Below are 59820 nucleotides of genomic sequence, written 5' to 3'. Positions count from 1 at the left end.
TAAAACTGAATGAATCAAATGTGTATTGTCGCAGTTAAAAATAGATTGGTGGCAAATCATGTTAAATATGTCATGTCAAATGATAAAGGGTCATTTTGGATTATTTTTGTCTCCCTCTTTTGCTATTTTATACATTTCCAAGGCCCTTTAAACTCCACTACATTAATTATACATTAATAATTAGTTGATAGTTACAACTAAAAAAATGCTACGTATATGTTGATCATTAACAATAATCCAATTATATAAAATACATTTGATATATTCTGCTTGATGCTAAATTCATGCTATACACCATTCAATTTGTGTAACTAAATGAACGACAATCAAAGTTTTGAGGTAGAATTTAACCGTCAAAAATTTGCTTCATCCGAACTGTCTTGGTTTGATCAGATTTAAGTAAACATATACGTCATTGTAAAAACACACCATGCAAGTAATTAAATGAGTCAATTACATTCAAAATCCTAAGTAAAATTAATGAATACAATTGTATTGAGTGTTCATAGGACCACATCGCTCGGAGTAATAAGCTGATTAAAAAATATGCTTGAGAGACCTTTAAATAAAAGTGAATAAAGAATAATTAGTTTATACACAGGCCATTTTCAGTAAAAGCATTTCAACCTGTCATAGCAGGAAAGCACATGTGTAAATAATATAATGAATGATGGCTGAATTCCATATAGCTACTGGTATTATTATTATTATTATTATTATTATTATTATTATTATTATTATTATTATTATTGTGTGTTGTTGATATTTGTAACACCTATGCTGTTATGACAAGTCAAAATGTCTGCTGTGGAAAAAGGTTATATATAAATGATATGGGATTGTCATTTGATTCTACAGCTATTACACCACGAGGATTTCTTTTGAAAATGATAATTGCCAAAAGGACGTTTATTTTTGAGATTTCTTTTAATAAACCAACATGCAGCACTGCTGTGTGACAAGCTGTAGGGATTACAATGTTCCCCGGTGACAGATGGCATGAGCACGGCATGAACCAGTAGAGGTGCTGCATAGCTATTAATGAAACACTTGCTGTCAATGTGCTATACCCAAGTTATATATATATATATATATATATATATATATATATATATATATATATATATATATATATATATATATATATATATATATACACATATAGCTGTGTGTACATTTCTGAAAAAAATTGCGGAGGGACCGCTGGCTGCAAAGACAGGTGTGTCTCACTGTGTCTGTCATCATGTGTCTGTGCGTTGTTGTCATCATTAACATGTGCTGTGCGGCCTTAAAACTTCCTGTGAGATGCAGTAAACGCACGGCTCCCTTACAGCGATTCATCCGGGGAGGCAGAGCAACGAAAAGGAACTGAAATGGTTGAAAATGGTAAAAAGTAAGTGTTAAGGTGTACTAAAGCTGTGAGATCAGAAAATAACTCTAATTAGCACATTTCACTCAGCTGTGTGTTCCCCCTGCAATTAAGGGTTGCCATGGATATGCCAACTGGATATACTAACTGCTTCTCGGGTCAGACAGTTCATTTAATAGAGACTAAGCTGAGAAGCATCGCTCAAACTCGAGCTTATTACTTCAAATGTGTCATTCATATCTCTTTATTTTTATATTTTGAGAGAGTGGACTCTGCTCAACGTGCTGGTGTGAAATATGTGGTCGTAGTTTGGGCAGCAGGATGTATGTGGGAAGTAGAGCGAGCTCAGAAAAGTCCCTCGTTATATTTTGCTTCTGAAATGACTCAGTTCACGTAGCAGTCGATGGACAGATGGATGGCACTTCTGTCACTTTGAGGCTCACAGCACAAACTGTGGAAGTCTGTTCGCTCAAATAGTTACATTGTTTCAAAGACCACACTTTTTTTTTAACATTTTGATGAAAGAAATATGTATGAAGAGCGAAAAGGAGTAAAGACGTTGAAGAGAAATCTAACACCTAAACCTGCATGCCATGTCCCACAATCTGTCCATTCATTTGAATGAGGTAAGAATTCACAACATACTTTAAATAGTTCGGATAGCATGAAAGATGCAAACCAAAAAAATGTACTTGCGATAATATCCTCAATGAGCTGAACATTTTGAACATTAAGTTTCTACATTGAATGGTGTTGATGTAGTCAGGTGCCAAAAAAGAGGAAGACCAATTAAATGAATTTACTGTGCATCCATGCCTTAGCATTATCAACAATATACTGTATGTAGATAGAAATGTGTATGCTTATTATTTCTGTGACTTCCTAATATTTGTTTTCATCAAATGATGTTCTAAAAGACTTTCCACCCATTTTTAAATCGTAAAAGTGAAAACTCTCAGACCATGGTGTAAATAAAGCGAATGGTGGGATGGGGGCACTACATCTTACTGACATTCCCAGAAAAGTGTGACATGCCTCTTTGTTTGAAGCATTTTAATGAACTTGTACTGCCACTTCATATCTCTGAGAATCCGAGTTATCTGTATTTTTTTTTAAATATAACTGTTGCTAAAGAATGGCTTTGTCTGGTGGAAAATACCAGTATTACCAACACCTCAGTTTTAATGGAAGAGAGATTTCTTTGTGTAAGAATTTCTATGTACATGTTTAAAGTCTTGTGATGAAATACTGGCTTGTAATATTTAATCTGCCATTTTTTCAGACCTGAAAAAAATAAAAAGTGACTTCTGCTTAAGCTATCTGAAATAAAAGCATTGAATGGCCATGCCATTATAATGTGTGTCGTTTTTATATTATCAACCTTGATATCTACTGCCAGTGAATATGTTTGTGGGTGTTTTGCAAAAACTTCTGTCTTCAGAAAGAAACCAACTTTAAGGTGTAGGTCCCATATGATTATAGGAAGTGTGATATTCACAGTTCAACTTTATTTGTAGCCCATGGGATGTTAGATAGATATGTATTCCTTAATCATGTTGACCGTAATTTACTTAGTGTCTGTCAACCAATCAAAAGAAAAATGTATTCATTGTATTCTGATGTAGACAGAACCAACAGCAAGACTCCTTTGAGTTACACTGACATTTTTTCATCTTGCAAAAGGTCAAGAAGAAATTACACAGAACAAATGTTTAGTGCTACACATTTACTTAGTGCATATTCATCTGAATATTTTAATTTCTTCTGATGTGAAGAAATAACAAGGTAAGCAGGTGCTTTTATCATGTCTAATTAAAGATAAGCACATACAGGGCTTTTCTTAGGAAATGGCTTTATATTTTCTCTTCTTATTATGTTTTTCTGTTAACCCAAATAAGCAACAGACAGTTTCCCTGCTTTTAGGACAGAAAATAATTTATTAAGTGAAGAATATATCTGCAGATACAGTGATAACATGACCAATTACTGTATATTAGCAAAGCAAACTTTTAATTATTCAAGTAGGGCATATGTTTTTGATAAATGGCTCTCCGAAAAGCTGCGTCAAATGTAATACATATATTATTTTATTGTTACTAGATCACTGATTTGGTTAGGAAGTTTAGGATTAGGATCTGATCAGGAAGTGCAGGAATATTGCCAGACACATTTCCTTTCACCAACAAAGCAAAGTGCCTCAGAGACATATTGAGTTAACCATGTGTTTTCCAAATCACACTTTCCATTATCACTCTGTATACTGACAGAGACGGCTTCCCTCCAGGTTGTACTGTATGGCTGCCTCAGCGTTTCAGCTACTGACTGCAGCAAATCATATCCACCCAGATGGTAAGACTGTATTATTTTCTGTGATGACCGTGGAATGTGTGTAATGACTTGAAGAAGAAGAAAAAAATGCACCGTTGCAAGACAGTTGATTTATACTTTCTCAGCTTTTAAAGTCAGCACAAAATCCGGTGCCTGATACTGATGTGAAAACATTTAGAATGAACATCGTTATCAACAGTGATTACATGCAACACTTTATTCAGATTGCGAACAAACCAAGAAATGTGCTTTGTTTTTACTGTTCAATAACATAATGAAACACAATAGGTAAAAGATCACAAGGTCAGATCTCCTGCAAAATTATCTTAGAATCACAATAATGTTAGCGTAAATAGAAATTCACCCCAAAAGACAAACTTTGCTCTTGTTTAAAGTTCATACTCACATTAATTGGGTTGACCAGGCTGAGCGTATGGTCCGATCACAGAACAGTACAAGCAAGACTCTGAATATTAATATTGATCTCATTTTAACATGCAGGTCACCTATTTACCCAAACTGCAGCCCCTCAATGAGCAGAGGATGTGATACAGCTTGCATCACAATAACACCTATTGGGTTTCTGGACCAGCTGTTGAGCCTCTAGGTTTGTCAATTTGAGAAAATATATTTTAGAGAAGACTGACACCTATAGGCCATTTCATAAAATTGCTGCTTATGTTGTGTCCCCTGGTTTTTCTACTGGCTGTTAATTCCTATAAACACTCAAGAAACCCCAAGTTTTCCTCATACATTTTTTCCCCATCAATAATGAATGGAAAAAAAGAAATGTGCCTTTCTCTCATTCTCAAACACAACCATCAGTGCAGCTTTGCTTCTTTTACAATTCTTACCACTAGATGGCGGTGTTGCTCTCGACAATTAAATGAGCTGCGAGTACAGTGGGTAGTACAATCAAATGCTCTACACTGTGCTCTTCTTGAGATGAAAAAACTCTTAAAATGAAAAGGAAATAAGGGTTAGTTCATGTCACTGATCAGTGTTGTCTTGGCAGATAAATTGAAACGGGATAGGATTGAGACAAAATTGATTAAATCTTATTTGTAGGAACACAGAATGTAAGTGTATCTTTTTATCAGCAGTGGCATGCCAATAAGTACATAACAAAACACAGTATTTTCCCAATCTTTTCAGGTATTAACTAGCAGTGACTTCTTAAGTAAGTACAATTTCAAGTTAAACAGGTTAACCCACAATTCAGTTTAATTTTGTGAAAGTGCATGTGACATCTGAATCATAAGAAATGAGAGTGTGACTCCTTTCAAAGCCACAGTGATGGCAGGTACTATTACATTGAGTGTAGATAACATGATATGTGAACAACTAACAGGGCTAAAGTCAAATAAATGAAAGCAGGGATTGCTGCATTCTCTTTTTGGTTTATATCTGAGTCATTTTGACAGTGACAATTTCCTCAAAGGGAGCAATATGGTGACCTTTCCCAGTGAAACTTGAAACATCTCCAGTGTTTTTAAGTGCTCTGTCAGTATGACAGGTCAAAATAATCTCATCTGTTGCGTCAAGAAGCCTGGAGAAATATAAAAGGATGGTAATCAATTAATTAGTCACAACTGGTTTGTTTGCATGTGTGTTTTGCACCAACAATGGCTAATTAACTTTATGACAAGTATGGGTAAAATGTAACATTCGCCACACCCATTTTTTAAGTACAAAATGAATACGCTAAAGAAAATTAATTATTTTGTATTTTCCTCCCTGAATAAACATTGACATGCTACTCAAAGCATTCAAAACTGCTTTGTTTTCATATTTTAGACAGATTTTTAAACAGCAAGGCAGGTGCTTCTCCTAACCCCATCATCAGCACACATAAATTGCTGTAAGAATGCTAGCCAATTAGGTGTAGCATGGGCATCACTGTCACACTATAAAATTACAGGCTGCTGATCTTTTTCTGTGTTCTGATGTGATCAGACATACTCACATATAGTACCACTTTAAATCTGGAAACAAGGAGGTGCTCTCCATATTTTCAGCCTAACAATTTGTTATTAAATGAATGACAAGAAAATATAGCCAGACAACTGAGGGGCGCATGCTTCGTAAAGTCTAGCACTAAACAGATAAGACAGAATGTCTCTATGTGGCAGGGACATATTGTTATTGGAGAAATATGTTACTAAACATAATAGAAAAAACTTCCCAAGTCTGCCGGCATCCCTCTCAGCCGCCCTGACTCATCTTATCTGGGTTAGCATCCATCTTATTTGACCTTGAGCAGACCACTAAAGCTGGGCTATGTTGCATCTTACACTGAATATACAAGTCACAGGGTTTCAGTATAACTCTTAAAAAGCCTTTCCTTATCAATATTTCTCATTCAAATAATTTTGTATACACAACTCTTCAGAACACAGGGCTACTTCATTACTAATTATTACTGGGAAGAGTATTAACGTCTCACTATTTTTTGTCAAATTCATAGAATATACATCAGTAATTAGATAATTGTATTTGTGCGTTAAAGCATGTTCTCAATAAACTGATCCAGAAAAACTCAAGGTTTTTTTGTGCTGTTCCCTTGGTAACAAGCAAACCCTTGCCCTTTGCGTCTACTGGCATTCGTGTGGATCGTACCACTTTCCCGTCGTGGGGGAGGGGGATTCTTGGGGAGAATAAGTTATAGAATTATCTCTTTTAGTCAAAAAATGGCTACTTTAAAATCAACGTAATGCATTTACTTCGTAATGTTACATTGTGTTTTATATTCTAGATCTTAAACGTTGTATATCCAATTATCGATACCCTATATGCCTCTCGGCTCACCCCGGGAAACACCGTCATCACATTAAATTGACGATCGTACAGTAAGCTGTCAAAAGCTTGTTGCTTAGCTTAAATCTGTGCAGTGCTACAGTAAAGTAAAGAAGAAACGAGGTCGAAATAACAAGCTTTAATTCTATGAACAGAGCAACACATGAAACGGGTTGTTGAACAGACATTGCGGAGGCACTTGACATCTTGTTTTCGTGAACGTTAGTCCAGTTGGACTGCCGTGTTGTCTGTCTGAGCTGGTGCGTGATCGCTGTTTCCTCCGTGAAAGCAGTTCATCCGCGATGATGAGGTAAGCAGGTGCACTCCTATGCTAACAGTGCGGCTAACGTAAGCTAATAAACGTCAACCCTCGTGGTAATGTCCTTTATACTATTCAGCCCCGTGACAGCGGTGTCTTTAGCTTGCTAGCTAAGTATTCGTGATCAGCTAGCTAAAGTAGCCGAGGATGAGAATGCAAATCAGAGACTTACCGATAACGTGCTATCCTCGAAGTACCAAACCGCACACGACGTGTGCAGACGACGGTGGCAGGTAACGTTAACGTTAGCTAACGGTCATTAGAGTGCTGTTGTATTTTTTGCCGGTTGTTAATCGAGAGACATAAGGTTATTTGTACAGTGTATATATATACAGTAACGTGGTAAGGGCGGGACATCCATTATCAGACAACCGATATTTATGTTTCACCCTCCATCAAATGTGGACCACAGCCTTACTCAAACGATGTAAAGTTTCTTTAAAGATAATTACAATGGCATACAATGCCTTTTGCTATGCATTTACCCGCCTCCGACTGCATATGGCAGCATGGGTCAGAAATAAACAAAAATGAACATTTGAAATTGCTTACTGTCACCAGGGGGAAAATGAAATTTATACAAGACAAAGTCAGCTTTGTCAACCAAATTAGCTTGTCATCTTGGGATTTATCATTTTGGATTCCACATGCATTTTCCTTTTTAGTGTGAAGTAACATATCAGAAGTCAGTATGCATGGGAAGTGAATTCATTATGTATGCAAATCTAGGTGCATGATCTTGGATCAACACTGTGTTATTAAGGGGGGTGCTGAATCTTTGGGGCGTGAAGATGCTACACAAAGGTCTATTATGAAATACAGTTTTACCATATTTTGTATAGTGGGTAAGTTGTATTGCATGACTGATTATTTAACATTTGTTATATTGAAGAAGTGAAATGGTGGCTCAACAGTACATATGGTAGAAAACCTTTGCAGTTCTTCAGTAAAAAAATAACAAAAAACATAGATAAACTCTATATAGTAATACCAAGTTGAAAACGTGGCTTATTAGGCAGTTGTACACAATCAAATAGAAACATACTGACACCATTTTGTGGAACTGTGATTGACCGTCAATTCATGCAAAATGGAGCTTATGACATAGGCCTATATTACATATATTGTACTAACTTGCTTGCAGGACACTGTGTAAAACATGTTCAAGAAAATTGATGTGCCACGTGCTCTGTACAAAGTCTCATTCCGGCAAAACGTTTATATAGTGTTAGTAGGTATATGACTTATTGTTCCTATATTACAAGTGTTGAATTCAGTCTCTTCTTAAATAATTACATTGGATTCATAAAGGGTCAACTGCAGCAGTGTGTCTTGCTCCAAGCTGTGAATAAACAGTGTATCAGCTCCTGCTTTTCTATTGGCTGATTTCTGACTGGGCGGGTCTTCCTGGAGGTTGGCAACCAGACAGGAAGGGGGGTGGCTGGAAATGTTTCAGCCAGAGTTGGACAGGCAAATTTTACTCTTGTGAAGAGAAAATCTTTGGTCACTGAATCTGTGGAACAGACAGTGGGTTAAAAGTTGTTGTTATGGTCATTATATTAACAAGTTAGCTGTTTAAAAGTTGTATCCATTATCTAAATTCTCGGTCCTGGAAAGAAGTTCTTCAGTGCTACATGAAGTGAGAGAGGTAGGTTTTCTTGCTCTGTTTCCTGACTTGCGCCCAAAGGAATTTGCTGCAGTATGCTGTGGGAGAGCATGCAGTAAAGCTGAGCGGCTGCTATAGCAGAAGATCTGGGTAAACAGCAGATTTTATTTTGAATATGTGCCTTTTGAGTCTTTGTACATGTGTAGACCCTGTTACTTGCTCCTAGTGGTGACACATCACAACTATATGTATTCTTCTCATGAATTAACCACGTTTTCTGCCTGCTCAGCAACTTCCTGTGTGTTTTCCCAGTCCGTATGCTAGTCTGACTATCCCGTTCTGTGTGTGACACAGAACATGGTATGTGTTTAAGCTTTATCTTGCTTCTGCTTTGCCGGGCAAAGAGTCTGATGGTAGCAATTTTGCACCAAGCACTCTTGTCTTCCTACAGTACTAGTAAATAGGGAGTGACACTGTAATATGATACAAGTTATAATGAGCAGAGATAAATAACAGAATGTATATGTGATTTAGGATGAAATCTAATTTCAATTGTCTTTTTTTCAGTGCATATTGCTCAACAAAATGTATTTACAATGTAACAACATAACATCCATCTTATGGCTCTGTAGATTGGAGCTTTGGAAATGTCTACGTGCTGTACTATTATTGATTGATTGATTACCATGGCACCATCTACCAATCCGAAACTAGCACAACAAGCTACCTTTTTCAACATTAGGCTGGAAAACATCTAGATGTTCGTCGTGAGATGTTTGTGCAGACACAGGGTGTCTGAGAGATGACTGAGAGAGACCTACATGATGAGGAATTAATGTGGATGAAAACACAAAATTGCTGGAGTAGTACAATACGTGGAATTGTTCAATTTACTAAAAAGGAAACAACCTCACTGAAGTTAATGTTCAGACTTGTAATGCAATGCTATTGTCAGTCACACTTATATTTGACTACTAGTCAAGTATAAATACTTGACTAGTAGTCAAATATAAGTGTGACAGTTTGGTAATTTGTTCAATACATTTTAATACTGGCCACTGTGGTCTAAAAGCTCTGACTCCTCTTAAATGTATTCCGCTCTTATAATAGTGTTATTCCCAGTTTGCCGTTGGTGTTTGACTTGTCAGGTCTTGTCTCTTTAAAGCTGCAACTCACGATTATTTCCATTTTTGAATAATCTGCCAATTATTATCTTGAGTAATTGTTTAATCCACAAAATGTCCCTGACAATATCCCAAACTCAAAGATGTTTCCAGGCGATTTGATTTGTGCAACCACCAGTACAAAACCAATAAGACTCTGACCAAAGCAGCAAATGCTCACATTTGAGAAGTGGAACCAAAGAATGATTGGGGTTTCTGTTTTGGAAATGACTGAAACAATTAGGCTCTTTGGAGTCTGACATAACTAAATCTAACTTGACTAATTACACATTACATAGATCACATTTGTTATACATTTGTTTTATGTGAACTGCTAAAGAACATATGTTCTTTAGAAGTTCACATAAAAAAAAATCTAGAGAATGAGCTCTTTTGAATAGAAGAAAGCACATTAGATGTTATCAGTGTCTAAGGTAGCTCTAAATCTGCCAACTATAGACTCATTTCACCAAAATGTTTTTTTTTTTGGATACAAATTCTTTAATATACATGCTTTTTGTCTTTCAGATCACCAACAAAAAGTGCCTTCGAGAACATATCCTCGACTTGAAGTTGGTCCGTCTACATTGCTGGCCTATGCTTTCATTCGGGCCAGACTCAAGCACCAACGCAGGATACCTCAACAACACCTAAAAACGCTGAAATAGAGTCACAATATAAGAGGACAGATAATAATGACCTCAGAATGTATGACTAAAGTGACAAGACTTCATTAAATTTCCCTAACTTGTCTGCTATTTATGGGCACCATCATTTGTGGAATATACTCTTGACTGTGTCAGAAACAAACACACATCTGCAGTGGTTCCTCTTTCCTTTTGATGGGTGATTTCTCAGTGATTGGCCAGCCATCTGATCATTCTGCTCCAGCTGATGGAGGACTCAACAGGTTGTTTTAAAAGAGGACTTTGCACATAAAGCCAACCCACAGCTTTTGGTGTATGAGGCACAATAGATTAATTTAAAATATTTAATTTATGATTATAACCTTTGGTCATGGCGATGAACCTTTCTTCAGTAAGAGACACAAAATGGCTAACTCTGGAAGTCTGTCGACAGTTTCAGCGAGGAAACTGTTCACGCAGTGATGAGGAATGCAAATTTGCTCATCCACCGAAGAGCTGCCAAGTTGACAATGGGAGAATTGTTGCCTGCTTTGACTCGCTGAAGGTAAGAAATACTGCACACCCTCATATAAATGGAAGTTGTTACCTGTGGCTGTGAGTGAATGGTTTCTCCATTGCATTGAGCCAAATCCCCAAAAATATTTTTCCATTGTTATTTTATTTTTGCAACATTTGCACACTTCTTAAACACTTTTACGTTTTTGGAGATTACCAAAGTGCTCTTTGGGGTGCAGATTCAATATAGGTAGCCTGTCCTATCAGAAACAGTTAAACCTGCAGGTCTACCAAGCTTACAGTGATAAAAACAGGATATGGGTCAGGGCGGGAATTTTTAAAATGAACCCTATAATTCATAATTGTTTGCACTGCAATGTTTGATAATATACTGTGTAGAAAGGTGTCAAACCACAGCGCAAAACTACAAAGCTTTATCTTCCACCACGTATGGCTCCAGTGCTTGTTTAACCATATTTAAAAAACAAAGTAAAATACCTGTCAGATGTTGGATTACAGACAGTTTATTCTCCTGTTTGCTCAATTGCCTTGATTGAGACCAAGGCTGCCTTAATCCAGTCTCACATATTCACTATCACTGCACAATACAGCTTTGCCCCCAGGATTATACTCCTGTTGAGTCATCGTCTTATCTTCTTACTGTAGGCACTTCATACACAGCTCGTCTGGGCACAGGGCCTTTTCTGTGCTCCAGTAGTCGGGCCTGGACCAAAGGTTTTAACACAAACTAGCTACTTTATTCCTTTAATGTTTGCCCTTAAAATATTTAGATCAAAATATTCAGATTCACTAACATGTAGACTTAATGTTGATGTTGAGAGATGTTGGATCCCTATTGGGGTTAGTGATTTAAAATATATCAAGCCTTGTTTTATCTTATCTCCAGATTGCAGGATAACCTAGAATCACGTTCTGTTGCACGGATGGAAATTAGGGGTCAGCTCACAGTTGTTGCGGTCATGTGATGATGTTACAAGAATCTTTATGTCTTTATGAATAGACTTTTGTCTGAGGGTCATCAAATGTCTGTTCCTAACATTGCTACTGGTACAGTGTAAACTGGTACTAACGTAGTAGCTGTGGCTTACACTCAGCCTTCATTTACTAAAGGACACATGGAACTGCCCAAGTCGTGCTTCCCAAACCAATGTTGTTTGCTCTTACTTTGCAGTGTTGGCTTGTCCAATGGCATTTTATTGACGGATGATTCATTTCAGGTCAAAACAATTGCTGTCAAAGTTCTCAGCCCATTTTTCAATTACTCCTAACGAAGTTAACTTTATTATAGAGATCAGATTGTGCGCATGCTTTGCTAATATAACTGGTATCTCATGACTTCCATTAAAGCAGGTGAGACAAACTTGTGCTGTTTCCAGTTGCTAGCTCTCACGACTCTCGGACTTCTAATGAGAGTATGCACTGACAAAACAGAGTAGTCAATGGAGCTTCCTCGTCTAACTCAGTTGAAACTAAGTCCTCCATTGCTGTGGCAGAATAACCTTTCTGCCAGTGTATTACTCAATGCATACTTTCACTTCATAGTTACAAGCAACTATAAACTAGAAAGTTGTATAACAATAAAACATTCAACATTAAAATGGGGGTGGATACTTTCTCCTGGCACTGCATTCTCTCATGTACAACCAGACTAATTAAACAATGATGACAGTTAAACCTACATGGATATTCACTAAAAAATAATTAATATTCATCTCTTGGGAGAAATGCAAATTATGTGAAATTAGTATATATATATTAGGGTCAGGGGAAGCTAACCTCTCATTAGGCTAATTATGAGATGATTGACATACATTATATTGGTAGGCTCATTTTAAAATGAGATAGTGATCATAAAGTGCAACAACCAGACTGTTGAGATACAAAGCAAATCACCACTGGATTCCCATTGGACCATCATGCTCTTTTCAGCCCTGTCTGTTACATTTATATTGGCACATCTAAAGCTAACATTCAGTGCCAATATGGGAAATGGCGTTACCTTTATGTCGGTGAGAACTTCAGTTGTGGAGGTCGCTGTGATGGATAGATGTGTTTCAATTCTAACTTTTATGCTGGAAGAGGATGCTTGCATCTCATTGCAGACCAATAATTAAAGCCATTGTTTCAAAGAATAACTGTAACATTTCATGACAGGAAATTATATTAATTACAATCACCTTCCTGCAATCTTAAGTGTTCTTTATGCCTTTTCTATTTCCCCTGAATACAGGGCCGATGCTCAAGAGAAAACTGCAAATATCTTCATCCTCCTTCACACTTAAAAACCCAGTTAGAGATAAATGGGCGCAACAACCTCATCCAGCAAAAGACGACAGCGGCCGTGCTCGCCCAACAGATGCAGCTCATGATCCCAGGACCCAGCCTGCAGTCTGTGGTAAGGTCCTCATAATCATTTGAGAGAAACTTCTACTTGTGTTACGGTGCTTGCCTCATTTGTAATATGTTACATTTCCCCTCATAGCCAACATTTCATGTTACACAGGGACTGGGCTCAAATACCGGCCTCGGTTATGGTTCATACATGACACCTTTGAGCCACGGAATGAGCCATGGAATGAGCCACGGAATGAGCCACGGAATGAGCCACGGAATGAGCCACGGAATGAGCCACGGAATGAGCCACGGAATGAGCCAGGGAATGAGCCACGGAATGAGCCACGGAATGAGCCTCATCCCAACAGACAACCTCTCCAGCACCCAGGTTCTTGTTTCTGGGAACCCTTCTGTCACAGTCCAGAGCTCCTCCTCCTCCTCTTCTTCTTCATCTTCTTCTCCCTCACAGAAGCTGCAACGTACAGACAAACTAGAGGTATTCATGCAACACAAGGAGTGATTTTAACATCCAAAAATTGAAGTTGACATAATCTAGCTACATGCTGAAAAGCTGAATTCTTCTCACAGTTTTTATAATTGCTCCTCTCAGGTGTGCCGCGAGTTTCAGCGGGGAAACTGTGCAAGAGGGGAGACAGATTGCCGCTTTGCTCACCCCAGTGACAGCCCAATGATTGACACCACAGATAACACTGTCACTGTTTGCATGGACTACATCAAGAGCCGCTGCTCCAGGGAGAAGTGCAAGTATTTTCACCCGCCTGCACACTTGCAGGCCAAAATCAAATCCAGTCAACAGCAAGGCAATCACACAGTCGTGGCAGCCCAGACCGCAGCTGCAGCCATGGTAAGAGAGTGCCTTATTTTTCTGCCAATAGTGGTTGTTGGTGTAATTGTGTTTGCCATGACATCACTGAATGTGGAGCACTACATTTTGATAAACTATTATTTGTAATGGCACAGGTAATGCAGTGGCATAGTATGCCCTTACAAGTATCTGATGTATAGTCATAGATGGGAAATCTGCACTTTGTCTGTTTCTCTTCTGATAATTGGGAAAATAGATTACAAAGAAGGGGGAGATAGGTTTAGAATTATGTTAGTTGCTATCAAGTTCTTGTAGTGAAAGACCTGTCCGTCAAATTCGGAGCTGTCTTGCACTTTGGATTTGCTCTGTTAGTTGCTGACATTTCAAAGCTAATGCATTTAAACAGGCCCGATGAAAAGATGCACATTTTCTATGTTGGCACATGCACTAGGCACTTCATAGACAGAAGCTTTACTATATTGCAGTTAACTGAGAAGTGGCTTGTTAAACAGTGTGCAATGTCCTATACAGTATGAATCATTGTAATGGCAAAACCTTGTGATAACTGCCTGCATGAAAACGTGCACAAAAGAGCAAAGTCATCTCTTATGTATTATAGACCAACTTGACAGTTTCCCCTTCATCATTTCTGACATTTCTGTCAACGTTTCTTGGTTTGGTTTCAGTTTTAACATTATTTTAACATAAAAAAGGCATTTTCCGGCCACTCACCTGCCATATGCCATTTGGCTTGAGTAAAATGTGCTTCCCTGCCCTTCATAGACCATCTACGTCACATTTCATTACCATCATCTTTTATGGTTACTTACATTTACATAATACTTTTGTTGCATGACATTTAGATTGTATTTTAAACTCACAGAGGCAAATTATGATGTACAGTACAAGTAGAGAAGGCATCTGCCAGCCCAACAAAAATCTTAGTGTAAATGGAGCTCCGCATTCTGTGTGTTATGACATTGCATACATGGTTATTTCAGCTGTTTATTTGTGATGTTGCCTTTGGCTATTACTCATAAAACCAAATCATTTTTCATTTAACAATCAAAACGTTCAGTGCTTGATGTGCATTACATTGTTATCCCTTCCTGAAAATGTTGTAAAATCTATGTATGTATTTAAAAATGATAGCATGTTTCAAGTAAGTGGTAGTGTTTTGATTACAATTAACAAACTCTGATTGAGTAATATTATACTGATCAATATACAGTCTAAAAAGATTGTGCCCTGTCATTGTGAATCTGTGTTAGCAAAGCTATTGATTAACGGTACATGTTGATCTACTAATGAAGGAGTCTTTAGTTAGTGTGTTCGTTAATTGGTTATTTTGGTTACTGTGCATGAATATTGTGTTTTATGTTGTATACTACATTCAGATTATTTTGTTTTTGTTTTCCCCTTCTCACCTATCCACAATGCTGTCCCCCATGACGCACCTCTGCTTGCTGTTACCTGTATGTTAAACGCTTGAATCCCATTGGCCCACTGCCATCATGTGCTCGCTGCCTGCTATTAAAAGACTCAGTCGACTGCCAAAGCAATGAAGCGATCCCTCGAGGCAACTGTAGACCTGGTATTTTCACCTTTTGCTTTGGTTGTAGCTATTAATTGTACTGTATTAACTTTTCATTTTTGTCATTGTGATTTAAAGCTTCTTCAAGTTTCATATAGTCTTTGTGTACACAGTCATCATCAGTAGCTTTAAATGCTTAATTTGATAGAATATTTAAAGTTTTTGGTTATTCCATTCATATTTGTATCCTAAAACATGCCTGATTTTTCCGCTATGTGATAACAATCACCTTTATTGTGTAGTTGTGTTTGCAGTTTTTTTTCTCCATATTTTTGTAGATGAATACTAAATATTAAGTGTAGATGAAGAGAAAGTTTTGGTGTGTCATGTCTTCTCTTGTTTACTTTCAGGCCTATCCCTACAGTATCCCCCTACCAAAGAGACAAGCTTTTGAGAAGAACAGCTGGGCCAGCTCTCTCCTCAGCCCCAGTTTTTTGCACTACCAACAGGCTCTGGCCAACACACAGCTGCAGCAGCAACATGCTGCGTTTTACCCCACAGGTGAGCTTCTATGCTTAGTGTGGATTCAATGCTAAACAGGAATTTAAATGTTGTTTTAAATTCTATACGTGTCATTATTTTTCTGGGGGTAGATATACTGCTCACAAATATCATTCACACTTTTCTTGTGACTTGCCTTAAGAAATAAGATGCGGTATTTTACTTAATTCAAGCTGCATATCTTTTAAATCTATCACCATGGGTCTCAATTGTGTATGCTAACTACACTAAAGATGTATTCATATGGTCTCATGCCAGTTGGACCACATTGATATGCGTCAGTCACGCTAAATTATTGTCTCTCTAATCACACAGGTTCTGTCTTCTGCATGACTCCCGGTAACGGCATGGGTAGGTCCTCTCCTTATTCATAATTAAGTATGTCTCGTTATCAATGTATAATATGTGTGAAGCTTTCATAGTGATCTGGAATTTGTCTTATTCCAGTTTAGGAAAGCAAAACTTAGAATAAGAATCAATCAGGAACAGCATTAAAAACACATTTAAAGTAATCAGAGAAAAAGCTTTCTGTAAATATTTTTGTTTTTGTTGCACATTTGTGTGTTTTAGTTTTATAATCAATTATTGTGGGATATACCTTCTTATAATAAATCAATAATCCTTTCTCAAACATCACATTAGGTAGTCAAACAGAATATCAAGAATTGATAGCAATTTGGTGGATTTTGTTTGTAGAAATACCACGCACCATGGATTAGGAAATTTGATCAGCATCCCTTAGATTCATTTCAATGATTTATATGATCTAAAATGTTTTACATTACTCCTCAAATATCTTAAAAAAAAAACACTTTGATCATATCTGATGGCTTTGCTGTAAATTCAGTTTCTTTTGGGATGTCAAATTATGGACAGATTTCCTAATTTTATCTCTTATCAGCTCTCCTTTTATGTTCTCCCCTGCTGTCTCGCTTTGCTGTGTGATCACATGCCATCTGCTGGTCTAACCCAATGATGGCTTGCTGCTAATGTCATATTGTATTTGCCTGGCAAGAAAGAGAAAAACATTGCTATGGTTACCATAATGCTCCACCTCCCTTTTCATTGCTTTCATGGTTCCCTTCCTGAAAAAGTCCCCATGATGTACAGTACTGCGCCTGCTACTGTCTCTGCAGCAACTGCTCACGCCACAAGTGTCCCCTACGCAGCAACAGCGCCAGCACCAACCAATCAGGTTTGCTCCTTTTAAAGCTTTATTCTATAAATCCTTGAGCTCTGAATAAGTGCTTCATCTTTAAATCAGGGGAGTTGCGTCATCATTAGAGCATTTCCCTGCTTGCATTGCTTGTCGTTCAGCTTCATCTACCTGTAGACCATCAGTTGACTGCATCTCACCCCTTTCCCTGCTGACAGACGTCCCTTACATATATAATAATACACATATTTAGAGGTCTTCCATCTGAAAATAGTGGTCTTGGATATATTCTTTTTTGCATGTGTTTTGCTTTGTTCCATCTCAGTGTCTGTTTCATTACTTAATATGCGGTTCAAAAGGTTCTCTGAATACTTAAACACAATATTTGCCTTGGTACTTGTCATACTGGTTGTATTAATTAGTTCACATTTGTATTATTGTACTATTATCATCTGTCAAAATATACTGTCCTGATTAGGGCTTCATTGTTATAAATGAATGAGTGATGAGACATCTTTCAGGACTGGAGATGTAAAGCTGTGTGTCTGTATAATCTGTGTCATATTTGACTTTGAGATTTGTATTGTTTATATTTTGGTAGCTTCAGCTGCAAATGTGACTTCGACTTGCAGTGCAGTAAAGTTATTCAATTGTTATATATCACTGTAAAACTGTTTGTTTTTAAGCAGACTTCTGGGAAAAGGTTTAACATCATGCATTATAAACTTCTGCAATATTTCAACCTGAGGAAAAATTAAGTATGAAGAGTTTAGGGGGTTACGGTATTTGTTTCATTTCATTTTATCAATTGTACCCCATCACAATGATGATTATTGTCATGTAAGAACAACATATTTAGACAAAGTGTATTTCCATTGTATGCAACCACTAAGTGAACTGTATTTTGCTCCTGAAACAGATCGTCCTCAAGTAACCACCAGAAACAGAAGTCTGTGCCGTGTTGCTGCTGTTAAAGACGCCAAACAACTGCTCTGTAAATATTCTGTTAACACCACACACAACCTACAACAAGCTGCATGCTGATAACATCACTGAAGAAAAAGTTATAGACATTGCTTTGATCTCTCATAATAAATTACATAGCTCAATTATTAGGATTATACTGTGTTATAAAAGATAGAAGTGTCACAGAAGATCATTGTATGCACGGACCTTTGCACCCACATTAACATGCATCCTCAGTAGTGTGCATAATATCCTGGTTTCTATTTCCTAAACAAACTCTGACAAGGTCAGAAGTGCATTTCACCTCTTAATCAGATGAAATGCCATGTGTCTACAGTTCACATATAAAAGTTATCTTTTCTGAACAAACCCACCCAGGAAACACATGGAAATTAAACAAAAAAAGGCAGTATAGATACATTAGTAACACCTTAATATTAACTGATATGGAAACAAACTGACATATTATCATTATGTAAATATTACAAGAGGGAGACATAAGCAGGACAGATCTAATCTAAAAAGCATACATGTTAAGAACAGGTGAAAAGGAGTCCTATATGAGAGATTGTTCAAATTGTACCCTCAAGCTATTGAGCAACAATTTATTTTTACTTTCTTGACTGTGTAATGTAAACCTTTTTTAAATTAATGATTGTTTATCTAGTGCCAGCTTTAATTATTTCAAACTAACTAGTACTACACCACATTGTAAAGATTACAATAGTTTCCTTTAAAATGTTGTTAGTCCATCCATATTGTTTACCCTGTCAGCCTCAGAGAACAGGATCAGTGCTCCACCTCCTGGTGTGCCTTTGCATTGCATATACAGTGTTTGCTGAGGCAAAATACTGTAGAATCCATTTGCTGCAGATACTTTTTCTTTAAGGCAGTAAAGCAACAATGATTCAAACATTTAGATTGTCCCTTTATTACAAAAAACAACATTTGGATTATCGGTCACAGTGACGGTGACTTTTCTATGTATATGTAAGTGGTTTTGACTTCTGGAGCCAGTTTCACAAAGATAAACTTTGGTTTAGGTCAAACCAATAGTCAGATTTTAGATGTCTAATTGTATCTGTTGCACAACGTTGTCTAGTTCTCGAAAGTAAAACTAATTTCTGACATAGTAACCTCATCAACCCGCTCAGCAGAAAATGCTTTGATTCAACAGTTACAAGGAGATTTTCCTGGGAAAATTCGGCGAAGAGTGTAAAAATACAAAACACATCCAGTCATATAAAATCTCAGTAAAGTGCAGAGCTGTAGCTGAGCTGAGATGCGGCTTCTTCATGTGGCCGGGCTCAGTGTTTCTGCTCACAGGTCAGTCAGCTCCACGAACAAAACACTGATGCAAATTTACAATGGGTTACTTTGTTCTCTAAAATCTCTTCCCTTTCTCATTACTCACTTTGCAATATTGTTAGAAAACCATCAAATATAAGCCATGATTTCCCCTTCTTTGGTAGTTTGGTGCCACTGGTCAGCAGGTGTCACTAAATATTATCATGGAATTATCACAGTTAGCCTGGCGGCAGGGAGGCTAACTTTTTTTTGGTTAAAATAAGCCCATCTTTATTTTGTGAGACTGTTCAATTAGCTAAATAAGATCTGGCCTAACATCACGGCCAATCTCAAATGTCTTTGTGAAACCGGCTCCTGCTTCAATTTGAGCAAATAGAGCCTCCCCATCGAAGTTAACGCAACAAAATGGGTATTAAATTACTACCGTTTATATTCAAACTAAAGTTCCTGTAATCGTATAAGAGATGAGTTGATTAGTGTGTGAACTGTTAGTCTTAATGTTACAATCAGTTGTCAGTACTGTAATATTTGAATGTTATAAGTGCCTGAAGAATTGTGCAGATGAGGATATCCGTGCATATTTAAAAGGCTTTGTGTGAAAAATCACTACGTTAAATCTACTCTACTTCAGTCACATTTAGAAAGAAATGTTTTGCGATGCTTTGTTCGTGCATTAGTCTATTAATTTTCACTGACGCTCAAACTTGTATGAGTGTACTATGTATGAGAGTTAATTTCATTAGTTCCACTTTTAAGATGAAAAGTGCTTCATGCACTGTAAAATACTTTATGTAGTAAAGTAGACTTTTAAGAGGTTGAGGTTTTGTGAAGTTAAGTTATGTTTGATTGATACCACATTATGCAATGACCCTACTTTGTTTGGAACTGACAGCAGACAGACTGGGTATTGTGTCTGGTTAAGTGAAAAACAAAACCCATGTTAAAAACAGATTTAAATCTCTCATATTTGTTACGTTCTCTTATACACCTTTCAGTTTTCCCCGTTTTGAAAACGGCATGTGCCGATACCAACCTTTCCTTTTAATGTTTCTAATGTCTTTTCAAGTGACTATAAGTTTGACTATAAGTTTTTTCTTTTTTTATGAAAACGTGTGTGTGTGTGTGTGTGTGTGTGTGTGTGTGTGTGTGTGTGTGTGTGTGTGTGTGTTTGTGTACACTTGTGTGATTAACTCGGACAATCCACCAAGAGATATTTCATTGGTTCACTTTTTCTTTTTCATTTGTTGTGAAAAGGTTCATACATTATAGGTTGGAATATAAGGAGTATACTTGCATATGTTAATAGTTCAACATTAGAAAAGAACACTTTTAAAATGTAATCTCTTCTATTTTATGATGAATGTAATTTATTAAACTGACTTTAGCTCCGCTGGAGGTTCTTCAAAGGGCCTTGGTCTGTTGTATTAGCCTATGATAAGCCGTCTTGTGTCCAGGGATCTAATGTTGCAGCAAAGAGAAGCTTAAAATATTTCATCCCTGTCACTGCCTTGTCACCTGTGAGGGACAACAGCCTTTGTCTGAGCAAGGCCATAGAATTGCTTTTTATGTACAAAGGTGCATTGTACAGGCCACATTTTACGGAAAATAACTTTCATAATCGTGTAATAATAGTTTGTCATTTAATTGTGTTGTTGGGGCAATCTGAAGTTGCAGTGATTAAAACTATGTTTGAAGGGAAATTGTTTTTTCCTCCTCACAAAAACACATTAGATTGTCAGATATTTGACTTTATAATGCCATGGTGAAAAACTGTACGTGATCCAGTGCATGAGAATATATTTTGAAATGTGAATTTTGTGTTTGGGTACCACTGCATGTTAACATCTTGCAGCAAACATTAATCCACACTCAGAGAATCTGCAGTCAGGTGATCTGGAGTTTATCGTTCAGCAGCTGTTCGAACCATAATTCTCATGATCGCTTTCAAAGTTTAAAGGTTATTATTAGTTTCACGACATGTTTCCCCTTATTTATTTTACCTGCGAATAAAACGCATAGCACCGAATGTTTGTTTCACCTTTTGGCAAATAAGCTTGAATGTCATGGATACACCTGCACATGGGAGTTGTTTGAGATTTGGATCACCCAATCAAAAAGATGTGGACAGTAAGAATGTTTGGTCAGAAGCACTTTCTCAACCGTCAGACTGAGAGGACATTTTGTGAACTTTGCCTTATCTTTAATCTATTCCTGAATTTGTATTTGTTTAGTAATTATTAGTTCTATATTGTCCAATAAATTAAATACATTTAACTGAGCTTTTCTGTGAAATTATCGCAAGAGAAGTTTTGAGTTTGAGGCCAAAATGACAGTTTGTAAAATAAACCCTAAAACGATCCTGCAAGGACTCGCTACATGGCTTTTCTTCAATTATGTCACGCGGCGAAATGTCACGCGGCGAAATATGCCAGTACCATTCTGTTCAATCCAGTCCTGATTATAAACTGTCCCCTCTTCTTCTTTTTTTAACTTACTTGGGGAAATTATTTAATTTGTGTATAATTAAACATTTCATGTTGATAGTTCTGCTCCTGTAAATTCAAAATTGTGTAATATCTAATATTGCAAATAAATAAATGTCAGTTAAATGCTGTGCTGTGAGCTCTATTGTGTGATTTTGCACTTACATTTATTTTTTCAGATTTTTAACTGCAGTCATTATAAGCCCCTAAAACGAAAGTCTGTAAGTGTTGTTGATTCTATTAGACGTCTGGCTCAAACTGAACCTGAATCTGAAATCCACAAATATAATCATCTGTATTTCGGTAAATTAATTATTAATTATTATGAATTAATTACTACAAGAGAACCCCATACAAGGGAAATCAGACAAGAAGATTGTATTGTTAAGACTTGTTCGATAATGTAGTTTGATAAATGATTAATTTCAGGTAGTCTGTATTGTAAGTGAGTCTCATGACATTGAGTTGTGGCTAGGCAGCTTTGTTTATACCGCGCATGAGGTAATTAAGCAAAATTCTGTACACATGGGCAAAGAAAATCCTTTAAATTAAAAAAAGAATAGGAAATAAACATCTGAATAAAATAAATGATGATAAAAATAAAACATTTTATAAAATGAATACAATAATATTGAATAGAATAGACCATAAATACAGGGCAGTTACATGTAATGATTTACATGTTAATGTCTTGGTAATGCAGCCTGCACTGGTACAGATAAATAAATAGGCTCATAAATAATTAAATATATCGACTTTATTGACATCTCTTTACGGCATTCCCAAATGTTGGATGCAGTGTTACCATAGCAACATCATCCGGTGTCTTTTTCCTCCTCCTGGATACACATCCTCGAGCCGCCCTGTGATTGGACGAGCTCCCTTCGGGTGTCACTGGGGAAACCGAATGATGGGAACGTTAACACATGAACGGAAACGCCACCGCTGAATGTGACTGGCTCCCCGGCGCACAGCTCCCATTCGCAGCACGAGTGCGGCGTAAAGACCGCGGAGCCCGGCTGTTGGACCGCGCGCACATCCGTCTGAGGAGGGAGGGTCCGTACGTTTTTTTTTTTTTTCTAGCTCGGTACGGGAGCCGAGCGGGGACTAGTTGGTTGGGGCAGCAGCAGCGGCCGTGGGTGACGTCTCCACACCCGAGAGTATGGCGGCTGAGATTGCGCTGGAAAGCGAAGGAGAAGCGGAGCCATGCCAGAGATGTTGAAAAAGAAACAAAGGGACGCAAGTTCTTCAGTTAAGTGTGGGCATACTTGTAGTCGGTGCTGTTTTTCCGGCTTGAAATCTCGCGCTTGCACTTCATTCTCGGGGCTAAAAGCCAGCGTCTTTCCAGTGTCCTCGATGGAGCAAGTTTGTTTTTTTCCTGATGCATAGAGAGGGGCGAGTTAAGCAGATGAACACCCGCACGCTCCACTTCATCGGGCGATATCTCCTTCCTGCCCGTGCACAGTTCTGGACAATTGCAGTCTTCGGATGCCCGTATAGCTGTCGGTGTCTGGCCTGCATGGGGGAATTTCTACAATGAAATCCATCTCGGGGCAGCGAGTCTTTGTGCTCTGCCATAGCTGAGACCGTGTTATTGACAACCCGCTCGTAATGGGACGCGAGTCGTTGATGTGATTTTCGTGCGTGAACATTCCGAGTTCAGTTCAATGACGCGCGGAGACTTGATACCTTACGACTTGATTTAATCCACGATGCGCGAGTATAAAGTGGTGGTCCTGGGCAGCGGCGGGGTCGGGAAATCCGCCCTCACCGTGCAGTTTGTCACCGGGACTTTCATCGAAAAGTACGACCCCACTATAGAGGATTTCTACCGCAAAGAGATCGAGGTGGACTCCTCGCCCTCGGTGCTGGAGATCCTGGACACCGCTGGTACCGAGCAGTTCGCCTCCATGCGGGACCTTTACATCAAGAACGGTCAAGGATTCATCCTGGTCTACAGCCTCGTCAACCAGCAGAGCTTCCAGGACATCAAGCCGATGAGGGATCAAATCATAAGAGTGAAAAGGTGGGTGAAATGATGTGCAGGGGGAATGGGAACATCCAGATTGTTGAAGTTTTTGTGTTATTCTTCACACACTGGGCTGGCCTCTATCGGGCCCTATAGTTTCAGGGTGGGCCTCGGCCTGGTCTGAGAATGGAGATGCTGAGCATCTTCAGGTCAGACTACATGCCTGTTCTATTTTAGTGTGTAGCAGGTCTCACCTAAACTGCTTGTAATGTCCTCGCACTGCAGAGTCAGCAGCTGTAAAAGCAAGCGTGTGTGTGTGTGTGTGTGTGTGATCTCCAGGAGGAGCCTCAGACCTCCTCAGTGCTTCTGCAAACTTTGTAATGTTTCCAGATCCTCTCCTTCCATCCCATCCCAGCGCTGTGAAGACCAGCCAGGTCTTCACAGTCATAACATGCTAGACGCTGTCTGTGATCCTCCAAGCTGCTGCTGCTGCTGCCGCCCACGGTGCCGGATGCTGCAACCCTCGTGAAACACCCAGCCAGGGGGACACCCGGGACTCAGTGCATCAGAGGCTCTGCAGAGAGCTTTGAGGAAGCCCCGCTCAAAATGCTGTGTGGGGTTCGCGGAAAAAAAGGCACATTATCGTACGGAAGAGACGAAGCCTTGTTTTTTTTAATTAACAAGCTGCACAAGCACTTTAGGAGGAGCGGCACTATTGGAAGCATGAAATTGTCTGATGTCTGAGCGCTGTTACACAGATGATCCAGATATGAGGTCATCGCAGTGAGCTGCCGGTTGATGCACAGAAGAGGTGAGCTGAGGCTGGTTATGCTGTCATGCCATTGGTGGGGTTCACTTTGCCTTGCTTGGTGACATGACATCATGTTAATAACCAATTGAGAGCGTAAAGAGACAGTGTCATTGATGCCGCTGCTGGTTAAATCATTGGTGGCAGCATGCACGGTGTTGTGACTGAGTGGGTTCATCTGCCAATGCAGGTGTCAGAGGATGTGTTACAGTAAATGTAGGCAGTCTAGTCGCTCCGCAGAGACGTGGCTGCTCTAAAGAGAAAGCATATTTTAAGCAGTGCAGCTTAAAACTCACACTGTTTACCGATACCGCTAATTACTTAAGATAACGCTTAGTACAAGGACAGTGGTTCCAGGCTTTAGTGTTGCATTTCTATCTCTGTTGTGAACGTTTATTGTCCATTCTGTAGCTTAAAAATTGAATTTACTTATTGTGAAAATGTATATTTTTTTGTTAGTTTCCTTTAGTCTTTGTCACCAATTTGATTTTTCCTTTTTCTCAAGTGAACTTTGCATCTTATAAACAATCCTATAAATCTGTCGCTCCGGATGAAAGAATGAGGTCAACATGTTTCCCCCATACGAGTTTAGAATGAGGGGAGGTATGTTCAGCGTGTGTACGTGTGTGCGTATGTCTGTGTGTGTCTTGTGTGTGTGTGTGTGTGTCTGTGTCTTTTAATATGTGGGTTTGTCTTTATATGTAAACGTGTATATGTGTGCGGCTCACACAGCCAGGCTGGTGTGTGATTTCACACTAACTGAGTCTGGTGGTGCTCTCTAATGTCACAGCAGGATGTATTTTCTGAAGCGAAAACATCACACTCCACATGCTACTCCTACACAGCGCTACTCCTACACAGCAGCCCTATGCTTTAAAGTTCAAACTTTATATTGTGTTTGAAGCAGTGTCAATATCCTCATTGACAGAGTTTGTATGCATATTTATTTGTTTATTCACATAGATCCTCTTTGTTATAAAGAAGAGCTGAATCAAGTTTAGAGACATCAGAATCCTTCTTCTAGCCATGAAAAAACTACACAGACCAAACATTTCATTCAAAGAATATGTTCCAGATCAGAAAAGGTTTGCTTTACTCAGCTGGGTGTTACAGACGAGATCTGAACAAACTAAAGCTGTTAGTTTGAAGTCTTTTCAGAACTACACATGAAAGATTCATCTTATTAAAAGCTTCTGTCTGTTGATGGCAGTTCTTTAAGGTGAGAGGTTTTACATCTAATGTATAACTCAACACATACTTCTCCAAAGATACAAACAAAGACTGCGTTTCCTTTTTCAGTTCCCATACTGTATATGGGAACTGAAACTGAACCGTAGCTCCAAAGATCAATACATAAGTGTCAGTCATGGTTTCTCTTGTTGCTGAAGCAAAGCTTATATCAGCTTATATCAAATGAGTCACATACTTATCTTGTGATTATATTGAGCAAATTAAAGGTAAACTCTTGGAAACACATTGCTCAACATGCGTGGGCTTTTGTTTTCGATACAAACCAAGCACCAATAGTGTAGTGATCTGTGATCAGATATTAGCTGATTATAGTGATCATTTTGTGAATAATGTACTGCATTGTAAAGACAGAGGTCTATGTCAACGTTGATGTATTTCAGAACATTGTTGTTTATTAACTGCAGAAGGGGGTCTCATAATTACATTTTTTTTAAACTAAAATACATGCACTCATATATTTGCAGCGGTGCATAAACATATTGAATGATTCCCTTCATTAGAATCACATTAGATTCTGGTTCCTTCACGGTGTGGTTTTCTTGTTGTGTTTTGGAGAAAACTTAATTCTAGATCTCCAATTGCACACACATTTTTAATAATTACATCATGAATAATTCAGACAATAGCTCATAAAGCAATGCAGTATCAAGACATTTTATGTTTTAGATAACAGGTTTAATAGTTTGCTATTGTTCCTGACAATAAAAAACACTGCTAACCATAGATGAAATGCAACAAGTTCAGGCATGTTCTGTGGGCTGGTTGAAGGGCATTGTGGGAAATGTAGAAAACCCGTGAATGCAGTAGGAGAGGACCAGATGGGACGAGACGTCAAAAAATAGAGGCATGAAAAGGTATTCTGTTGACAATGTCACAGGCTGATGAGAGAAAATCATGATAACATCAGAAAAAGGGTGGAATTTACATGACTATTTTCAGGTTCCAGCTTTTCAAATGGGATGATTGGCTGCTTTTCTTTGTCATATGTCATCGTAAACTGAAGTGAAGCAGATGAACCGATAATGAAAATATGAATTAGTTGCAGCCATAGAATATTTCCTTAAACATTAAGAAAGGCATGGTCAATGTAGCCAGTATAGAATGCAAACCACAGCGTCAGCAGTAACAGGTGTCTTTATATTGTATTGATGAATTTGGTTATCCATTTGGAAATACATTGTACATGTGACGCCGGCCTCGGCAGTCATCCTGAACATCACACTGTATCACTGCTGCTCTGGCCTGTCTGTTCCTCCTCGCCGCTCAAACATTGGTGACCCGTCGCGGCCATATAGGTGTTCGCTCGGGTCAGCGGGTGCTGCTGTGCGTCGCTCTCACTCTGAACCCTGTCGGCATCGATCAGTGGCTGCTGTTAGCGGCTTTAGCGCAGAGGTCATGGGCGCACATGACTACAGCGAGGCCTGTGTTAGCTGGGGACCTCATCACGCCCGACTTCAGCCGCTGCTCACTATACATTCGGTATATATGGGGATTAGCGAGCTAACGGATCAATTAAATAGAGGTGACATGATAAGATGCTAGTGAAAAAGAAAGAGGTGAAATAGACGACCGTCTGTAATAAACTACTGCATGTGTGCTTACAAACTGTGGAGTTCATCATTCCAAGGCGGGTTTGTGTGCCAACTGGTTGAAAGGATCAAGATCAATAAAAGGAGCAGCAGAAGTCTCCCAGCTTTCCCAGAAGGATCCTCTTTCATAGGTCTATTGTGAAAACTGGGCAAAAGAACTGAGCTAAAGTTCAGTGATTGTTACTTAACAGTTGACTTGGCTTTTAAAAGTATGTGTTCATGGCTGTACACGATGGTGTTTTCAAATATCCAACAAGTTGTTTCTGCTCTGTTTTGGGAGTCAGCACTGATAGAGTGTGGCACTAGTTGAAAAGGGAACATTATAGATAAATGGACAAACAGGCCAGCAATTCTAAAAAGCAATTAACGGTTGATCACCACTTTGGTCCAGATAGAAATATCTCAACAACTTTTGGATGGGTTGTGCAAAGTGTCCATTAACAACTGTTAGATAGATTGTCGTGACATTTGGTTAAGAAGCACTCGTGTCCCCCTCAGGATGGATTGTAGTCACTTCAGTGATCCTATGACTTTTCAACTCTAGCGCCATTTTCTGGCCCATTTTGTCCAACACTTTTGTTTGTGACTCAATACCTGCCAAACTCATGACATTACCATCATCTTACTGTTTAGTCCTAATAAGCAAATATTGGCAGGCTAAGATGCTGAAGATGACAAACATGACACCAAATATCAGCATGTTAGCATTGTCATTGTGAACAAGGGTTAGCATTTAGCTCAAAGCTCTGTTGTGTCATAGGCTCATGTTATTTCTTACTAGCCAGCAATAACAAAAACATGTTAACAAGACAGCATTATGTCACTTATATCAAATCCAGGGAAAATTAACTTTTAGGTAATGTCGAAAAGTTGATTGTCAATTATTAAGGAAATGAAATACACCGCTTCTGTTTTGAGTGAAGAGGGCTAAGCTGATAATTCCAAGTTAACAGTTTTTGGTGAATTCCTTTCCAATTATCCAAACCGCTTATCCTATTTAAGGTCGCAGGGGCGCTGGAGCCAATCCCAGCTGACATTGGGCGAAGGCAGGGTTCACCCTGGACAGGTCGCCAGTTTATCGCAGGGCACATATAGGGACAGACAATCATTCACGCTCACATTCACGGGCAGTTTAGAGTCCAACAAACCTGAGCTGCATGTCTTTGGACTGTGGGAGGAAGCCGGAGAACCCAGAGGGAAACCACGCTGCCACAGGGAGAACGTACAAACTCCACACAGAAGGACCGCCCGGGATCGGGGATCAAACCCGGGCCCCTCATGCTGTGAGGTGACAGTGCTAGCTACTACACCACCATGCAGCGTTTTTTGGTGAATTGAGCAGCACAAAGAAAACAACTGGGAAGTCAGTCAGGTTTGTCATCCAGTCGCCCAAAGCTGAGCCATCCCCCGTGAACATAGAAGGCCTTTGTGATGAAGAATGTTAACACCTCAAAGGCAGTTGGACACGACCAGCCAGACCAGCTGCGAGGCTGATAGGTCCTCCTGCACTCAAGCCACCATCCTATCACATGACCGCACCACTTTCAATGGAGAATGCAAAGTCACGGGGAGCCGTGATATTCAATAAGACGTGATAGGCACTTATGCCTGGAAGTTTGAATACATGTTTTGCAGAATGACAACTGCTGGGCATTAGGCTTTAAAAATACATTTTAGTGACAATGGCAAGTGACACAATTGTCTTACTGAGGGGGGATGAAGTGTTAATTTGCGCACTGCACTGTATTCAAACAATGTTTGCTACTTAGTGACAAAATGCCATTGAACTATTCTTAAGAATCAATAAAAAGTGCACCAATAGGATAGGGTGCTGGATCAAAGAAATCAAAGAGTTGAGATCTGTCGGAGCTAGATTTATAATCTGTTGACATGAATAATTACAGAGGAAAAACAATAAACAATTATGAAAACATCCAGGCAACAAGCTGTCTCGAAATAAATGGTTTATTGTTGTGTAGTCATACAGTGAGTGAATACAAAACAATCTTCATGAAGTTCTCTGCAGAATCAAAGCAGACGGCTAATATGTTTTTGATGTGTAGGTATCTGGGAACATCTAGAAAATTCTCTTATAAAAGCTTGAAGTAAGTTGTGCATCATCAATTTAGACGTTCACCGATGCAACTTTTTCAGCCCCAATACCTGAACTTTGTATCAGCCGATACCGAGTAAGATGGCTGCCTCACTGTGCGGAAGTGACTGGGATCATTCTCGTATGGGGAAGGCTTCTCTAACTTGGTAAAACAAAATGTAACGCATCAATTTATTGATCTCAATTTACTGAAAGCAACTTGGTACGTTTTTTTTTCAAAATGCATCAAATTCTTTGGCATGATGCTTCTGGAGGTGCTTGATACATCTGGTTGTTATATTTTGTAGTGCTACAGCCAGCCTTTGAAACATTGACTTTGCAGATATTGCAAGTAGCATACATGACGTAGAACGCACATGTTTAATCAGACGTAAATATAGAATTGAATTGAACATATTGGACACATTGTCACCGATACCCGATCCAGCTCCTGGAGTCAGTATCGGCCCGATATCAGACATGAACAACAAACTGACAATAAAGAATACATATACATTACTGTACTGTATATTAGTCTTCTGTGATTTTTAGAGCAAAACAAGGAGCTCTTCCTACATTGGACTGATATAGTCGACACTGGAATGATATCCTCAGTGTAATATATAATTATCAGACTTATGAATGAGCCTCTATTATTCAAAGCGTATTCCTCTTTATGGAAAAGCAATCTGAACAAATTTCCAGTGCAGTGGCACTTTTGCATTTCAGATTGTAGGTCATGTACGTTGTACAGTAAAAGGAGGAATTTGTCTCAGACATAATTACCGAAGGGAGATAGTAGAGGGCCGTATTATTGCTTCTGATCCAAGGATAAGTCTGTCAAGACTCTACTCGTTTCCATATTTTGACATGGCTTGGCCAGCGTCTCCATCATCTGTGAATAGCATTAGTTTTTTTGAGGAAAGGGGACGCTTGTAATTTGTTTTCAGAATCCAAAATAGAGTTGATGTAGTATCCCTTAAATTGTCTTTTTTCGATCTTTTGAAAATCAAAACATCCCATGCAGAATTCATGGGCTCGCCACGGCGTGTTTACCAAAGTCCTTATGCTAAGCCAGAAGAGAGGAGCTTAATGCCGCTCTCTGACTCAGCTGATGTCTCTTTACAGACTAAACTGAAGTCCCCCCCACAAAAGGTCCAGCTCACAGTGTTGGCCAGAGTCAAATCCAGAGACTCTTGGGCCGCTGGGCTTTGCCGTCCGTCAGCGAAGCCCATGTGAGATGACGCATCATGCATTATAGATAAAGTGTGTCTGGGAAAGCTCCAATGGGTGTCTGCAGTCAGACAGCTCCAGTGTGGGGCGCCGACAAGCTCACAAGCTGAAGGCTAAAGCACGGCATGTTGTTTGTGTCACAGCACAAACACAAGCAGTTATTCATTTGTCATTGGAGGCGCATGTCTAAACCATGTAAACCGCTCCGTACGTGTTCTGTGATATGGACCGGCCTTGGCTGACACCCTTTATGTCGAGGCCTTGGGAGCCTTAGGAGCCTTGGGAGCCTCGGTATCCGTGGCAGCCGCTGTCTTACACCTCCTGGGACTGTTATTATGACTATATATAGATCCTTTCCTCCGGTACCAGATGTCTTTGTGCTGCACTTGTGTTATGATGAGGCCAAAATGAGCTACATAACATGCGTATGGTTGACCAAGTCCGGTCCTCCATTATGGTTTTTAAAAAATGTAAAAAAAGACACTGCAAACTTAAATGTTTGATATCCCCTTATTAGACTGACTTGATATTGATTCCTCCTGCTCTTAGATTCTTTGATTTTCTGAGATTCAAAGCTTTAATCTGTATCCACTGAAGTATTATCCGGGTATCATAACAATATGATAATGATGATAATACTGTGACGTTGCTAAGATGATTAGTCAACACATCTGTATGTCATTGGATAATTAATTGGACTCTCATCAAATTGAACATTATTGGGTTTTGGACTGTTAGTTTGGACAGAACAAAACATGTGAAGACGTCATGATGTATAAGATAGTTTACTCTCCATACAGCAAGACATTTGAGCCAGAACCACAGTCTGGGGCAGAGCAGACTCCCAAATGGCATCAGGAGCCCAACTTAATGCTGAGCTCCCTGTGGCTTCTAAAAACAAGTACAGCTATAAAAGTCAAAGTTCTGACTTTCAATCTGCTCACCCACAACTATGTTTAGGATTTTTTTCCTGAAGGTGGGAAATGGTATTTAAGGTGCAAGGCATGATCTGCGTACCACCACCGAGATGGGGTCTGGAACAGTTCTCAGGGTAATAATGGCCTTGGTTTGGTTTTTATTGACCCCAGGAATGCAGTGAATGAGACCTGTGCACTGTGCTGCATGTTAAAGTTGAGAAGCATAAGCTGTAGTTTTTCATTCAAGTTGCCTTGGGGCTCGTGGAACACTATCACGGTCTTGGTTACACACCGACCCACCTCTAAGATTGTCACTTCCATTCTCGTAGCTCCTCTCGGCTGCTGAGCCGATCCCGGGAACAGAGCCGGACAGTTGAGATTAAAGTTCACCCTGGATGAAGTATTCATGAGCAGATCAAAGTGGGCTCCGTGTTCTCTGGAAGTTTAAGCTTATTTAACGCTGAAACCCGCAGCTCCTGGCCTCTGAGAGATGCTCCGGCTGCTCCACTTGGAAAAGTATCACAGCTGGTGCCTTTGCAGTCTCCGCATCGCTCCAGCATCAGTCAATTCCTTGTATACCTGTTACCACAGCGATCAAGGATGAGGATGTTTTTTTTTCTATAAGTAATTTAGAAGCATGTATATTTCATCGAGCGAAGGCAGCTTTTGAAAACCCTAATGATGTTGATGGGAGTTCGGGTGCATGACTCCGAGATTAGATTTGACGATGTTGTTCAGTGTCGTGAACAGAGGCATTCAAACTCGGTCCAACAGATGGAAAGTGTTCCGTTGCTCAAAGATAAGGATGAAAGAAATAACAACCTGTTGTTTACCAAAGGATGTGGTTGTGCATGATCTGCTATGTGATGTGTTTTCTCTTCTTGTGTTTTCAGAGGGCCGCCCTGTTTGTTCCCCAATGTCAGATGTTGTGATTATATTGGTGAAACTGCCTGAGCCGTCCCTTCTAGTGCCGTATGGGCTATTTCATTTAAGCGACGATCTCTTCTCGCTGTCCACTCAGTAGTCCAGCGCCAAAGGCACATTTTGCACTCCAGCAATATGGCAGGGAGTTCAGAGCTCAGAGGATTATGGCTGCTTCCTACCCTCAGGGGTCAGAGCTCTACTACCCATTTCCTGTTCTCCACTGGGTCAGGCTTCAGACTCTGTGTTTATATGAGACATGGTGGGCGGCACGGAGGCTCAGCGGCAGTTCACAGCAACGAGGTGCGTCCCTGGTTCTGTCTGTGACAAACTTCCTCCCACAGTCAAAATCCATTTGTACACCAAAGTAGTAACACAGTACTTTTGAAAATACTTGAAATACTTTAGCAAGTGGGTGATTTAAAAAAAAAAAAAAGCCTGTCTTATTCTGTCATGTGCATGAAAGAAACTGAGTTGTATTCCAAACAAAGGAAGCTCTAGCGTAAGTTCAGTCAGGAAGACTCTACTACTTGCATGTCTAGGCCTGTTGTTTATTTATCATGCATCTATGATTCACTCATAGTTTCCATGCTGTCATTGTCTGGGGCTGTCAGTCATGATATCGGCTGTTCTGATCAGCTGGTCTCTTCTATCCAATAGCAAGCACACAATTACATCGTTAGCCTATCATCTCGCTGTCATCTCGTTTTAAATAGGACTGTCTCTCTACCTTCAGTACGTTCATGTTGCTGTTACGCGCCCCTCTACCCCTCCACCAAGTCTTTGCAGCTTCATCAGCTTCATCAGCTTCATCAGCTCATTATTCTATCAGCCTCATCAGCCTCCGCGGCTGCACTCCACGGGGAGATTTATCTTGCTGTTCAGAGCAAACGCCCCTCATTTACCAATCTCCCTGTAGAGTCCAAGCGCTAAAGACTCAGTCAAGACTTTATCATCACTTACCATCTGTTTATAATAAACAATTCTCTTTTCTTCACCTGACTTCTCTGTCCTGATGGAGCTGACAGATAGATGACTGTCCGATTGTAAAACCTGTGCTCAAATTCTTTTGATCATATTATTTTTTACAGATTTCACTTTCAATATAACAGTCATGTTTAAATCGAGAATCAGGAGGTAGATCTGATTTCCTCCTGCATTCTACATGTTTGTTTATTTATGCTGCAAAATATGTAGTTTTACCTGCATGTTAGCAATAAACAAAGTAATTTTGCAATGAGGATGGCCCAGAATATGCTTTCTGAACAGTAATGTAAAGTGAAAAGAGAGATGGGAGCCAGACCGAAAACACAAATGAGTCCCTGAGTGTGTGCCAGGGTCTAAAATACACTTGTACTGTCAGTAGTATTGCAATCTGATGGGGATGAAAGGACTTTGGTGATCCCCTGACTTGTCTTAGCGCCATGTTTATTATCGTAACTATATATTTAATTATGGTCTTTTTAATATGATTTCTAATTCATGACTTGTTTTGTTTTGTAATGAAAGGCTCTAAGTAGGGTTGTCATTGCCATAATTGTCTGTCTCTGTTGTGATGATTAAGCGCCTTAAAGCTGAAGTCCAGGCATTATTGTAAGCATCTGTCCCATAGTCAGCATTTATGACTGTCAATCAAATCACTCCTTTTACTCTGCAGTCACTAAAACATAAATAGATAAATGTGGCAATGCTTATTCAGTTATATTCAAACTTGTAAGCAATCAATCACAGAGATGACACTAACCTTGGAATGAAATGTGCTGCATAAACAACAGAGAGGAAGGTGCCGACGTGCCTTGAGTTTACTTGTAATTTGATGTGATACATAAATAAAGTTGCTTGCCGTGCTCAGACAGACCACGCATGTTAAAACGTGCTATTAATAACTGCATTCTTCACCAGAAATGCACCATGAGGGATAGCAACTGCCATTCAACAAAAATTAAATTTGACAATTTTTGAAATTATATTTTGAATACCTCAGTAAATACACGTATATTAGATGTGTGTGTTATATGTGCACACTGTATGAGTGCATGATGTATATTTTTTAGCCTGTAAAGTGTGAAGAAGGGATAATATTATAGTATTTACAATATGAATTCCTATTGTCTTATATTTATGGCATGAAAGTCTGTCCTCTGTCATCAGGATGCTTCCCTGCTTTTTGTGAAATCCAAGAAACATGTCAAGAAAATTAATAAATGAGGCTAAGTCATCCAGTGTTCCCATTAAAAGAAAGCAACTTTTGACAGCTTTAGTGGGTCAAATTGCAATGGGGTGCAATTCAAAGTCAAATCTGGATTATGGAATATTTGGTTTTTCACATGCCGAGAGTAAAGGTTTTAATTAGTGGTGCAAATTAAAGCTTTTGAAGCATTAGGCAAGTGCTAATACCAAGTTCTGAAAGCCTAATTTCCTGTCTTTGTAAACTGTAAGAAAATATAAGAGGACTAAACCTCACTGATTGCTTCCGTAAAGTTCTTCGGCATCAGTTATGAGTATATCTTATGTCAGTGTCTGACAGCCCGATGTGGTCTGTGTCTGTCCTCAGGTACGAGAAGGTTCCTGTGATCCTGGTGGGGAACAAGGTGGACTTGGAAAGCGAGAGGGAGGTATCGGCCAGCGAAGGTCAGGCCCTGGCCGAGGAGTGGGGCTGCCCGTTCATGGAGACCTCGGCCAAGAGCAAAACCATGGTAGACGAACTGTTCGCGGAGATCGTTCGGCAGATGGACTACGCCGCCCAGCCAGACAAGGACGACCCGTGCTGCTCCTCTTGCACTATACAATAGCCCCGGGGGCCTCCAGGAACAGGCCAGGCAAAAAGTATACTTACAGGACGCTCCACCAACCCGCAGCAGAGAGACACACACTTAGACACACACACACACACACGCACCATGCCAATTAGACGGGAGAGAAATTCATGGTTGAGCACAATGGATTTTAACTCCACGGAGCATAAAATCAGCAGTGACATGATCATTAATAAAGAGATGGGAGTAATGAATGCATTTTGAGCGAGGAATGCCAGGAATTTGCCGCAGGAGAAATTGACAAATGACAAAAAGGAACATGCCTTATGTTACTCTCTTCTATTGTTTGGGTTGGTCTTTATTATTTTGAGTTGTAGGGGGAAAGAATCATAAGCGAACAATCACAGATTAAGATTGTTACGTTTTTAGGTTGTTCTATAATTTCTTCTAAATTAGTAAAACTGTGTTTTCTCCTGGTTTTGTTTCAAAAGAAGTATTTTTTTTGTTATCATAACTAAGTTGCAAGTAGCTACAATACACAAATTCAATAACATATTTCTGGGATCCAGTTGTTTTGAATAGTAAGGAGTATTTTATTTACAGTATCTACAATTGTTCTCCCAGTTTAATTTGTGCATTGATGGTTGGAGTTTTTTTCTACTCATCACAGGGCTGAACCAAAGAGGTGACCTGAAAGCACCTCCATTTTCTTACATATATATATATACATATATATTTCTTTTCTGTCATGAAAAAAGGAATGGAGAGAAAATGGAGTCAGTGTCTTTCTCGATACTTTGGTGCAGTCATCTCTTTCCTGTCTTCTCACTTTGAGAAACAACAGCAGAGTCTTTAACATATCGTGTGATGTTTCATTTCCCCCTGAGAGACTCTGACAGCAGATTGCCGAGTAGTAATATAACTAACTGCTTCATCCTGATGGGACAAAGAGTTCATCCTGTCAGTTTTTTAATATCTCTACAGATGATCTCTCTCAACTCTTTTCAGGAATGGGTGACATTTAAAGTGAAGATGCCAACATTTGTCATACTTTACATATTCTTTTTCTCCGATCTATATGAAATGGGGTGCTCAAGAGTTTCAACTTCCTGATCTCATTCTGTACGTGCTCAGAGTATTCAAATCCATCGTAACACATAGTAGCGACGAAGGCAATGATTATAACAATAATAAACGGTAGTGTACATATTTTGTATTGAAAGTGCCAGCTCCTGTGAAGACACTGACTCAACACATGTGGAACTGTCAACTGTATGCATGGCTAGTAAACAAAAAAAGGACTCTAACTGTTTGAGATAACTATAGGCTGTGGAAATGTGCAAACCAAACACATGTCAGGATCTGGACACTGTCTCGACTGTACATCTGTGCTGCCACGGGAACCAGACTCGCCCCGTGTGACCATTTTCATTGTTGATTTTATATTTTTTTATGTGACCATTTACTCTTTATTCCCTCTCTGAATGGTGACACTGTTACATTTGACACCTAAACATTAAAAGTGCGTTAAACACTTCTTCTTCTCTGCTTTTCCTACTTTCAATCCTACATAATTACTATGTAAACTTCTTTATATGTAACAGGTTTGAGCTTACACCAGGAGATGTAAAGGGATTGTACAGCCTTAATCCTGTCCAAAAAAAATATTGATTTTGGGGATAATTATGACCTGCGTTTTGGAACAACAGTTCCCATAATTTGGGGGCTTTAAACAGGAATTATAAATGTTGATAAGTCCGCTGTGAGCTACAACATGAGCCCTGTTTTGTAGCTAATACAGTATTTATATTCATTGGAATGTCTAACTCAAGAAAGCTATTTTGTCCAAACACAGTCACTGCTGCTTATGCATCACTCCAGCGTGACTCCGCCACAGTATCCTGCTTTTAAAAATAATAATAATAATACTTCAATCTTATATAGCGCTTTTCTAAGTACCCAAAGACGCTTTGCATAGGGCAAAATGTAAAGGGCTTTTGGTTTTAAAGCTCTTTAGTTAGGTTTTAAAGAGTCTGATGGCACCTACCTGCGGTTTCTTAAGGGCTCAGCCGGGTTTGAATATATCAAGGCGGCTTTTGGTAGTTTGTCATTCTCTTTGTTTTTTTGGACAAGAAGGAAAGTTACACACTGTGTGCACTCCACATGGAACATACCGGTGCTTTCATTTGGTTGGATCTCTTTTATTCTGGCATCTCAGGCAACGGCTAATACCTGTTAATGGCTTGTACTAAAGAGAAAACAGCTGTTTTGTTAGCAACCTCAGCTCCTATCAGGCTTTGAAAGCCCTACTTTGACAACGGCTCATAGGAGATGCCAACAGACATTTTTTTTTTATCTCTTTTAAAATGACAGTCTTCTCCGTTTGTATTGACCAGTATAGTAATACTTTCCCATTTAGGTCAGGGTTTCGACAGTAAACCCTGATTCATCTCTTCAAAAAGGCTCGAGGAACACAGGCTTGGACAAAGGAACTCGACTCAGCTCAGTGTTTGCTTGCACTCACAGCTCTTAATTTCCTTTTAGTGAGTTTAGCTTCAACACTTTGACACAGAAATATGATTAAAATATGTTTGTCATTTATTGACAGTCTGCTTTTTTGTGTTTGTCTGCACTGGACAAGTGTACAAAGTGTACCAGTATAAAGCTAGCTCTTTATACTGACCTTTTAACCTAGTAGAGTAGAGTTCAACATGGTTGAACAGTAAATGCAAGTATTTGAAACATATTATTAGAGAGACACGCACTTCTTTTTACAGTTGCTAGAGTCGAAATTCCTTTAAGGTTACAGAATTTGATGAGCTGTAACACTTCACTTTATTTGAGGATTCTGCAACATTGCAACAATGTGCTCTGCACTGTAACATAGAAAAACAGATTGTGCAAGAAATAGGATAACCTATTACACAGTAGTAAAAAATAAAGTTTATTTATAAAATGCATTTTTTTTATATACACCCTTCAGTTTTGGGTGACATGGATTTGGAGTTAATCCCTCGTGTCAGAGAGTGCGAGAAACCAAACATTGAATTTAAAGATTAAATGTTTTTTTAGAGGTGATTAAAAAGACTGACTCCTCCATGTTTTGGGTTCTCCCTTTTCCTTGATTTGCCTCGCAACACATTTTTGAGATTTTTGAAGTACTGATGCAGTAAATGGCCTGTTGGGAGAATTGGTGGTTAATAGATCCGGGAAAAGTGTCTGTCAGCATGTTCTTTGAGGCGCTTGTCAACATCCGCCTTCAGCTATCCCGGTGTAAGTGGAGCGAGTACAGAGCACTGTGTGATCTGCTTGTGCTCTCTTGCTTGCTGAGGTGCTTTAACCAGCCGGATGAGACGGGGCGGAGGGCGAAAGCAACTGATGGTGAGAAGTCTCAGCGGGGTTCATTAGGAACCAGAATCCCTCCGGCATCACTCACCTTTCAGCAGCATCATTTGTGTTTGTGGTAACATATGGTCAAACGCAGTTTAATGTTCTAGTTGTCCAGCGAAAGAGCTATAATGAGAATGGATTACCGAAAGCTTTGCAGGAATCAGCCTAATTTGTGGAGCTTTGTCTCTTTGGCCTTTTTTAAATGTCAATGCGCACTCCAGTTCCCTTTTTTCTCAAGTTCTTGCAGAATTGAGGAAAGAAGGACGTTCTGGGAAACGATAGCATCGTGAGACGGTGAATTCCCAGTGGGGAACAAACTGGAAAATAAAAATGAAATCAGCTTGAAAACAACCCCCTGAAATTCATGATTTAGATTCTAACTTATTGTTACCTGCTCTCGGATCTGTAAACCAGGGGCTCAGAGACACTGCAGCTGTGTGACACAGCACAGCTTGTTTGTTCCAGCTGAGCTCCTCTACATCAGTATGTCAAATGTCAAGATGAAAGAGGGGAGCTGCATGAGTCACGCCTCCACCCCCACCCCCATCGCTGCCAGACTGCAGCACAGTCCCTGGGGTGTCTGTGTGGGATATAGCCGGCCATGACAAAATGCCATGTCTGCCCTGTGCACTTTTAATCCCGGGGCTGTGAGTTCATGAGGCTGTTATCCCGAGGAGTCGAGGAATACCCTGCCAGCCCAGCAGTTTTGAGGATGAAGGAGATTCCAATGTTCAGACTGAACAAAAGAGCCTTTAAATTGCTTTAATCGTCTCATTGATCAGTGGAGCATTAAAGTCTCAATGCACTCCAGGCGGGGGCTGAAATCAGGCTTTTGTACCTGTGCAGCACAGAGGGGTTGTGGGAATCAATAGGGTAAGATGTAAAATGGAGAAATTACACAATTAGAGGGAACATTCTCCCCATCAGGCCCAACAGGTCATGCTTAAGGTATCCACCTTGCCTTAATGGTGATGTATTATTATTTTTTCCAGCTGAAAGGCTCGCTGAACATGGAGAAAACTAATAGCTTATGCTACTGTAGGATTTATAATAATTATTATAATATATATATCATTAAAGAAATAGAATTAGCTATTACTAGAACACCAAAGGACGTGCTTCTCGCTGAACATGGAGGTTATTTATTGATCGCTTGTGCCGAACCTCAGTTGGAAGTCAGCGCCGCTGAAGAGAGCCGAGCTGTTCTCAGCCCACACTCCCATCCGCCCCTCTCTGATGTTTCGTGCCTTTTTATATCGGAAACAATGTTGATGTGCAGGAGGAGGGCGACGGGACAAACACGCCGAGCTATACTGTCAGAAGGCCTAATAACTAGGTGTCATGGCAACCAGATGGTAACACACGAGTTGTCAATTTCACAGTCTAATTTGCAGCTGTAACAGAGGAGTGTGGGGGCGATGATCTGTGTGAACAAGGATGAATTCCTCGACTGGATAAATGTGTTTATGTCATAATCCATGTCGCCATTCTCCGCCATTAAAGGGCGAGTTCAACTAAATCACAAAATATCGTATTTTGTCAGTAATATGTGTCCATATATGCAAATATAGATTATATATTTCGTAGAAAGTAGTTCAGAAATGTATTCACTTTCATTGTGTTTCAGATTAGGATTTTACAATCTCAATACATCTAGAAAATATAATACATTGTTATTAAACTACCAAATACTCTGTTAAGTGGTTTAGATTAGACTTCAGGATGTTACTGGTCCCTGTTAAATAATAGTCTGGCCCATGAATCTAGATACAATGGCCATTTGTTGTTTTTACTTAGTTTTTTGTACTGATTAAACAAACTAAATATAAAGTTTTGATTAGCGCGCTTTAGAGGTATTGGTAAACAGATTTTGTGACATTTGGACAGAGTCATGCAATGACCTGTAATGTTCTTAATTGTGTTTTATACATTTAATTTAGCAGTAATGCCCAGTGATAGATATTGTTGTCCGATTACTAGAAAGGAGCCAAGTCTTCTTTCTCTGGAGAAGTGACTCACTGCCTGCATCCTTTGGGCTTTCTGTTGTCAGTTCTCACAGTCAGACATATTTCCTCCTGCATGCACATTGGAATTCCGGTGAAGTTTCTTAGTTTTCCCACCAGATTAGTTTGAAAGAGAAAAACACATTTTAAGAGCAACCCTTTGGGGATGGAGAAAAGCTGACTCACAGTTTATATTTCTGTCTTTGTCGCAGTTACTTCTTAACCATCGTCTTCATCAATCATCAATTGTTCTCACAGACTTCAATCTATACCATCTGTCACTATTATGTAGTCTTCTAAAATTATAAATTGGAGTACTAATTGCAGGGATTTATACAACAGCTGAAGGATCTGGTGTAAACTTAGACAATACAAAACATTCCCAGGCGGACTGTTTTTTTGTACGTTAATATAAACATGGCGTAGAAATGTAGCTTTACTTTTTATCATTATTTTGGTATATTTTTATTGAACTTTTCCAATATGCATTTATTCGTCACAACATGACACAACAATCAACATCACAATGATTTAAAACACTCAGCCCAATGCATAATTAGACCAAATAAAAGCACAAAGCAACAACACCCAAAAACTAAAAACAAGTACAAAGCTGCCAAACACTGAGATACGTGCGGATAGAGGTTCAGGCAAGCTCCACTTACACTCATTTATATTAATGTTGGTTTGGCAGATTTCCACCTGTTAGTGCAAACACTCCAAATAATGTGCTTTCTGGGTCTGGTCGTATCTCTTTACTGCAGATATTAGAGAACGTGTCAAAGATGGCTGACCAGAATGGTGCATGGTTTGAGCAGCTCCATAACAAATGATGGTTTCCTCCTGATAACAGCAATAAACCATGTGTTATATATATGGATGTTGAATGAATTCTTGAAACTAGACAGCAATACTGTCCCCAAGTTTTATACAAATCTGACAAAATGTTTTTCTGGGCATCTGAATAAGGTCAGGCAGAGAATCTCTTCAGGAAATAATGCTAGCCTAATTCAGGCAAACAGAAATGTGGCAGTAATGAAACTCCATGTAATCCTGCTGCCTTTATATATTTAGTAATAGAGCATGTAATGAGGCTCCCCCCCTGCTGCTTTCCTTCTCTTGAAGAGGTGGAGGGCTCAGCAGGAGCTCATGTCTAAGAGGAGGAAGCCTCATTCTAGAGCCTTGATGGAAACAGAGTCCCTTCCTCTGCTTGATCAGCTGTAACATCCTCTCCACCTTCATTGAACATTTTAGGGAAGTCAGAGTTACTGCTGTTGCCAAATACTGGAAAGACACCTTAAGATATCAAATGTCTCAACACAGGCATTATAATAGCACCTGCTGACGACAATGATTGACTCTCTAATTAGTGAAGAAGATTTCGGGGCTCCAAGTGTTGGTCTCATCTGAGGCTTTTAAACTCTGAGACTCTTTTTCCCCGTCTTGTTTTGAAAACAGTGATGAGGAAATGGCCTCATGGGAGCTGTTGGGGTAAAGAGTGCACGCTTCAATCAAAGACTGTTAAAAACTAATCAGAGATGTGATTCAACCAACATAAGAGTTCATACAAACGTTGCTGATTTCAGATGATCTGCCTTAACAAGATATAAATAAAGTGTGTTATAATTGTTAATTATATACATATACATCCTGTCACACACACACACACATGCACACACACGCACACACTGATATGCTCATACACACACTGCCTGCCCTCGTCCATTTTATCAAAGCATCAATTGTAATAAAATATAAGCAACTGGGGTATTTTCAGATGGAGTTCAAACAGAGGAGATGGCATGGTTTAAAGTAAGCCAAACCAAGAAGCACGGCCAATTAGACTGTAGTTAGTGAGTCAGTGTGTACGTGTGTGTGCATGTGTGTCCTGTGTGTGTGTGTGTGTGTGTGTGTGTGTGTGTGTGTGTGTGTGTGTGTGTGTGTGTGTGTGTGTGTGTGTGTGTGTGTGTGTGTGTGTGTGTGTTGCTCCAGACTCACTCCAGACTGACTGGAGCTGTGGGGGTTGGAGTAATGTAAAAGTCTGGCTTTGGCTTTAATGACCTGGTATTCAGAGTTGGTGGGAAACAGTGACAGGGTAGAAGATGCAGCTGCTGCTGCAGAGATTAAAATAGAAATGGAATCTCATTTCCATCCTCTATTCATTCTTAAGGTGAATACACCCCCAGGGAAAGATATTGTGTGGAAATGTAAAAAAAAAAAAATGTTTTAGGTGTGCTGTCAGGTTGAATAGACCACTGGATTATATGCTAATTTCTAAAGGTTGAGGAAAAGAGGATTTGTATAATATATATATAGAATTCCAACAAGTAAATTATTAAATCTTCCCCCTGGAAACAGTAGTTTGACTAATTAAAACTACAAAAACTACTGTGTACAAGGTCAAGGAATTATGTTAACTGTTTATCTCTTATGTAGCCATGTTGTGGATGAAAATTCCAAAAAAAGGGCTATTAATGCAATTATAAAAGCTTCTGAGCGCACATGTCAACAGATCCATCTGCATGAGTGAGCTGAGCTGAAGACCAAGAGATCAGTGGTGGAAGACGTACTCAGATATTTTACTCAAGTAAACATATTCAGTTACAAGTAAAAGTCTTGCAGTCAACACTTTATTTGACACAAGTATAATCAGCTAAATATAGTTAAACAGTAATAAGATAATGAAGGTGTTTTTCAGCTGGGTGGGAGACTGCATGTAATGTACGATTATGAGGACATTGTTGGGTTTTAACAACATCTAAAATGCAGGAATAGTGTACATCAATACATCAGTGGACAGGAGAGGGTGTTGGGTGTCTGTGGGATCTGTTCATTTATATAATTTTCTGGATACCTTTATCCAAAAGACTATGATCCATACCTTCCTATCAGGTGACCAAATGATCAACTCGGCAAATTGGGCAACCAATCAGGGACCCAATATCTCATGGGGCCCCAAAATCCCTATGATTACTTCATGGTAAAGATTTTAAGGTGAGTCTTGAAACGGAAGCATAATTATTTGAGCTCTGTGCTTACAAGTTGCTGATTCCTGAATTGATATGTTAAATACATTTTACAAACAGCAAATCTGAGTAGGTTGGATAGAAAGTCGCTGCGAAGAGAGTGAGACAAAAGTATGTTGTTAATAGTGGCCCAGAAGGCCCCCTGGCAGATTAATCAGGTGAGGTGGCATCATTTGAACCCCTTCACCTCAAGTGCACAGTGTTGAAGAAAACAGGAAGCCTAAATTCTGGTCAGCTGATGAATTATGAGCTCTAGAGTTAATATATACATGTGCAAGTGTTTTCTTACCCTCTGGTGATCAGTGGGAAGCTGACTTAGGAAATAATGTGTTATTACATAACTGAGATCACCAAGAACATGGCACACATCTTAATTGCTTACATAACAAATCAAATACAGCATTGTCTCTTGCCTGTTTTCTTTTTCTTGCTGCAGTTTTCACGCTCTCGCTGAAATGTTCATCTTTGCCTCAGTTCCAGATCAGTGCCTCAAGGGGGCCTCTGAAGCTGCCAAGATACTGAGTGTGATTCCTCCATCTTCAGTCCCACACCACCAAGGCGTAGGAGACTTCTCTTCCTGCCGATGAGAAGGTGGGCGAGCAGCAGAAATGAAATAGAGACGAGAAAAAAAATCCCAGTTTCAATGCACTGCTTGTCTTTTATCCCCGTCCCTGCATGCTGCTCCATACATGGAGGAGTGGGTGATGTAGAGGCACCAGCCACAGCCAAAGCTCCAGGCCACTATCCACAAAAAAGGACAGGAGAAGCAGGGCATGCAAATCAATAATCACTAAGGAGGATAGGCCCCACATCTTGATGGCGTGTGGCAAAACCACAAAGAGAGATTTAAAAAAATCCACCTCAGATATTATTTCATGCTTGAATATTTATTAAAGTATATGACATTCAGTTGTTGAATGTATATAATTGTAACTAGCAATACTGTTCGTTATTGCCAAGAAGAAGGGTTGTACATGTGACTCTTAACACATTTCTACTAATTTAATAAATATGCCCCTCCTCTTTAAAACTAAACCCGCCTGTCACTAAACACATAAAACACATTAAAACATGTCTTAACCAGGAAGAGACAGAGTACAATGTCCCCTCCCACTTCCCTAATCTAAATAAAACAGTATCTGTTTAAATCCAGGCAGGTCCTTGTTTGACAGTATTTGAAATGTATATCTGCGTTTCCGTGTATACATTAGGCAGAGGCATTCCTTTAATACATTACTGTGTTTATTTGCAACAAATATTTTGAATCTTGAATCACGCACTGATTTCTATTTTTCATTCTTTAGGTAAACTTAAATTTATTCGGAACTACACCATAGTGCCAAGAGAAATGGTTAAACAAACATTTTAATAGAGCAAATACAATTAGTCACTAAAGTCCCAGGGATTCACCGGTGGGTCAGTCTTTGTGCCAGGCCGATTCTGGGCTAATGTGTATAAAACAATGCAGGTCTTCTGCAGGTCTTCTGCATTGTCTAGAACAAAGCCAATTGAAACTGCATGGACACAACAAAAGGATGCATTGGAATACTTCGCATCATATATCTTCGGTGAAGGGCTGAGATGATACGGATTAAGATGATCTGACCTTCAAGGGACAGTTCACCCCATAATCAAAAACACATACTTCCCACCCCCCGAACCTGTAGTGCTATTTATCAATCTATATTGTTTTGGAAAAACTTTTGGTATTTGATAAACTCAACAGCAATTATGAGAGACATTTTCCAATTTTTTACGTTTTGACTAATTATCCATTGGTATATTTTAATTTGCATTTCTTACCCTATACTTTTTATTTGCATTGTGTTGAGTCTAATGTTGATATAGTCTACGCTTTATTTTGTTGTATGTGTTGTTATCGAGTATGTTAATAATTTAAAAATAACAACCTCAGGGAAAAACTAGTCTAGTAGGCACTGTTTCATGAACAGGGGTCACATCCCATAAACGCTCTGGATCCACTGGTTTAAGTTTAATTTCTTTCAGTGATTGTGCAATACTGTTGTCATATTTTTGTTTCTTATACTATTAGCATGTATAGCAATTAATTTTTTGTATTCTTGATTTTAATTCTAATTTGTACCTTAAGTTTATTGTAATTGTGTGTGGAAGGAGAACCGGGCAAAATATTTTTTTCATTGTACTGTCTGTTATCTGTGCATATGACAATAACAAGATCTTGAATCTTGAATATCTGACTACGGCAGTTCCGCGTAGTTCCGCTCGACGCCGCTAGATGGTGCTGCTGCTCTTCCGCGTCACGCTGCTACTGAGAAGGTGGAGGTGCTGCACCTCCTTCATTGTCTCAGCAGAAGGCACCGGGAGTGGATCCACCACTCGGTTCAATGTAATCCCGTCTTTACCCGGCGCACTCACTCAGTCGTCCGCCATGGCGACCGCAGAAAGCCTCCTCTCCGGTCCGAGCAGCTTCTGAGAACTCACCCGGGCTTCCCCTTCTTTTCTTTGAGCCACTGCGGCTGGACGTGGATGTAACTTAATATCTGCTTTCAGCTGAGGGAGGACATACGTGTGGAGAACGCCGCATTCGAGAGAAGGGGTAAGAACCGTGCAGCCCGAGTCTCTTCACCCTGTGTGCTCTTCGGGGAAGTGATTCAACTTGTTTGATGAGATTAGGGTTAAGTCTTGGGAGTATGTTTGCCGTGTTGTTTTGTGATCCCGAGGATTTCGAGGGAGGACAATAACTATCACTGTATGTTTTAAAAATAAATAATGTGCAGCAACTAAATGTCCTATTTTATCCTCCAGTGTGTGTTACATTGCACACTTTGGCTGTATGGAAGTGTAGCTGCAATGCTTCATGAGTGACATTTAAGTGATCACGGACGGTGCATTTGATGTCACTTCTAGTTCCCAGAAGGTGTCCAGGTGAGTCAATGCCACATCTAGTGCTGTCTGGTACAGTCCTGAGGATTACAGCAGCCTGCTCTATTAACCCACATCACATTAATGGTGTGAAGACATTACCAGACTGTGTGACTTGGGGGACTTCACCCTCTTCCTGCACTATTTTCTAAATTATCATTTGGCCAGTTTTTAGGAGAGGCTTGAATGGCAGCCAAGCTCTGGTTGCAACATGCATGTATCTTGTTGGCTGTCATTCTCTTCATTTAACAAACACATGTAGCCGTGCCAATAATACAGTGGGAACTTCTAGTGATTCATGCAATGCCAGCCACACCCATATCAGTGACGGTTGCAGAATACAGAGGAAATTGAGCTCTCTTTTTTTGTGTTTTGTTTGTTTGTTGAGGAGCTTCAGGTAGACAGCTGGCTGTGTCGGCCGGCCTTTGGTCGTTCAGCTGTCACTAAAGGATTCCAGCTGTGCATTGCTGGACCGCACCGAGGGGCCCCCTATGCCCCGCGTGCCCCTGCACACAGAGGAGCCACTGTTACCAGCCCAGAGACTCCATGAGCCAGCAGTCACAGCTCCATGTTACACACTCGTGGGGAATTTCAAGCAAACAAGTTCAAAGGCAGGGCGAGAAACACTCAGGGGTCTGTAAATGTCCCTCGGGCACTGTATACAGGGCGACCACGCTTTTATGTCACACTGTGGCCCTTGGCGCAAGGTGCCGGCTGTACAACTAACTGGTGGCTGTGTTTGTTTGGACCTGAGTTACCTCTTCAGACCTTGACTCAGGCCTGGTTGACAAACGATCCCAGGTGAAGGGGAGGATACTTGTTGGCGGAAACAATCACAGTCTACTCTTTCTCTGTGCTTCTGTTTCACCGGGCCTTTGTTGGGAGAGTGTCTGGTAACATGGGCATGCATGTGCAGGTCATATAAAACATGAATTTACAGACTCTGCTTGACACACCTGGCAATAGTCAAGACAAGAGGAAGTGAGTGATTACGGTGTGAGGATGAAACATTGTAAATGAATGGGCTTGAATTGAATAATATGCCTGTTTCCATTCCTGCTCGCGGTGGCAGCATGTAGTGTGGTTTCCATCAGCCCGGGGGAGTGTTAGTCTGCTGACGAGTGTACAGACAGGTGCGAATGATGAGCATGCTCTCCTAACACTTGGCCCTGCTGGTTGGTGTTCATTAGCTTTTTATTTAAAAACAGCATTCATAAGTAACCAAAGAATGAATTTACGAATAAATTCATAAAGGGAAGAACTGATCTTAGCCAACGTGATGTTCACATGTGTAAAGGATAAGATGGATGACATATTTGATTTATAGTTTAATGACTGATTGTTCTTTCTGCTAATAAAAAGCAAGACTGGATAAAGACTTAACATATTGGTTAGTCCTGGAACTTAAGAAATCTCCATATTTATCTATCAGATTTTGGGAGCAGCTATCAGGAGACAACCTAAGTCATGAGTGCCGAGATGATTCCGACTTCCCAAAAGGGAAAATCTGCTGCTCTTCCCTTTTTTATATCACTTCAAATTGAATATCTTAATGCTTCAGCCAAAACCAGCAGTTTGAAGACGTCTGCTTGGGCTTTGGGAATTTGTGACGGACATTTTCCCCTATAATTAATTAATTAATTAATTAGAGACTAACTGATTAACCAGTCAATTACAAAAATAATTGACAATTGAATGGATAATGAAAGTAATAGATAGTCGCAGCCCTACTGGGCAATCACTCCGACGACAGTGTTTGACTGGAAACGTCTTCTGAGCCTCTTCTAAGCGTTAGGCAGACCATCATCAGACAGAATTTAGTGCATCCTCTGTCCTTGGCCTATTTTCCTCTATGCACTCTGCTGGATTACATTATCCACTTCTTTTTAAAATGCCTCATTCAGCTTTCAGCTCCAGCTTGGCAGCAGTCACTCACCTCTGCGGCGTCTGAACAACTGCCCACTGGCCTCAGTACTCTGATGGAGCACTTGGTGAGGTCTCAGAATGACATCAGCCTGCTGGAATGTGCAATGGAGAGAGAATTAAGCAGGACAGCAGGGCCTCGGGGGACCTGGCTGTGGATGCATGAGGGGTGGATAGCAGCCTGCTCATGTGTCACCCCAGAGAACGATTCCACAACTTTGGCCAAATGCAGTCCACCACCTGGGACAAGCAAAGAGCCACAGGGCATGTTACTCCCGATTTGGCACCTCCTCTTTGATTTGAATATCAGATGGGATCCTCCATTGCTGGATGTGGCAGGCCAGCGGTGCACGACTTTGTTTGCACCTGTGAGGTCACTTAAAGGACCGACGCCATGTATTTCAACCATTATCTATTACTTTTAGCTAACTTGCTTAACTGTTTATGATTTGCTTTACTTTGTTCATCCATTACCTTTTAGCTGTCTATTTTAAACATTTACCTATGTTTTTTTTTTTTATTCAAATCCTAATTTCTAGTTTTTAAAATTAGTTTAGCTACTTTAGCCTGGAAAAAGTATTAGGTAACCCATGGTGGGGAACGTGTGAGGCTAACTGCTCTATGCAAGTCTTTGCTGTGTATCTTTAAAAACAACAGAGTAACATGGACGCTCTGTGGTAACACCTGCATTTAAATAGTTCAGTTTTTTTTACTCTTTGCCCTCTGATTACTTAAATCCACTGCTCGTTCCTTTTGATTCTCGTGTTGTGTCTTCATGTATTTGCCTTGATGCCCTTGAGACCAATTAACACCAAGTGTATGTCTGTGTTGCGTTGGTCTAAATGCCTCGCTACGACTTCCGCCATCAATTATCAGTGTATTGACTCTTTGATTTTACACTTTGGCTTTGTGATTAGTGTGTCAAATCAAACTAGGGCTGCTTGATTTGTGTTTTGAAATCAAGAATATCCTTGAATCTTTTTCTTTTTTTTTGTTACAGTAATTGGTTCTCCCATAGGCAACAATTATCAGCCATTAGGGGCGAGTGCAAATACTGCATTTTAATTACTGTGTTAGTGTGACACTGTAGGTTGTGCAGCCTGCCCTCTCATCTCATTGTATTTCACCTGCTGCCTGCACCACTGATGCTCTGCAAGAGGAAGTGTCTTGCTACTCCTACTACAGCAACTCCTCAGTTGCATTATTTTGTGTTCATACTGAATGACTGCATGCACATGTGTTTGCTTGACTTTCCTCTCCTGCTTTCTGTGCAGGCTGGGCAGTGAGCATTGCAGCGCAGCATGGCAGAGCCAGACCCGGAGCCAATGGCCTCTGCAGCAGGGCAGCGTCTTGGAGCCCCAGAGACTCTTGGCATCAGTACACTGGACCCCGGGCACAAACCCCCGGCCATGCCCCCTGGACGGCATGTCACCATCAGGGTCCGCATGTTGGACGACACAGAGGAGCTCTTTGACATCTCGGTGAGTGGTTGAAGCCTTCTTGCTCAGACTCATTTCTTGATAGGAATACTAATGTCGAATTGGGACTCCTCGTTATAGCACAGTAGCCAATAAGCATATCCCGCTCTCGTCATAGCAGCAGCAGTCTGGAAATGGGTTGGCATGGCAACTGCATGACGTTAAGTTGTTTAATGCATGGGTGGAGGAATCATTTTAGTGTGTCAGGGTTCCTCCAGTTTATTGTAGTGGTATATCTTCCCTGCTTCTTAATCTCCCAAACTGTCACAAAGCTGATCTACAGCTGTCATCTACAAGCACACATTTATGTCTTCCTATATTTATTGGGAAACATGGAAAGCATTTTATTTCACACTTCTGTCCCACTTCGGTGTGTTGAATCCACGTGCTTTCCTAAATAATTTTAATGAAAGAAGGTACACAAAAGAGGCAACAATGTCTTGAGAAGAGCTGCCATTTAAATTCCATTCATGTTTTCAGGATTTGGAGGATTAGCTTTCTCATCACACAGATCTGCATTTAGACATTCGTATCAAAGCCATTTGCCGAGATTATGTTAAAGTTGAGCTAAAATTAGATCCTAATTGTGAATGCCATATTACATGCTGATATATTAAAGCTCTACACACTGAGGGTTTGGGCATGAAGCAGATCATTTGCAGATATCATTCTAAATGAAACTTGAATGTGAAAATAATTCTGATTATATTTTTTACTCTTCACTTTCTTAGTTAAGGGCAAGACTGTAGATATTCTTTATCATTCTTATATCATCATTCTTTAGTGAATTAGCATTTTAACAAGTTGTGCCTGTGTAGAGACTGATATCACACATTCCACTGAGTTTCATTGTTGTATGAAAACCATAACAAATATATTAGCCACATAAATGAGGCACATTGTTGCACTGAATGACACTCAAATAGCTTATTTTGAGTCAGTCCCAAATTTGTTTACTTGCTGCCGTAAATACTCACTAGTTCCCCAAATGTGTTTAAATCCACGGCTGAAAATGGTCCTCAATGATTTCACAAATTACCAGCCCTCATTTTTACAATAAAACTATATATTAGTGACCCATTTATAACGAGTTATATCTACATTAGGACTTGATGATCCCAGAGTGACAGTGTAGTTTGGTAAGTCCGATCGCATTGAGAGAAGGGCTAATGTTATGTTGGTTTTGACAGACAGAAAATATAGAATAATGTCAACATTATCCTTGAAGGCGATGAGAAAACTCCAAAATCGTCGGCACGCCTTCCCCCAGCAACTCTCTGAACATGTGGTGTTTTAGAAAGGTGTCCTTAGTCCCTGATTTAATGGCAGAAACACACAGTGGAGTCAGTGAAACGACTGTTATTTGTCTTGGAAGAGAAGAACAAGTCACAGTCTGGGACCATCGTCCTTCCTGCCTGGAGGAGAAAAGATGAGTAGATAATAGAAAGTGGTTATTGAGGGAGACGGATTCAGCAGCAGCCATTGAATGTAAATGAATGGGGCTCTGGACTAATGCTGCTGAGCTCTACTGACAGTTGGTGAGCATGGAGGGTACGGTGGAGTTGTAGCTGGCTGTTTCCCCTATGCAGTATGGGTAATGTTGCTCCTACAACGGGAGGCGGAGCTCCCTGTGCATGACTGCTAATCTTTCTTGTGGTATCATGTGTCGTACTTAATACTTAAGGCTTACTTGATTATCACAGTGAGGTCCTGTTTGATCGCCCTCATTTAACCCACATTACTTTCTGTGTACTTTGGGTTCAGTGCGGCAGTAAAGCCTTGTTTGTTTTTTGTTTTACAAGACAAAATTCTTGATGTTCTCACTCAGTACACTGTTTTTAAGACAACGAGCAGATGTGCTGCATCTGCTTTGTATTTTCTCAGGTTACAACAATCAGTTCACCAATACAGGCCTTTCAAAATTGAATATCATCCAGCCAGTAATGTTTCCATCTGATACGAGGCAGAGCATGAAGGGATTTATTTATGGCTCGTAATCTGTGAATACCTGCAGTGAAATTCTACTCTCTATGGAACCTCAGAGTTTTGTTGGCACACATTAGATTTTTGCTGTCCCAAAGTTTGAGTGTTAAAGATCCCTCAATCCTCCATAGAACACTCACGTTAATTCTTTAAATAGTTTTTACATTGATCAGAATTGGCTTTATTGGCCATGTGTATGTACACATACATTGAATTTGACTGCGACTACATGTTGCTCTCATCGTACATGTACAATAAACAAGATAAATATACCAAAGACATTAAAGACAAGAGTAGAACGCAGAAACTAAGCATTAACATTTAACTAGTATGTACAATATAAATATATATTGAATGCTATAGATGAGCATATGGACAATGAGAATGGACAATTAATTTGCGATATTATTGCAGCTGGAGGTACATGTTCAATCTGTCTTTTGCTCGGTCTGTATAAAGGTTCCATAAAGTTTGATACAGAGATTACGAAACAAGATCTCTGTCCTTGGAATAAAAAAAGCATTGCAGTGAGATTCTAGTTGAGACGGATGTTGCGTAGCAGGTGTAATGCATGCTTGGCCCGCTCTTCCACTAAGTGGGCCTTCTTGTGGCCGGAGCTGCCCATGATGGTGGAGTTGGTGAGGTTGAGCTTGGAAAGGCTGCAGTCATTGCAGCAGACATGCTGGGCAGAACCATCTGAAGTATCACTCGGGTAACAAAAGGCCCCCGCTAGCTGAAAGCTTTATTCATGCTCAATTTAACACACATTATGTCCTCCATCTCAAGTCAGCACTTGAGATAAAAATCTCAGCGGGCTAGATATTGTCTTTGCCTGGAGGTGTGCAAGGAGTACATTTTCTTCAGTCATCGGCTAACATTCAGGGTGGAAAGATCTGTTATCTTTTCAATGAAAAACTGTCAAATCTTTTTAAATTTAGTTCGGTGTTGCTTCTAAAAACAAAAGCGGGGTAGATAGTATACAGCATGTGGTGAGTTGAGGGAGATGAGTCCCTTTTTGATACTGAAGATTCCTCACAACAGTTTGTTCTGGCAAGGATGCTTGGATGAAAGGAGTCGCTCAACTTTAGCAGTAACTTCTTTTCCTTTCTGTCAACTACATGCCAGAAAAATGTCTGCGATGGAGGATACAGAAAACACATGTCAAATTGTCTCAGATCCTGCTGATAATAATCTCTCCCCTGCAGCAGTAAAGAGAGATAACTGCATGGTCTACAAACCACATTTGTCAAGCAATTATCTCCTCCTTTATTTCATAGCAGGAACATACAGCAGTGTTCGAGAAAAGGCGGTTCATCTTCGGTGATTTCATAGTCCGATTGACTCGACGTAGGCTTCTTTATGTGTCTCTTTAAGAAAACAAAAAGCGGCTGACCTCACCCTGTAACTGACACTAAAGGCTTCAGTTCCTGCTCCTCTCGGTCAGAGGGGTAAGTTTCCACCTCAGCGGGCAGAATATCAGATGGTCCAGAAACAAAAAGGGGCCACTGAGCCACCGAGCCATCTCATGGGTCACATACCATACTGTGGCCTACTTAGCACTCTGGCTGTGAACACACTTGTGTTGATGCTGATGATGTTTGGCTGCACAGACCCAGACAACTGTCCACTGGCATTGAATAATAAGTACACGTCTGCCAAAATATTGGTTTAGTTGCACTTTTTCATTATGGCTTTTGATGGAATTATTATTTTAAAATGTAAAATGGTCAGCTTGCTTCCGTCCAATTAACTCGTGCAGAGTTCAGTGGAGCAGCAAACTGTAGCCCTCAGTCTGACTTTCAGTCCTCGGGCGAACTTACACTGACTCTGACTGTACTGATGTTTTGACGCTTATGTTCGCTGATGGCTGGTAGAGGTTTGGCAGAAGTTGCTCATGAGGAGTGTGATTGTAACAGGAGGTGGGGGATGGAGTAGGAGGATGAAGGCAAGAAGAGTCATGCTCATTCCTGTGAATGAAAGAAACGATCGGGCTCCATTGGCGAGAATACTAATGAATACAACCTAACATGATGTTCCAATGTACTTTCCATTAACACTGACATTACAACACAGACGTTCTCAATTGGAAATTCAGACACAACTCTCTCTCTCTCTCTCACGTTGCACTGCTACTTCTGTTCTTCCTCTCTAACTGTAATGAGCCACTAAGGAGTGCAGTGTGTCCTCTCCTGTCCATTACAGTCATGGTACAGCCCCCTTTTTGAACGGCTGCAGTGTCGAGAGAAATATTGAATCCATTAATTACAGACCCTTCACCTCTTGGCATTTTCATTTGCTTTCCATATGATTTTTTTTTACCCAGCACCGTCTCATTAAGCTACAATATATTACTTTTGCGTTCCTAACTATTGATTAAATCTACAGCAAATGAATACACAAGTAAAACACATTTTCAGCCAAGCCAGGACTTGGATCCAAACTGTAATATTTCAACTGTTAGATGGATTACTATGCACATGTATGGTTCAGTGAGGTTAAATCGGAATTATTTTGTGATCCCCGGACTTTTCCTCTTGTGCCACGAGCAAGACAAGATTATCACTTATCCAGAATCTGGCCCTTGATCACTATGCAATGTTTCAGGAAAGCCTAGTGAACTACACCATTTTCCCAGAGGCACTTGGCCACTGTTCTGGCCTTTTGATTTGGAGTAGGTTTTATTAACCTGGGTTACATATGCAATAACTTAAATAAACTAATATTAAATAACAAGTTTATGGATTGGCTCAAACCTTTGTATTTATTATCCCCTGATGATGTTTCCTCCTAACTTTGTTGATCCCCTGACTTTTCATCCAGCGCCATCATCAGGTCAACATGTTAATTTGACCAATACTAATGAAGTTCTCATGAGCACTTCAAGTTTAGTCTCAATATGTAAAACCAGGATGGTTACCATGACCTGCTAATCATCAGTATGCACATCAGCATTGTAATTGTGAACCTTTTAGCACATTGTTTAGCCCAAAGGGCCACTGTTCCAATGAGTACATGTCACAAGACATTGTCCATCATTAGTAAAGATGTTCTCAGTTGTTTTTTTCAAAGCATGTAGTAGATTGTGAGTATCAGAACTGAATGTGTGGGCGGGTGACAGCGTCAGCTTTTGATCAGTGACACCGGATTACAGATGTTTCCGGATGTCTCTCTGAGCTGTGTTTGTACTCTGTTGGATATCGCCCTCTGATAATCCATCATTATAACGTATAACATGCGGCTCTGTCTACAGATAGTAGAAAACATTGAAGCCAATATTACCATATGCTTCTTAAATACCTGAGCAATGTAAAGCCCTATCCACATCCTGGCAGGAAGCATGTCTGAGGTCGACCCACTGAGTCCCAATCGTATTTGGTACAGAGTTCATGTGACAGGGTGTAATTCATCTCTCACTGAGAAACTGACCACGCGGTCCGTAATCTCGATGTATCATCCCCGCGGCTGGATCCATAGTTTATCACGACCATTTCCAACATTTGTCACAGCAGCGTAGATACAGATGCGTGCACAGAGTGAGATGTGAGATATGAGATCAAATCCTCTCTGTTTGTGATATTCAACCTATTTTTGGCCACAGACAATTTGATTTCCCCATTCCCTTAACTAAAGCATGATAACAGGGCTGCAGGGACCACCCAGGCTAAAGGGAGCAATGTCACAAATAGAAGGACCTGCATGCTTTAGAGCAAGGCTCTCACACCAGTCCAGAGGGCTTACCATCGTCCCACCAGTTGCCATTCTACGCCCCATCTGCTGGCACCCATTCATTGTATGGGGAAGCCATTAGAACAGCTCCAGCGTGCCTTGTGGTCCGCTGCCTGGCAATGAGGTCTTGTCTTCATGAGTAGAAACACGATGAAGGGCTTCTTTCAGCTCTGTCTGTCACTGACTGGCCCGCAGCGTGGAAGAGGAGCTGGGATGTTTCTACTGTTGGTGCCACCTTTTAGATCAATGCACATAGTCAGCTATAAGAAGAGCATATGCAGCCACATTTATACCGCAGATCTGGATACCAATTACTTAATTAATTGGATTGGCTAAGGCTCTGTCTTACTGGTCAAAGTGCTCATTAAATGTGACCACCATGCTAATGCCATTGCTTTATAATACAATAAATGAATTGCATGAATCGGTGCGTCAATTACGTTTAGATTTTGAATAATCTACACACCACAATCATTTTTCTTACAGCAGTACATGTTTATTAGGTCATAATAAATTATGTTCATGGTCATTTTTCTCACTATGCTCCAACATTATATTGACCAAACTATGAATTGTATTGTAACTCAATTGGGAAAATACTTTTCTGATCAGTCAATAATGAAAGTAAACATTAGATATGTTTCGTGCAGTGCTAACAGTTGATCTATGGAGATATCATGCTTTCAAGGAATGATTCAATGTTTGGGGGAAAAAAATGTACTTTCTTTTTTTCATTCACTCACTCTTAAGTTTGTACATTATATATGTAGCTACAGCCAGCTTAGTTTTATGCTAAGCTTACCTTAGCATAAAGACTGGAAAGGGGTGGGGGGAAACCGCTATCCTGGATCTGTCTTAACCAAATTTGCCTCTAAAACTCCATACTTAATATACACATTTTAGCTTCTTTTTTTTTTTTTTTTACATTTGTACATGTTTGCTTATAGGGTTAATACATTTCCACTAATCATGCTGAAGATGAATATTCTAAAGCACATATGTTCATATTTTCAGACATACTAAGCGGGGAATTCCCCCCCCCCCCCCCCCCCCCAATTAGTAATTCTTAGTACTTTGGTATGCTGTTATTAGAAAGTATGAATTCTGTAAAAATAAAATCAGCATCAACGCTAACTGGCACCATCACAATCAATAATGCAATTGAAGCTCCCGTGTATGTGAAAAAACTCACAGGGATTTCATCTGTGCACGGTGAAACACGTAAGCATAATTGAAATTCGAGCTACATATTATTTGTGCACATTACAGACCACCGAAGGTTCTCAGTATCTCGTGTTCCAAACGCGACATGTCGACTGTAACGGAGGCAGAGCTCAGAGGGAGGACGGCCGTCTGGTCTCGACTCTTGAAGCAGTGTGCTAAATCCTGTTAAACTCGGAGCTGCGTGGGGACACGGGCTGCTTCCCCAGCCTCATGGCGCTTTAGTGGGGGGGGGAGGGGGGGAGAACTGACAGAGGTGGTGGTTGCACTGTTTGGGCACAGAGGATGATTTGGCACCAATGAATGCAGAATAGGAATGCAAATTGGATTTGATTGGCTGTTTGAGTATTTGGGAGAATGGCGCAGAAGCTGCACAGCCCAAAGCAACAAATCCAACCCTTTCCTCCAGTTTCCACCATGTCAATGAGCTTTCTAAACCCATTACCAGCACTCCCCGTTCCCTAATATGAGTCATGCACAAGTAACAGTGAGATCTATTTAGATTGACTGTGCTGTGATTGTAGCATTCCCCTGATGCAGATGGCCATTTTTAGGTACATAAAGTGTGCCTCTGTTGTGCAGAAGGAATTTGCTCCTGTAGCTCCTTTCATACTTGTAGAAAGATGTGAGGAGATGGTGACTATGGCAATCTCCCCCTCCCTTCCTTCTTAGTAATCTGGTCCTTACAGAGAGTTGTGAATGAAAGATTGTTAGAGACCGTGTACAGATAAATAGCGCCGCTCCGATTTTAACTCATGTCACCTTGAAAGTGTTCAGAGCTCGACTGTGGAGACGATCAGAAAGAGACCTTGATACAGCAAGGATACTGGGAATTACCGGCCTCCAGACATCTGATGTTTGTCTCTGCTGTCTGTTAAGCTTACATATTACATTTGCTCTCTTTTGGGAGCCTTAAAATGGAAACGCTTCTTGTTTCTATTCTTTAAGACCACTCTCCCAATAGTATTAGCCCACTTTAAGCTGTTGTTGTTCTCTCCGTTATTCTCACTATAATAAATGATTTCCATTCATCATCCCTCCCTCTGCTGCCAGAAAGCACCTTGTTGGCCCGACTGCCTCAACCTTTGCGCTATGTGTGTGAATACGCTCCCTCTGAGCTGGAATGTATGAATTTCAACGCTATGCGAGTCCATGTTTGAAAGGGCACATGGAATCACGCTGGTCTATGTGCGGGTTGCCATGGCTACATATAGAGGTGGACGTGGAGCGTCTGAGCCGGTTGCAATGCTGCAGAGTTCTGTCTATTACTGATATCTGCCGGGGAGGACGGAGGTGGGGGGGAGACACACTGACTAGTATGGGGATACGCTGCTGCACACCAATTATGACTAACATATTCAGGAGACACAGCCGATGTCGCTGTGGGCTCTGGATGTGTGTGCAAGTGGCTTTTTCATATTCAAATCCATTGACTTAAAATATGACTGACAATAATAAGGTTTGAGGGATTATTAGCTCGTCTTGGTTGCAGTGCTGATTAACCCAGTTTCCCTGAAAGATGGCATTGTGTTTTAAGGGTGGCAGGGATTTGGGGGGAGGAGGTCATATGCTCGGTGTCACTATAAGAAAATAAAAAATGTAAAATGTGTGTGCTACTGTAGAGTCAGTTCTGTGGTGGTTTTGGAGGCTCACACGTGCAGCGCATAGATAAAAAAACAGCTTTCTTTTTTAGATTTTCCTGAATGAGGTGAATGATACACATTGAGGCTGGAAAATATTAAAAGTGTTCAGTAATGTGAGTGTGCCTTGCATCATTCTTGCACTGTCTGAAAATATTCTCATACTTTCCGAACATGAACTCTGAACCCTTGGTTGCCTTTCTCTCATGGCATGAAATTGAAAATCCAGCAGCGGAATACGGTTGGGGGGGTGGTTGTTTTCCCACGCGCCATCTTCCCCCTTCACATCCCGAAATGTAATTGGGTCGTGAAGGATGAGAGACACAGGAGAGGAGCAACAGTGGGAATTATGTGGTGGCTGGCGGTTAAGAATACAAACATGCTGGAGGATGCTGGACATCAAATACATTTGAGTCGTAAAGATAAACTGCATTTTCATCAGATTAATTTATTAAAAGTTTTTAGCTAAACCGAGGGGTACTTCATAAAAAAAGATATATATATATATATATTAACATATTTATTTGTTATAGATGAATTAGTACAAAAATAGGATTGCAAACTGTTATTCTGATCTTTAGTGTATTTTATTTTTGCAATAACCAGTAACTTCCCAGCTATGACGAGCCATAGTACATGCCTCAGTTTCCCATCAACCCAAGTCCCGTATACCTAAGATCGCTGTCTTTTGTGGATTTACGTGTGCAGCCACAGAATGTCTTTTCTTCTCTTTTTCCGTCTCGTCGACAGCAGTGTTTGCAGAATGGCAGCCGTTTGGTAACGTTGGATGAATAATATGACTGAATGCTTGTCCATAACCAACCCAAGCTTTCCCAGGTTGTTAGGGTATTCTTCACAGTATGCTGAAATCAGATATGTATCATGCATTTGGTTGGAATGTGCATAACTAAATGGTGTGATTCCCTCTCAGAAATGTGTGTTACATATTTCCTGTGAGAGATGCTGCAACCCAAAGAAATATTTTTTTTAGAGGAGAACATGCACAGGGGATTTATATTGCAGGAGTGTGAGCAATTTATTGTTTGAATGGTTAAAACCTCCATCATATGTCTCCTCT

At 40.0% G+C, this 59820-nt stretch overlaps 3 protein-coding genes across 3 annotated transcripts in view; all 3 read left to right on the top strand.

The window, feature by feature from the left end:
• Positions 1-10598: 10598 nt before the first annotated feature.
• LOC306748166 (muscleblind-like protein 2) lies at positions 10599-18203 on the top strand (the record flags this gene model as incomplete). The annotated part of the gene is made up of 6 exons (XM_079231300.1): positions 10599-10649; positions 13689-13943; positions 15445-15498; positions 15849-15999; positions 17094-17194; positions 18075-18203. 6 exons carry the CDS (start codon positions 10599-10601, stop codon positions 18087-18089), a joined length of 627 nt encoding a protein of 208 aa, XP_079087426.1. The 3' UTR covers positions 18090-18203.
• Positions 18204-23624: 5421 nt separating this feature from the next.
• Positions 23625-35484, top strand: rap2aa (RAP2A, member of RAS oncogene family a; the record flags this gene model as incomplete). Its single annotated transcript, XM_079231207.1, has 2 exons — positions 23625-23938; positions 35247-35484. The coding sequence occupies 2 exons, from the start codon at positions 23625-23627 to the stop codon at positions 35482-35484; spliced, it is 552 nt and encodes a 183-aa protein (XP_079087333.1).
• A 14511-nt stretch (positions 35485-49995) lies between these two features.
• Positions 49996-59820, top strand: part of LOC306747568 (FERM, ARHGEF and pleckstrin domain-containing protein 1-like) — a gene marked incomplete at its 5' end in the record, with an annotated part of 45088 nt that continues 35263 nt past the window's right edge. The window contains one exon of the mRNA XM_079230626.1: positions 49996-50175. Coding sequence (XP_079086752.1) covers positions 49996-50175 — 180 coding nt within the window. The remainder of the gene's footprint in view (positions 50176-59820) is intronic.

Source organism: Taurulus bubalis (assembly GCF_910589615.1).
Source record: "Taurulus bubalis genome assembly, chromosome: 15".
In the NCBI taxonomy this organism is placed as follows: Eukaryota; Metazoa; Chordata; class Actinopteri; order Perciformes; family Cottidae; genus Taurulus; species Taurulus bubalis.
The sequence above is the reverse complement of the archived record's forward strand: the minus strand, read 5'-3'. Positions and strand labels throughout refer to the sequence as shown.